At 40.6% G+C, this 72,089-nt stretch overlaps 2 protein-coding genes across 3 annotated transcripts; one reads left to right on the plus strand and one right to left on the minus strand.

Annotated features, from left to right (window-relative positions):
* Positions 1-24,502: 24,502 nt before the first annotated feature.
* On the minus strand, positions 24,503-26,401 carry LOC125787050 (uncharacterized). The gene is made up of 3 exons (XM_049470830.1): positions 26,394-26,401; positions 26,111-26,322; positions 24,503-25,981 (listed from the first exon to the last, which is right to left on the minus strand). Exons 1-3 carry the CDS (start codon positions 26,399-26,401, stop codon positions 25,368-25,370), a joined length of 834 nt encoding a protein of 277 aa, XP_049326787.1. The 3' UTR covers positions 24,503-25,367.
* A 17,919-nt stretch (positions 26,402-44,320) lies between these two features.
* On the plus strand, positions 44,321-46,587 carry LOC125786852 (uncharacterized). 2 transcript variants are annotated; one of them, XM_049470471.1, is made up of 7 exons: positions 44,321-44,425; positions 44,622-44,846; positions 44,945-45,109; positions 45,230-45,377; positions 45,503-45,660; positions 45,785-45,928; positions 46,038-46,587. In XM_049470471.1, the coding sequence occupies exons 1-7, from the start codon at positions 44,379-44,381 to the stop codon at positions 46,042-46,044; spliced, it is 894 nt and encodes a 297-aa protein (XP_049326428.1). In that variant the 5' UTR covers positions 44,321-44,378; the 3' UTR covers positions 46,045-46,587. The 2 variants fall into 2 exon arrangements, with proteins under 2 accessions (XP_049326428.1, XP_049326427.1); XM_049470470.1 differs by having other exon boundaries at positions 44,322-44,425; positions 46,035-46,587.
* Positions 46,588-72,089: the final 25,502 nt, after the last annotated feature.

A 72,089-nucleotide genomic window follows, 5' to 3' on the forward strand; every position in this document is an offset into this window, starting at 1 on the left:
GTTCTTTTATTTCTCATTTATCATTCTACACTATGATTTGATAGCTAATGGCTACATTTATGACTTTTTAATGAATTATTTACTCATATATGTGTGATGTAATAAATACTTTTATTTTACAAAACCTGTCATTTCAGTGTGTTTTTCTGGATAACTTGGTTATGAAAATTTCTGTCACCTGTAGAAACCACACCCTGAGATGTCTTGTGTTATTAATTAATTTGATTAATTAATTAATTAATTAATTAATCTAATTAAATTAATTTAATAACTGGCGCCCAATAAAAAAATATTTCAACATCTCAATTAGCACCAGGTATTAAACCACTGAGCCCGCTACAGTATCAAAATGAAACCTGGCGATGTAAGCAAAGAAAATGAATCTACGGTTTTTAAAACACTGTATGGTGTGAAAAACAAACTAGAACAGAAACCTGTCTTTAGGTATAGGCTTGGTGATGTTGTGCGGATTTCTAAAGTCAGGGGTCCGTTTACAAAGGGATATGAGGAAAATTACACACATGAATTTTTTACCATATCAGAGTGTATCCATAGACAACCCCCAGTTTATAGGTTAAAAGATTATGATGGTGATATTATACAAGGGTGCTTTTATGAAGAAGAGCTGCAAAAAATACACTTGCCTAAAGATAAAACATTTAAAGTTGAAAATATTTTAGATAAAAAGAAACAGGGTAAAAAAATATTAGTTTTAGTAAAATGGTTAGGTTGGCCATCAAAATTCAACAGTTGGATTCCTGAAAATGATGTTGTGGACATACAAACGCCTTAAAATCTGTGCGCTTTATGAAACTGTTCATTCGCACAAAACAACAATATGGGTGAGAGTGGTTTTTGTGTCACGTTGCCGTGTAATTCGTCAACATCTGTGTACCCTAATAATCAAATTTCTAACTATAGAACCAAACTAAGCAAGCCGTTAGATTTAAAAGGTGACTGGGAGGTGGGTATTATAGAGATTCAATACCCACGAACATGGAACACCTTTGGTGATGCAGATGCTACGTTTGTCGTGTTTGATAAAAAATCTGGAAAAAACAACCAAATAACGCTGCCTACAGGGTATTATAACAACATACCGACCCTGATTGGTGAGATTAATACACACTTAGTCGAACTATCAACAGCTCTTGGTTATGACCAAATAAGACACAGGGTTTTTATTAAGACACAAGCCGCTGTGGGTGTGACATTTTATGGGAAACTTGCTATCATCTTAGGTTTTAAACCAGGGGTGATTCTAGAATGTGGCGTTAAAGGAAATGATCTGGATGTTGTGCAGAGACAGTATGCACCACACCCTGCAGACATCTATGGGGGTTTCTACTCATTGTTTGTTTACACAGACACCATTGATTACCAGTCAGTTGGTACCCCTGTTAAGATGTGTACATATAACAGGGAACCATCACGACATTGTCACTATTAGATACAACAAGCCACACTACGTGTCAACAACTAAGACACACATTAATGATATAGCTATTGAGGTTAAAACAGATCAGAACCAGTACATTGATTTTTCCTACGGTAAAGTGGTTGTGAAACTACACTTTAGGCCTGTAAAACAAGCAATAGTATTTTAAATGGAATCTTTTAACATACACGCCATGGATCCTGAGCGCTATGTATCTTACTACCAAAATCAAGCCGGCGGGGGCATGCCAGGGTATTTTATTCAGGGAAATTTATTCAGAATGGCTATACCATTTTTTAAGAAGGGGTTTAGTATAGCCAAACCGCATCTAAAAACTGCTGCTAAACATATTGTCAGTGATATTGTGAGCAATGGTCTGTCCCATGCCATGGGGAACAACCAAGATGGTTCAGGCATGTTAGTGATGGCTCGAAAATCTGTGAAACGTCCCCCTGGTAGGAGGCGTGGTCCATCTGCTAAGAAAACCAAGCGTGCCCCCAAAAAACATATAGTTTCAAAAAAGAAGAGAAAGGGGAAACGGACGAGGAGGCCGTCCTGTAAAAAAGCAGCTAACACTATTTTCTGATCATGGCACTGCTGCATCGCATGTCTGAGGAGTGTGTTAAGTCGGAGCTAGACTTGTTCACTGTACTATTGACACAAACTGCTATTGAAAAAAACACTTATGTGGAAATTCCACCGGTTTCGGCGATATCTGACACAGGCCCTTTGGAGTTTTTCATAGCCGGACATGGTGAAGATTATACGGATCTGAATAACACTTTGTTGTATCTACGTCTTAAAAGCACAAATCCAGACGAAAGCAACATTGATGACGGTGCTGCTGTGGGTTTGATAAACTATCCGGGAGCCACCATATTTTCACAGGTCGATGTGTCTCTAGGTGACAGACTTATATCACAGAGTTCAAGTACCTATCCATACCGTAGTATCATAGAGTGCTTGGCCAACTATGGTCTAGATACCTTGGGAACTGTTTTTTCTGCGGGGCTCTTTTACCAGGATACGGCTGGACATATGGATGAGACAAACCCTGCAAGGAACAATAGTGGATTGAGGAAGAGGGCTACGTACACAAACGCTAGCAATGTAGTTGAATTATTGGCCCCCATTCATAGCGATATATTTTTTCAGCAGAAATTGATGCTTAGCGGTGTTGATATAAAAGTTCGTATGACTCGTAGTAAAGACGATTTCTGTCTAATGCGTAATGATGCGGTAGCATACAAATTAACATACTCACAGCATCTTTATTTGTGAAAAAGGTGACAGTATCGCCGCCTGTAAGACTAGGTCATGCACAGGCGTTGTTGTCAACAACAGCAAAATACCCAATTGACAGAGTATGTATAAAAAAATTCTCTATACCTGGAGGAACACGTGTTTCTAACCAAGAAAAGTTGTTCTTGGGTACGCTGCCAAAGTCTATGATTATAACGATGGTGGATAATGATGCTTTTACTGGCTCGTACACCAGAAATCCATTTGCTTTTAAACATTATGACTTGGAATTTCTTGCTGTCTATGTGGACGGTCAACAATACCCGGCTAAACCATATCAACGCAATTTTCAGAGTTTCGAGAGTTTTATCAGATGGCTTTAGCATCTGGAAGGCATCTGAAGAACCAAGCATTGCCTTTTGACAGGGAGGAATTTCTACAGGGCTACACTCTGTACGCATTTAACCTCACACCTGATGAAGAATGTGGTCAACATGTGTCTTTGGTCAAATCAGGCAATATAAGACTGGAGGCTCGTTTCAGACAACCCCTTCCACACACAATAAATTTGGTTGTGTACGCTGTTTTTGACAGTATCATTGAAGTGTCTAACCGAAGACAAGTTTTGGTGGATTTTTACTAATGAACACTTTGGAGTTGACCGCAGTCATGGACAAAGTGTCCAATAACAAACATTTTCTTGGTGTGTTAGCATGTGATCAACTACCTACAAATGTTGTGTGGAATGTACCAACAATGGTAATTATTAACACACACACATCTGATCTCCCTGGCGAACACTGGCTGGCCGTGTATATTAGTAAAGACCGTGTCGGATGTTTTTTTGACAGTTTTGGAAACAAACCCGACTATGACAGATTCCCTACACCGATTAGAGACTTTCTTAACACATCATGGGTAGCCCAACAGTATTCGACCAGACAAGTACAAGATTTCACCTCGACTACGTGTGGACAACACTGTGTGTTTTTTCTATATCATATGGCTAAAGGTTGTAGCTATGAAGAAGTGATTTCTAAATATATGTCAGGTCTTTAGTCTGTCTGCTTCTTATGTCTGTGTTATTCTCAGGTCTGTGTTTCATTCCCAGTGTTTTTCCACTCACCTGTGTTCATTTGTAGCTCCGCCCCTTCGTCCCAGGTGTTTCCTGTTCCCTGTGTGTGTGCACCTCTATTTAAGGTCCGTGTTCCATTTCCCCGGTGTCGATCCTTGTACGTTTATCGTCTGTCAGTGCTCCATGTGTTCCCCAGTTTCCTCAGTCCTGTTTTAAGTAAATCCCTGTGTATTTTGTATTTGTTTTCGTTAATAAATCCCTTTTTGTTTGCATTTGCGTCCGCCTCCGCGTCCTCCCTGCACCCGCACCTGACAATATAGTTTTAATTTAATAAAAAATGATATGGTTTCAGCTTTTGTGAAAAAATTGTATCCGTGTGTTTGTAAAAACAAAATGTTTAAATGTGTGCAGCATGTTCAAACAGGACAAATGTTTGTGTAATATGTAACCTGCGTAATGTTTGATAAATAAAACAAACAAAATAAGAATTTCAACTCAAGAGTCATTTATTTACAAAATGCAACATTTCAATCACTGTGAAACAATATTTACATAATTGACATTTTGTAAACAATACATACAAAAAAATACATAAAAAAGAAAACTAAAATAAACAAAAACAAACAACAATACATTAGAAGTTTAACCATTTAGTTCTGTCTATAACTGGTGAGATAAACACAGGGGTCTCACGATTCGTGCTTACTGTTTGATCTTTCACCGGTATTGAGGCATTATCAATAGATTTGTTATTTTTCAACAATACAATCTGTTGCCTAACATGTTTATTTGGAATGGTGGAAAGAGGTATATTTAGAACAGCAAACGCTTCTAGAAACTCAGCCCAACCCCGAGGTCTACGGTCATCACCAACCTTGTGCGGTGCTGTGACACTTTTTACCAAGTCCAGAATGTGTGACCCTGCAACATTTAAGACAAATTCTCCCGACTCATTCCATGAAGACACATCTTTTGATTTAGACACTTTATCTAAAACATATTCAACATTCCTCTTACTTCGTATGGGTACATTCCTGAGTATATCTTTAACTACATCGTTTTTGTCATCAGACTTGTCTGTAACACTTGTTTCCTTATTAACATTATCTCTGGGTGGTAATGACAATGTTAAAGCGTTGGTCTCCATATCCCCCTGTTTAGCGATAGTTAAATATCGTTGTAAAACTATTGTGTAAAGTTTTACTTTCTCGTGAGCATCAAGATCGACCCGGCCCAAAACATTTCTAATAGACCAATGTCCAAATCATTTTCTACAAGCTGTCTGATGGGGCCTCTCGAGGTTTCGTTCTTTAACTTGTCCAGCTGCTGTTGCGGTACCAAAAACATTTTTTCAGCGTGCTCCATCTCTTCAGTTTACTTTGCCGTTATCAAGCTTGTTATAAACGGTAAAGCTATACTTAACAACGGTAAAAGAAAGCCGCCTTTCTGATTAATGACCTTCTTTTTTCGGGAAACACCGATCTTTTTGTCAGCAATAAATTTAATTTCTTATTCTTTAACATGCGATATTGTGTTGGTGTGAGAGGTATGGTACCATTAAGCACATTAAGGGCCACCTCACACAGAGTTAAAACAAACTCGTTGGATGCTGTTTGTAAAATAACACGTCTCTGCGCTGGTTTAGCTTTAAATAAAAGTTTAAGAAGTGGTAGGTTTCTATACAGTCTGTCAGACATGGTAACCTATCGTCGTTTCTTCTGAACGGAAACAACAGGACTGCTTGAAAGCAGATCAGTTCTGAGACGAAAATCTTCAGGTGTCTTTGCTTTATAATCAATCATAAGGTGCCCAAATGGTTTACTTACAGCGTCTTGAAAACACTCCATGAAAAACTTTGTGTTGCCTGGGTACATCTGTCTACCTAACACACCAACCTGGTTGTTGTCTCTAGGGTTTTTAAATAATATGAGGTAATTTGTGTTTAAACTAATTGTCCTACTAGACTTCCCTTGAAAAAACAAATTTTGGATAAGGTAGATAGCGCTTAAATTTCGATGATGTACATACTGTGTGAAAACCTTTTCTACCTCAGAGTTATTACTGGCATCTTTCATAACGTCATCAATAATTAACAAATTATTTCTGTTAAGCGGTAGAATAGTGTCGTCATTTAGTGTTGCCGGTATCCCTTGAACAAAATTAATATTTCTTATTTTTAACATTTCGTCATAAAGAGGTTGCCAACAATCGTAAATGTATACAATGTTTTCTATTTTGTTTGAAACCAGCTCGTCAGTACGTTCAAGCAGTTGTTTAACAAAAAAGGTCTTTCCAGAATTTGACGGCCCGCTTATTACACAAGAAAAAGGGTGTTGTAATCTGAAATCAAACCCATTAACCTCTCGCACACCACGAAATTCGTGGGCATCTTTAGTAGCCATATGGAAGTGTTGAAAAATCAAACAGAGCCCGTTTGTTGTAGACGACTTTAAAACGCTTCACCACGGACTTGTTTTTCAGTGTGAGGTTCTTATTATTTCTAACAATGCCGTCTGCGCGAGCGAGTATGTGACGGGAACTATCGCGATGTACAACGTAATGATCAACAAGATCAACCAATGTGTCGAGCCGAATGACTTTTGAATTGTCAGAATTTAGTGTGATACCTTTAGCTTTCATACATGTTTTTCCATCTGATGTACGATAACCATAGGTTTACAGAACTCTGTAATGTAGCCGCCGTCTCCAATCTCGTCTGTCAAAAAAAAGTAAGGCCCTAGAGGTGGTTCCCAATCACCTTCACGAGAAACAAAAATTACGCTGTCAGTATCACTGTACAAAAGTCTGTCACCTAATCGGTCCATTAGATCAAACAGTTCTAGGCGTGCATGCGCTGTTGTAAATGCGCCTAAAAACACATTAATGTCACGGGTCTGGCAACTGTCTCCGGCAGAGTAACACCACTGGATCAACGCTGTTGTATCAGAAACAAATGAGAAGTGTTAAACATCATACCCGTCACCAAATATGTGTTGTGAAAACTGTTCGGGATCTGTCAACATCTCTGACACAGGCAAATTTTCCCTCGTGGAAAAACGACCCCACAAGCTATTCAACAACAGTTTGTTAATAGATCGACGTGCTTGGTTGAGACATATTTTGTCTGGATTCAGTTTAATTTTCTCCTTTTCAAAATAATCCCTGATTTACTCGGCCCTCTCCTCCTCTGTGACGGCATTTGCGGGATAACCGCTTGCCTCCTGTTTGTACTGCAGAAAGGTTTTTACATACTCACAAAACAATGTTTCTGAACTGTCTGGAAAATGCCAAACCTCGTGGATTTTTGTCACCACATACCCTTTCTCAACAGTCTTCATCAGTTCGATGCTAACCCATGTCCCTGTGATGGATCTATCTTTATCACTATGTGTACAGCTTTGCAGCTGATTTTCTTGCTCGGCGCAAGTGCGACAAAGTGGAAACATTAACTTGCCATTGCAACGGTATGGTAAAACAGGGTGGAGGAGTTTTCTTGGTGGCTGTAATGTCGCTTTGACTAGACCACAGTATTCCTCAAGAGGGCGGAAATCTTGGAAAATTATTTGCGGGTGACCTACGGGGTATTTCTTTCTAGCTTGACAAAATGGGTACAAACTGGTGAAATCCAGATATCTAATTTTTTCACCCTCCTTTGTTTTGTAATGCAATTTATATGCGTTGGTTCTACCGCCAAAGAGTGCGTCTCTTGGTTTCAACCTTTCAGGAACGGTGTAATTTGACATAAATGCAGCAACACTCGAATCTAGCCTCTTAGCCGTCGACCACTGACATTCCCACATCACTTCAACATCTAGACCGTACGTTTGAACTAGTGTCTCAACCTTGATGTCAAACTGCTTTCGCAACTCGTATAGCACCATTGACATAGGATGGGCCTGGTTTGGTCTGTAACGACACTCATGACCATGGTGCATGCAACCATTAAATTCCAAAGCCTTACGTATACCATCCTTTTCATAATAACCATCCACATAATATGCACCAAACTTCACTTCTCCGTGAGTTAGGGCATGGTGCACATCAACATCTCTTGTACTCCTGACATACTCAAGCCATTCAATGGAGACATTAGAGAGTCTTGTGTTGGGTGACAAATGCATTGTTGTGTGTGAGTGCTAGTGTGTCTTTTGGTAAGAAATGTGTCTTGTACACAGCCATACAACATGATGCTAGTGTTGTGTAATTAAATGGATCTAGTTGTGTGCATTGAATGAACTCGTCACGGTACTTAATACATGCCTCACGTAGCAAAACAACGTCATTTCTACCATAAACATAGAGTTCCTTTTTGAAGTCAAACACACCACCAGAGACTGTGTTGTACCACTCGTCAAACTGTTGTTTGTCTTTGTCACTCATTGTGTCATAGCCGTAAAAACTCTTGTCGGGGTATGGACCCACATAATTTTCGTTTTGTCTTAAATTAAATTTGTGTGGAAAATGCCCTTTCTCATCACATATCAGGTTTAAAGCTGATGCTGTTTTAGCCAATCGCATTGGAATGAACGAGTAGGAGTCTATGTAGCGCTGTCTGTATACATCGTCATACATGCATATCAACCTACACCCCATCATTGTGATTTTGACTGCTATGCCTACTTTAGAAAAATATTCCAATAATAGGAAGTTGTCAAACCCCGCAGCGTTGTGCACCAACCATGTGTACCCCTTATATTTGGGTCGTCTAAACTCTTTGATGAGTTGTTCTACACAATCAGCACCCTCAGCCGTGAACTCTCTACCGTCAAATGTGATTGCAGAGACAAAATTTGCTTCATGCTTGCAGTTTTCAAACTGAGTCTCAAAATCAAAAAATATGTATGAACTACTTGGTTCTTTTAATTTGATTGGTTGTATGTAACATTTGTGTGTGGTGTCTGATATCAATTCCTCCTGACAGTGAAAACAACGCCCTGAGAAACACTTGTGTGGTTTTGGCTTTGCTAAACAAATATTATAACGACGACCACATTTTTTACAGAATTTGGTCAGATCACACGGGGCGGCCAACAAACCTGTGGTCGGCTGTTGTTTCTGTTCCTTATGCTTGCCATAACAGTAATCAGACTTACAATAGCGCAAACAATCGTCACAGTATTTGGGTCGGCGGGTTTTCTTGTGGCAGGAGACACACATCACAGCTGTGATCTCTGGCACTAGTGTAACCCTTATAGCAAAACACGCAAACATACGGTGTGCCAATGAACGCTTTCAAAGTTTTGATCATGTAATAATGGTTGTCGTGAAGATACAGAAACACAGTCTTTGGGTGTGGTTTGTCGTTTGTTTGATATTTCTCTAGATTGCCAGAACAGCCTTTGTGGAAAACAACTACTTTAACGCCGTACTTGTATTCAAAACTACTGATGTCATTAAAACCAACTTTATGGTCACTCGTGTAGCCAACATCTGTCTGAATCTGTTCTGCTATGGTTTCTAATGCGTTGTGTGGCGTAGATGGATTTAAAAAATGTGCGATACAGATTGCAAAACACAGTTTGTTTGAGGTGTTTGTTGGACAAAAAAGGTTCATTCTGTTCCGGTCAATCACCTGATTGTGTGCAAGGTCACGCACCCTACGTCGTGCACCTCCATTTTTAACCATGGCTATCGAGACAGTCAACACCAAACTATTGTCTGTTTTAATACTATTGTTACTTTGCACAACCCTTTCAATAGCATCCAAAAACCTGTTCACATTATAACCGTCTCTGGAAGACAACACAGCGTTCACATCAGATGTTAAACTATGGCCTCTAAGGGTAATGTCAATAACACCGCCATCACCAGCCAACACTCCGGAGAATGACACTATTTGCGATAACACATTGTGCACATAAGTAGCGTACGAACCCATGTCTGTAGATGGCGCATGACGTAAATTCAATTACCTGTGTAACACAATACTATTAGACCGCGATCTCGGAACTATAGTGTAATCACCCACAACACCACCATTTCTCTCTAACCCCGCAATATCGCTGTCAGATAAACCAAAGCTGGATGCTGTCGGATCGAGTGGCGGATGTCTATTTTCATGTGTACCACCACCTGCCTGATCTGTACACACTAAAAAAAGAAAGTACAGATTTGTACTTAAAAGGGTACAAAGCTTGTCTCTGGGGCTGTACCTTATATTGAGGTACAAAAAAGTACCCTTCAGTGAAAGTCCTTTTTTGTACCCATGGTTTTTATGCCAGTAAAGATTATAAAAATGTTTGAATTATCATCAAGTAAATATGGCTCAAAAACTTGATGATCGAAAATTGTCTGGCTTTCAAATAAAAAATGTGCAATTAAAATATATATTGTTTCTTAGTACAGTGATACAGAATACTGAATGTACCCTTTGGCTGGTTAAATGGTACAAATTTGTACTTATTGCTGTTAGAAATTACTTTGTACTTCAGAGGGAACAAATCTGACCCTGTAAAGACCAATATTGTACCTTTGAGGGTACAATTATAAAGAATGTACCTTTGAGTACAAAAAAGTACTTGTATCATACCTCTGTTTTTTAGAGTGTATGAATAGTTTGTAGACAGTTTTGTGTATCCCTCTCTACAGATTCTAAAACAAGGTTGACATTGTCCTGTAGAAAAGACAACTGCTCACTGTGCGACATCTGTTCCAAAACATCTGTCTGCCAACTATCACCAAACCTACAACGCTTTGATGGAGGGGCTTGTGTGGTACGATTTCTAAACTTACTTGGACCGTTAATAGGTGTATCATACGTATTACTTAGATACCGCATTTGTTCGTCAATGGTTAAATGATTAGACAAAACATAATGGTAGCCAAAGTGTTGTGTATCGGTGTTTTGCTGAACATTAGGGTTAACATTCGTCTCATACATTTCGCTTAGACGCTGCAATTGTTCATCAAAAGACAACTGGTTCAATTAATCATATTCATCTCTAACACACGGGTTGTTGTCTGACCCCCAAAATCTTTTAGATGCCATATTTGTCTGATTGCTTGTTTTAGATGTAAATATACATTTGAAAATATGTGAAAATGATGATTTCTGTAACAATGTGGACAAACACTAGCCTCTAACTATTGGCAACACTAAACCCGAGAGGATGGCCCCGCAACAGGCAGAAATGGCGATAATTTTATCTCTAACGCCTTTTGCATTTTAAACATTATTTGTATTAAAGATTTGAATTGATCTTTTGACACATTACCAGACATATCAAACTTTCTAAATTCTTCCAGATATATATTTAGTTGTTTGTGTATCTCTTGAATACCTTTTTCATGTCTACGGTTAACGGCAGATTGTCTACGTAGCTCAATTAAATTGTTCAAATTTTCTTGAGATATCTTTGCATTTAACTGTGACAACCTTTCGTTGTCTTGGGAAGATTTAATACAAGCTTCTGTTAGTTTTCTGTTTGATTCTGTGATTGTTTTGTTATCTAGCAATATTTTTCTGTTTTCTTCAGAAAGCTGTCTTAGAACAGTTAAAACCTCGCCAATACTGTTTAAATCACCATCGGGTCCTACCTGATCTTGATGCTCATTTGCGTCAGTGTCTCTGTGTTTGTCCGAAGCGTTTATTCCAACATTCAGCGGTGCGGCAGCAACAGTTTTTTCAACTGGTTCGCTGAAACTGTTCAGATCCCAGATGTCCGTCAAATCCTCCGACCATTCGTCCTTGTTTAAAACATCCTGTGTTAGGGCTCAGCCAGTTCCCGCAGCGGCCACCAGAGGCCGCCATAAACCCACCAAGGTGGTAAGAAGGGAACCGGCTGAGAGTTCATTAGAACAGGGATCATTAAGGCCACCTGAAGCCAATAACGCGTCATCAGCCTCAGCTGTGGTACCGTCTTTAAAAAGGCGAGCTTCCAGCAGACTGATGTCGCAGACTTCATGCCCTGTGACCGGTAAACGGTAGCTTCACGGAGCAAAGCTAAAAAGAAAAGAAAAAAGAAAAGAAAGCCTGCAAGGTTGAAAAGAAAAGAAATAGCTTGCAAAGCTGCGAAAAAAGAAAAAGAAAGCTTGCAAAGCTGAAAAGAAAGAATAAATAAACACATAAAAGAAGAAAGCCTGCGAGGCTAAAAAGAAAAAAAATAAAATAAAAGAAAGCTTGCAAAGCTGAAAAGAAAGAATAAATAAACACATAAAAGAAGAAAGCCTGCAAGGCTGAAAAGGGAAAAAGAAAAGGAAGAAAAGAAAACAAAATAAGAGAACAGAAAATAAAAGAAAGCTTGCCAGGCAAGAAAGAAAAGATAAGGGAAAGCCTGCAAGGCTGAGGAGAAAAGAAAATAATTTAATTTTCTTGAATTTCTGTTACTATTTCTGTCTTTATTTTATTTCAAACAGAGGCATTATTTAGTTAGCTTTGTTGCGCCGAAAGGGCATTCTCTTGTTTATTTTCCCCTTTTTCTTTGATGCACACATAATTACAGTAAAACCCTTTTCGTTATATCTCCGCACTTGGCTCCTCCCACACCCCTACCATGACATCCTGGACATCATTGCGCAACACACTTTCTCCATTCGTAGACTGTCCAGCGTTGTTCAAATCTGTGAATAGAGCACATTACATATGAGTCGCTAATCTTAAAGACAAAAGACAAATTGAAATATAGAGTATGCAGAAATGTATGTACCTGTATCTAACAGTATGCAGCTGTCTTTCTGCTTGAAGATGGTTCCCTGTTGCAACGTTTACCAAGCAACACCTCCGGACTGCTCGTTAAGTTCGGCTTAAAGGCTCTCCTGTATCCGCTGTTGTTGGTTATATCCTGTAGTTGAGGATTTTTTGGCTGTTTGTACAAATCGTTGAATCCGGGTGGCGTGATGCTTTCCACTAAGCGTTTTAGACCTGAAATAGAAATAATATAAGTAACTATCAAGCAACAAACAACACAAATTAGAAACTTTGAAAAATTTGAAAATTAGAAATACTTACCAAGAGGGTCCACATGCGCCGATGTGTTCACAGACTCTGTGGAAATGTAAGAAATGTTTCTAGTGAATGTCTAGATCTAAACAAAACGAATAAAAAGACATATATAATTTATACACACATACCCTCACAAAGTTGAGATAAACCTTAAGCAAGAATACATTTGTAACACTTTTAAATGACAAACAACAGAATGTATGTAAAACTTTGATGTAAAAGTCATGCTTACCAAGAAAGCTTGCGTCCATCGTGGTTTTTTCAGGCTAGCGTCTGAATGGGTACCTCCAACAGAGTTGTGAGCCATCTATATACAAGACCACATAGACCACTCCTACCGCGATTAACATATTTAAAACATTTAGCCTGTGATTGGTGTAGCTTTTGAAACGTAACTACCATGTAAATAGGTTTAGTAGATGTTGGATTATGTGTTGATACAGATTCTTAAAATTGTTAAACTGAAAATTAGATTTATTATTTTTATTCACAGGTTTAGAATTTATACTTTACATTAAACATGTGTCTTACTTTTAATGTGTTTAGGTAAAAGTGTGTTTTACACAAATAACAATCCAAACATTTAACATCAACCACATTTAAAACATAACAAGCTGAAAATGTAGACCTTAAAAAAACATCTTAATGTGGACAGACTAAAACTAAAAGGATTCCATACATTTACTTTACATTTAAAACATAATGTTCCGAAATGTACGCCTTAAAGACATCTCAAAATGAACAGACTAAACGTAAAAGACTGCTTTACATTTAGCCTACATTTAAAACATAAGATCCTGAAATGTATGCCTTAAAGGCCTCTGAGTGTTCTCTCAAATGAAAAGAATCAAAGTAAAGTCTGACTTTCCATTTAGCATACATTTAAACCATGTGTGCCTAAAATGTAGACCTTAAAGACATCTCAAAATTAAAAGACAAAAAGAGTAAAAGACCAGCGTAGATTGGTTAGGTGGTAAATGCGACCACACAATAGCTTTAAAAAACATTTAACAGTCCGATCATTTACAATGATTTAATTGACACCCATAATATAAAACATATATTTTAAATGTCTTCAAATTAAACAAAGCTTAAAGTCTCACACACCAAACCACAAGATCTGATACATAGTAGACAGCATGGCTACAGCATTGTTTTTTTGCATACAATTAACACTGAGGGGGACTCTTACCAAACAACTGTGAGATAATTTACATAGTGTTGGATGATGTTTGTTTAGGGGTGCCTGTGTAGGTCGTAAAACAAGTTGTAAAACATCCGTGTGGGTGTGAGGTGACGTCTGTGGCAGAAGACAAGGGTGGGGGTGCTGGGGGTAAAAAACATGTCAGCCTGTCTATCAGACATGTCCCAAGCCATGTCAGTCAGCAAGCCATAAAGTAAACCATATGTAGCCAGGTGGTGAATTGAGTATACACCTATAAAATGTGTGTCTGTAACTTTAAGAAACACAATCAGAAGTGTTGTCGCCCTGAGAGAGGAAAGGGAGGAGCTAAGAGCATGGTAGAGAAGGAGGCTCAAGCTGCAGTGAATGGTGGTGCTCCATTTTAGGATCCATCCAGAGCCATCCTAATGAAATAAGAGGTAAAAATCAGGAAATACTGAACAATATAAGGTTTAGTTGGCCTATAACAGAGGTAGATGCCTATTTTGTCTTTCTAAACATGTATTTTGAATGAATCACAACCAGATGCGGGCAGATGGCATTGTTTCTGTGGGGTAGTGTGCTCCTCGTGGTCAAGCCTTGTATTTTTCTGGGTTACAGAAGCTGTTTATCCAAGTTCTCTTAAAGAAATGCTCAAATCTTGTTGAGTAAAGCTGAGTAAATCGAGGTGAGCTTAAAAACAAATAAAAAAGAGCTCTGTTAATGGTATTAATGTTATTTATCTATTTTCTGTAATTAGTGCCACTACCAAATACTGTGCTGTGTTCTAAGTTAGGGGTTTACAGTGTATTAATTTTATTTTTATTGTTTTAAATACAACTAAATCAGAATAAAATACCCGAAAAAGTTCTTTTGTCATTTGGTGTGCGTCCTTTCCCCGGTGACGCATAAATCAAAAGATCATAAATCAAGCCATCAATCAGGGGTCATAAATCAAATTGTGACAACAAGTGTATGGTAAGTATTACTATCGTCTCATCAGTTGGGCTCACTCTGCACTCACTTCTGGTCACCCGGGTGTCACACCTACTCTACAGTTAATCTCAGCTCGGTATTGGTTGGAAACCACGAGAGCTGACGTACACGCGTTCGTTGTGTCTTGCTCCGTCTGTGCACAATGTAGAACACCTAAAACCCTTCCAGCCGGTAAGCTGGTTCCTTTACCTGTACCTGAAAGACTGGTCTCATATTGCAGTAGATTTTGTTATGGATTTACCTGAATCCATGGGCTACACCACAGTACTTACTGATGTCGGGCTGTCAAGTTTATCCCTTTTCCTGCTCTACGTACTGCTTTGCAAACAGCACAGGCTATCTATGCTCACATTTTTAGGCATTTTGGTATTCCTGAAGATATTCTCTCTGATCGGGATCCCCAGTTTACATCTAGCAACGGCCAGTGCGAGCGTGATTGGGGAAATTTCTTAGATTATACTGCCACAAACACGTCTCAGTTCCTGGTCTACACAGAAATAGCACAGCACTCTCTCATTAACACTCCTTTCAGTGCATTCTGGGTTACCAACCTCCGTTAGCTTCGTGGACAGCCGTGTCCTCTGAGGTTCCTGCAGTGGACGACTGGATGAAATGGAGTGAGCAGGTGTGGAAGGAGACCCACCAGCAGGTTTCGGAGGTGTTGCGCCACTACAAGGAGCGGTCTGACGAGGCAGTACTCCTCAATACCAACCCAGGGATCGGGTCTGGCTATCTACTCGGGACTTGAGGTTTGAGGGAGAGTGCAGGAAGTTATTGCCCAAATAACCTGGTCCTTTTAAAGTATTGTCTAAGTCACGTATAAAACTGAATCTGAACTTCCAGCTCAGTATAGAGTGTGTGGTGTGCTACTGTCACGTCTGTTGCTGTAGGCGCTTACTTTCCTCTCACACTTAACTCCAACGGAGGTTCTCAGCCAGACAACTACAATACCCAGAATGAACCACCCGCTGACATCACTCACACACCTGTTCCGCGTATTGCCTGGTTTCGCCCACATTACAAAGCGTCTATTCCTGTGATTGTTTTCTCTTGTATGACCTTGCTTTTTGTTTTCTGACCTCGATTTTTGCCTTTGCCCTCTCTGTGGATTCTTCGTGTATTACTTGGACTGTTTATCGTTTCTGTTTTTGGATTTTCTCTGATACTGCCTGCTTCGTGTATGACCACTGAACTGCCTCACTATCCTGTTATGGTCTTTGCATCCAGGTACCTGTTTACTGGTGTTATTTTCTTACTGCTATTATCTCTGTTATTACCCTGTGGGTTTTTAATAAAATCCTTAACTGGTTCTGCGAGTGTCTGTATTCTGTACCCCATAATGACAAAGTATTAAATGGTCCTCCCGAAAAAGCCAATGTGGTTGTGATACGAAATCTGAGAGATCTGGGTCAATATAAATGAAGTCTGTTGATACGTATGGAAGTTGATTGCTAAGCACATTTTACTATTGATGATCACTTCTATTTTTTTAAATGAGGAGTAAAGATTGTACCTTTACTGTCAAAGCAGATGAAGATAATGGAAAGTAAAATATGTTAATGAGGAGTTACGTTTTTTAAGTTTAACTGAACATAAACCGTTTATTTTTGAGAATAATATTGATCCTGAGGAACACCTCTATGATGAATGTAAAGTCTGAATATTATTCAGAAAAGGTCTTTGAAAATGTAATTTGTTAAAATGTCATCTCAATAGTATAAGTCTGTATGCTAATTTTGTAGAAATTAAAGGGTATTTAGAATCACTTAAATATAAATTTCAAGTGATTGCTGTAAGTGAACCTTGGATAACACAGGAAAAGGGTGCTGATTTTGTGTTAGAAAGTTATGATATTTTTTGGGTAAATAGGATAAACCAAATTGGTGATGGAGTTGCTTTTTTTGTACAAAATGATCTACGATGTAGGGTAATTGATACTAAAATTACTGATGAAGTGATAGAATGTTTAACAATTGAAATACAGACTGCCAAATTTAAGAGCTCTAGTATGGATCAGTTTATGAATACCATAGTTGATATCTTTGAAACAATTGTGATAAAAAAGGTTTTTGTTTGTGGAGACTTTAATATTGATTTGTTGAAGTGGAATGAACAAACCAACAAACGACTTTTGAAATACAATGTTTAGTTTTGGTCTAAGGCCACTTATTAACAAACCTTCTAGGATAACCAAAGAAAGTGCCACACTTCTTGATAATATTTTTACTAATGTGCATGGTCCAGCAAAAAGTGACTTATTTTTAAGTGACATTAGTGATCATTTACCTATATTTGTGATTTTACATAGTTTAAAGGTTAAATCTTCTGTTGGTGTAAGTGAGTCTACCTGTAAATTAATAAGAATAAGGACTCAAGAAAGAATTGAGGCTTTAAAGATGGAGTTAGCATATTGCAATTGGAATGAGGTGTATGTTGAGGATCCTACACAGGCCTATGATGCATTTCTGTTTACATACTTTGTAAGGGCTGGCTCCAGGGCTAGGCATCCTTCGACCACCAGAGGGGGACAACGGGCATCTTCTGGTAGCAATCAGGCCTAATCAGTAACACCTGTGGCCTGCTTTTAAAAGAGGGAGGAACACAAACCAGCAGTTGCTGTGTCTTTGTGTGTGTGAGTAGCCAAGTGGCTGCTATACTTTCGAGCTCTTGAGTCCCTGAGATATCATCTTTCTTTCTGTCCTTTTTTCTTTCCTCTCAACAAAGAGAAAAAAGTAAAAATAAATATTCAATAAAAAAGAAATATTCATAGATAAACAAATAATTTAACTGTAGAAGGAAGGCTGTGCCTTCCTTTCCTTTTCTGTTTTCCCATTTTTGCTTTTCAGTTTCCTTATTTTGTTGGAGGAGCCATTTTATTTTGTTTAACTATTTCAACCTACTCCTGGGAAAGCCAGCTTCCTCCTGGCATCCTTTGTTCTCTTTTTCCCGCCAAAATCCCCACATTAGGTGTTGGCTTTTCCTTAGTTTTCTACATCTTTTCTGGACCCACCTCTTCTGAGATCATCCCTTTTATATCTCCCCATACCTGGGGTCTGTCTAGACCCCATACCTCGTGATCTCCCTACGTCGCTCGATGATCTTATCAATCTAACCCTACGGTTGGATAACTGACTTAGAGAGCGACGTAGGCACTGGGAGTCCAGCAGCACCCATAGCTCCCAGAAGGTGACTGTTGTTCCAGCACAGCTCTCAACTTCAGGGGATTTCATGAACACAGGTGTCCAACCCATGCAGCTGGGTCACACTCGCCTGTCAAGGCAGGAACATGAGGCCCGCATGCGTGAGTCAGGGCATCTGCGTCCAACAAACGGGCATGTCCTTCAGTAAAAAGGGGGTCACTGAAGGACGTACCCGTGAGTCTGGGGTGTTCCTCCATACAACCCTGTTTGACTCTGCCTTAGCCAGGACCCTAAGACTACCCCTGGGCTTGCTGGACAATCCTTTGCCCATCTCTGCTATTGATGGACTGTCCCTTGAACCCGGGGTAGTCACACATCAAACTCGACCACTCTCACTGCAGATCGGACAGCACATTGAGCAGTTCACTTTGTATTTGATCAATGCTCCCGATCTGCAGCTGGTGTTAGGATTCACCTGTATACAGCGTCATAACCCACATCTGGACTGGTCCACCAGGTCTGTATTATCCTGGGGACCCATGTGCCAAGCCTCTTGCCTTCAAATCAACTCGAGAAAGGAGGGACAGACCCCTAGGGAAGGAAGGGCCTGAACTTTCTCAAGTCCCACAAGAGTATTCGGACCTGTGGGAGGTCTTCAGTAAGAGGAAGGCCCAGATCCTGCCCCCACACCGGCCCTATGACATTGCCATTAAATTTCAACCCGTGGTCGGTTGTTCTCTCTTTCTGGGACTGAGTGCAAGGCAATGGAGGATTACATAAAAGAGGCCTTGGCACTTGGGTTTATCAGACCATCCACATCTCCAGCAGGGGCTGGCTTCTTTGTTGGGAAGAAGGATGGGGGCCTACGCCCCTGAATTGACTATCGTGAGTTAAATAAAATCACTGTCAAGAATCGCTTCCCCCTGCCCCTCATGACCTCAGCCGTCGAAGCACTACAATAAGCCAGCAATTTCACTAAACTGGACTTGCGTAGTGCTTACAATCTGGTGTGTGTCAAGGAAGGTGATGAGTAGAAGACGGCTTTTATCACCCCATCAGGCCCTTACGAATACCTGGTTATGCCTTTTGGGCTCATGAATGCCCCAGCTGTCTTCCAGCGCTTTATCAATGAGGTCTTGAGGGAGGCACTTGACCGCTACATGTTTGTCTATTTGGATGGCATTCTTATTTACAGTAAGAATCTAGACGTACATGTAGGCCATGTCCGGCAGGTTCTCCAGCTCCTCCTGGAGAATCATCTGTTTTTGAAGCTGGAGAAATCTGTGTTCCAGGCTCAGTCTATGTCCTTTTTGGGCTTTGTGGTCTCCCACAATCAGCTGAGCATGGACTGTGGCAGATTGGCCCCGCCCTACATCTCTGCTGTTGGTCCAGCGCTTCCTGGGATTCGCTAATTTCTTCCAGAGGTTTTGTGTGGAACTTCAGCTCTGTGGCAGCTCCACTGTTTGCCCTTACATGGAAGACAGCAGGCCGCATTCAGTGGATTAAAAGTGCCCAGAAAGTATTTAATGAGATCAAGCGTCACCTCACCACAGCCCAAGTTCTCCAGCTTCCCAATGCATAGTTGCCCTTTGTGATTTAGGTTGGTGCCTCTGAGGTAGGTGTGGGGGCAGTCCTGTTACAGCGTTTTGGACCTGCTCAGAAGCTGCAACCCTGTGCTTAACACAACTACGATGTGGGATACTGTGAGATGCTGGCTGTTAAGCTCGCTTTGGAGGAGTGGAGACACTGGCTGGAGGGGGCCAAACATTCTTTCCTGGTCTGGACGGATCATAAGAACTTGGCTTACATCCAACAGGCCAAGCGTCTTAACCCCGTCAGGCCAGGTGGGCACTTTTCTTCACCTGTTTCAATTTCATCCTGTCGTATCGACCGGGCTCTAAGAATAATAAGCCTGATGCCCTCTCCCACCAGTAAGAACCTGCCTCTCAGGAACACCAACCAACTACCATCCTCCTAGAGGCATGTATCATAGCCCCTATACAGTAGAAAATGCTGTACGAGGAGCATTACAGCATGAACCAGACCCAGGTGGTGGACCCCCTGGAAAGCTGTACAACCAGAAGGCAGGTCATGTAGTGGGGGCATGCCTCCCCTTTTGTTGCACATTCGGGGGTGACCCGCACCCTAGAGTTCCTCCAGAGGCGGTTCTGGTGGCCTCACATGAACCAGGATGTGCGGGCCTATATAGCTGCCTGTGCCACATGTGCCCAGTGTAAACTAGGCCAGCTGGGCTCCTGCATCCCTTGGCTATACCCTCGCGTCCATGGTCCCACATTTCGCTGGACTTCATCACAGGGTTGCCCGTCTCCCGTGGCAACTCTGTGATACTGGTTATGGTAGACCGCTTCCCCAAAGCCAGTCGGTTTGTAGCATTGCCAAAGCTGCCATCGGCCAAGAAGACAGCAGAACTACTTCTCCAGCATGTGGTTCGCATTCATGGGCTACCCACGGATGTGGTTTTAGACCGAGCACCCCAATTTACCAGCCGGTTCTGGGGAGCCTTTTGCCGGCTCATTGGGGCAGGCGCCAGTCTCTCCTCTGGTTTTCACCCACAGTCTAATGGCCAGACTGAGCGGGTGAACCAGGATATTGAGTGCAGCCTTCAGTGTTTGGCCTCCTCCAGACCTTCCTCCTGGTCTGACCACCTTATATGGGCAGAGTTCACCCATAACACACTATAGCATTAATCTTTGGGTATGTCTCCATTTGAGTGCCAGTTTGGCTATGCTCCATCCATGTTTTCTGACCAGGAGGAACAAACAACGGTGCAATCAGCAGCCCTGGTCATTGGCTCAGTGGTTTAACACCTGGTGCTAATTGAGATGTTGAAATATTTTGAATTGGGTGCCAGTAATTAAATTAATTTAATGAGATAAATTAATAAATAAATTAATTAATTAATAACACAAGACATCTCATGCCACAACTCAAGAGGTGGCATGTTATTTAGTAAAATATTTTGTGTACCTTTTATTTAGCAATTATCTATTTTAATCAGTTCTTTCTAGTAAGAAATCCTCTTCCCTCTGCTGAGTGCGGAATTTACGACGGTGGGGGAAGAGTTCCTTCTTACCCCACAGAATTTGAGCCTGCAATGTTGAAAATGGTATCCCAAGCTTAGAACATTTCTTTTAACTTCATGAATCTGATTTCTTAGTGCTTAGGCATTGCATGGAATTAAGTTATAAAAGCCATCTCATATACACAGTCCAGTCCTTGCCCTGGCGATGGTGCTGTTGGCAAAACCACAATTGTCCACAGTTCCAGATATTTAAACATTAACGGTCCTAAATCTAGGTTTACGACTGACAGCGTCTGAAGGAATGTCAAAAGATTTAAAGTGTTTACCCTAAACTTGCATTTAGGGCTCTTTAGTGAGGCTGAGTGAAGAAATAGTCAGGAAATGTCATTTTGAAATGTATGGTTGCTTGGCTAGAGATTAGAGCATCCTGGAGGTGATTGTGAAGTTAGAAAATTCCTTTTAGACCATAAGTTGGGGGGTAGTGTGTGTGTGTGTGTGTGTGTTTGTGTGTGTGTGTGTGTGTGTGTGTGTGTGTGTGTGTGTGTGTGTGTCCAAGTGGTGAAGGAAATCTCTGTATGATCCACTACACCCTCATTCTGCTCGGGTCAACGTGTCTAGCTTTCAGCCAAGGACCTCCCCCTCCGGGTTGAATCTCGGAAACTTGCACCCTGGTACATTGGACCATTCAAGGTTCTCCGCGAAAATCAACCCAATTTCCTATTGTGTAGCGCTGCCCCCCACTATGTGCATCAACCCCACATTCCACGTTTCCCGTCTGAAGCCCTTACTGCGTGTCCGGCGGGTTCGTGGTAGCACCCAGTACTTGGTGGACTGGGAGGATTAAGGCCCTGAGGAGCGGTCTTGGGTCCCTGCACGGCACATTCTGGAACCCACGCTCATACGGGCCTTTAGACGTGATCGTGCTGCGGGGTTGGGAATGTCTAGTGCCGTTCCTCAGGGAGGGGGTCCTGTAAGGGCTGGCTCCAGGGCTAGGCATCCTCCGGCCACCAGAGGGGGGCAACGGGCATCTTCTGGTAGCAATCAGGCCTAATCAGTAACACCTGTGGCCTGCTTTTAAAAGCGAGAGGAACACAGACCAGCAGTTGCTGTGTCTTTGTGTGTGTAAGTGTGTGAGTAGCCAAGTGGCTGCTATACATTTGAGCTCTCCCTGAGATATCATCTTTCTTTCTGTCCTTTTTTCTTTCCTCTCAACAAAGAGAAAAAAAAGTAAAAGAAAAAGTAAAAAGAAATATTAATAGATAAACAAATAATTTTACTGTGGAAGGAGGGCTGTGCCTTCCTTTCCTTTTCTGTTTTCCCATTTTTGCTTTTCAGTTTCCTTATTTTGTTCCTTATTTTCTCCTAAAAGTGTTGGCTTTTCCTTAGTTTTCTACATCTTTTCTGGACCCACCTCTTCTGAGATCATCCCTTTTATATCTCCCCATACCTGCTTTGCTAGACGAGTGGTAAAGCGCTCGTCTAACAACAAACCCCAGTTTATATTTTGTCCAACACAATCTGCTCTCAGTCTTGTCTACTCTGCTCCTATCAACTACATTCATTAGGTAGCTCACCCAGTTAGGAGGTTGGGTTGTGAATTAAAAGATCTGGGTTCGATTCCCTTTCTGTGTGAGCCCTAACAGAAAGACACAGCCTGATATGGACCCAGCAGAGCAGCTTGACTTGGAGCAGATTAAAGTTGCTCTAACCAGCCAGGGGGCTGCCATTGGCAGACATGAGCAGGCCCTGCAGCAATTAAGAACCAGTGAAAGTGAGAAAGTATAAACTGTGAAAGAACACACTGACTTCTATTATAAGAAGACAGAAAATAGAATATTATAATAAATTATTAGAGGACAGTAAAAATAGACTTGATTCAAAAAAGACTTGAAAAGTAATTATTTAAATTATTCTAAATAGACAGCAAATCGGAATACCCAATTTGTTTTCGAAATGGTTCCGGGCATACAGTGAACAGTTCAAAAAACATTGCCGAGGAGTTTAACAATCATTTCGTTAATTGTTCACCAGCTCACCAACACCACCGACCAGTTATTAGACCAGCTTACAGAGTAGATATACAACCAAACACAGCGCTGACTGCACAAAGAATCCAAACACAGCAGTCCAGGGGCCTCATGTACTAAGACTTGCGTGGACTTCCTACTAAAATGTTCCGTACGCACAAAAAATCTGCATTTATCAAACCGGTTTGTAGGCAGAATCCCACGTACTTTCTCTTAGTACATCACAATCAACTTGAAATCAAGCGCAAATGCACGAAAACATCACACTAGAGGTCTGCGCGGGACTGTTTTTTTAAACCCGCTCCCGCCCGCTCCCGCGTCTTTTTGTCCCGCTCCCGCCCGCTCCCGCAAAAAAATCACTTCTTTTAATCCCGCTCCCGCCCGCCACATACACATTCCCGCCGCTCCCGTCCCGCAGTCCTAATATGAATTGAATTAATTACATTTAGTGCTTCAAATTTACATATGTATTTATTAAAACAGCAATTCAGTTCGCAGTCCAAACACATGCCATCAGGTGCATCAAGAATCCTAGAAGTGGATTAGAAGTGGATCTATATTATATAAAATAATAAATGTAAAAATATATAAAATTAAATTCAATTAGTTTAATTAATATTTGTATTATTATTATTAATAATAATAATAATAATAATAACAATAATAACAATAACAATAACAATGTTATTGTTATTGTTATTATTGTTATTATTATTATTATTATTATTTTGCACCAGTATAGTAAATGTCGTCCTTTAAATTACACACCCCCCTCCCCCCCCCCCCCCTCCTCTGCACACGCCTGCTGGAGATGCTGAAAATGTGTGTGTGTGTGTCCATCCTCCGAGAGATTTTTCTTGTGTTTTTTTGTTGCTTGCATGGGAATCATAGCGTGATTATTATAATTTTCTTAACTATTTATCAATTTGCGGGAGCGGGACCACATGTTAATGTGGTCCCGCTCCCGCATGGCCTGTATTGATTAAATTACCGCTCCCGCCAATAACAATGCAGTTTTGTCCCGCGCCGCAACATATTCTGACGGGTCCCGCGGGTCCCGCGGGACTCCCGCGGGAGTGCAGACCTCTACATCACACCTGCCACGACTCCTCCCTCATTTACGCAGAGTATAATGTTAGCATAATAATGATAATAATAATTTATTATTATTATTATTAGTAGTAATAATATATATGTGAAGCATATAATTACCCATGTTTTAAACTGTATTATTCTAAGATGGATAATAAATGCTTTCATTTAAATGCTTCAAATTAGTTGCTTACCAAGAAGCCACACGTCACGCACACGTCTGCTTGTTCTTATCCTCTTCTGCTCTTGGAAATCTAAAACATCATCATGGGCCAAAAAAACATAATGGTCACGGAAAATGCGCCCTCAATGAATTCGGCCATTAGCAATATTTTCCAATAATGTTGCCAACTCCAACAACTCCAGCATACTTTTATGCATATAATCTAGGCTAAGTGGAAACACGATTATATTGAACGATTATTTCTGCAAACCAATGAAATTGTCTGTTTAATTGACTTTATTTTACCCAATAATGCTTACTACAATGTGTGCATAAAGGATATCTTATTAGTTGTCATTTCAATGCATCGCCACTAAGTGTCGCCAAATGACAAAAACACAATATATATACGCACAAAAAAAAGGCGTACGCCCGAAACAAAAGTGCCGTGGGGGAACGCACTTTCTCACGTTCAAGTCAAATTTAGTACATCTGACCGTGAGCGTGAAATATGGCGTACGCAATGTTTTTGTGCGTACGCACCCTTAGTACATGAGGCCCCTGGTCTCCCAGCTCATTGGAAAGGGAATGTCCTTGAGTTAGATTCCATGTTGATAGATCTAGTTTTGTTTAGTTAAGTGTGTTCAAAATGGGCCCTAGATAAAAGCAGTCCAGCGGGTCACAGCAGTCATGCGGCCGCCTGAGGTGCACTATTTTCGGCTATAGAAAAGCCATGTTTACCGGTCCATATCTCTGGCTGTGTACAAGATACAGACTAAACCCTTATGTCCTTGGATAGCTCTTGACATGCTCTACAAAACGTTCTATTGACGTTTTGCAATTTGATATTGTCCTATGAAGATACAGAGCTTTGAATATATTTGTTAGAGTGCAGTGTGTCCACAGTGAAGAACTTAAGCCTGCTGGGGATCTTAGAGTCAGAGGGCCTTCATTTGGAAGACAATAGCATTATTCTAACTAACCCTAATATTTACAGTTCTATCTACATATTTATTTAAATTTACAGTTCAGATTTTTGCTGCAGGGACTACAGCCATACTAAATCTAACCCCTCCCCAGCAAAAGACTTCCTGTTGACGCCGTAATCAAACAGGAGCTCCTCTTGAACTTTAATATTGCGTATGGCAGTGAAGAGGATTACGTCTTTGCCATCTACACTATACAACCGTGGTCGTAAATTTGCCTTCTTGGAGGAGTGGTTAATTAGACGGTTAAATGTGTACATTCCTGGATGGCACAGACACTCTTCCTCGTGAGCATCAATACAACGGGCTACCTGTCCAGAATTGTAAAAGAACATGTACCCACTCTCTTGCTCTGCTGTTGCTGCATGGGTCACTAAGCCCTCCTGTCTAGACACCACTTTACCGTGGTAGTCACACACGACTTCCCCCCAGGCAAAAGGCCTTGTAACTACCACTCCCCTACCCTCCCCCTCTATCTCTGCCACTGAGAGTCCCTTCCACCTCTGCGTCCTGCAAAACTTCTGTAGCACAGCACTGTTCATCGCAACGTCAATGCCCCCAGATGGCTTCCACTGCTGGACGATGGATGCAGCATCTGAAATGTTTGAAGACCACCCTTGCTTCTCAATCCAGGCCTTGACTCTGGATTCAGAGGGCAGTCTACGGGCAAAGTGCTCTGTAAAGAACGCAAAAAAACAAAAAAAGAAATTAGTCAGTAGGTTCAGACATAACAAATATGATGTGCATTCCAGGTAGTAATTAGAGTTTAGACTAAGACTAGGCTAAGAGATTAATTCTTAAAGACCTAGAACATGCTGCACCCGAAGCTCGAGCTGTTCACTACGCCAGCGATCATAGCAGTAACATTCGTACTGCCCAGCCAGGGATACCCGCTTAGACCGCTTGGGTGGCACCCCGTCCAACGTCACTGGATATGACCGGAGCAACTTGTCATATGCAGCTTGGTCGGTCAAGTATGCCGCGGAACCCGTGGGTGTGTGGTCGCTCTGGTCACTACTGCAAGTAGAGGAAATGAGAGAAATGGTGAGTACAGAAAAAAAATACAAATAGTTGAAATGTAACCATGCCAGACCATCCTAGTGACAACATGAACAAATACTTACTCTGAATCACCCCGCAGGCTCCTCAGGATCAGGCACGCATCTACCCCTGAGCTTATCTCCTTCATCCGGTAGTGCTTCTCTGCCGTGGCCGTCGAGTGGTGAGGTAGCCCGCCACCTTGGACTTTTCAGCATCGGGCATGTCCTTCGTGGCTGTCTCATACGCCCGTCTGGCCATCTGGCTGGTCACCTTCGGCACCTGATACCTGAAAAAGACAATATATTCCTTAGTACTCATACATTATTTCCATTATATAATATAAAAACTGAAGTAAGGAAAGAAGAGTATTGCAGAGCTTGAGTTCATTTAGTTCAACTTACTTCTTGTGCAGCCGCTCCAGGTCATTGGAGGCGTTGTGGATGGTTCTGCCAGTGGAGGAGATGAAGAACCTCTCATCTGACTCATCGTCATCATCAACGCGCTTCCTCTTCCTTCCCAGCATGACTGGGCGCACCTCAGTGAAGTAGAGATCGAACCACTGTGAAAAGAAACACAAAAACAAAACAACATGCAATTAAAATCTAGCATTATCACAACACATATCTAAAACCTAATGCCATTTATAACACGACTAAACAAAGTCTAAAGGTGGCCACCTGAGTGGCAGCAGTCTTGTGCTCCTTTACTGCTACCGCAACGAAAGCAGGACGAGTGTCATCTCTCCTTCGGCTGATCCATTCTGTGACCTACAGCACACAAACAAGTGATTCATTAGTTAAACTGAGTGAATCATTCAAATACTGAAATACAAATACAAGACAAAAATAAGACTGATAACTAGGTTAGAACTTAGTCATGTGCTCGACAACTCCAGGCCGCTGGCCCTGCTCCAGAATCACAATGGCCTCTAGGTAATAGAGGACCAGCTGCATCTCTGTCAGGGTCAACTGATGGCCTGGAGAGCACTCTCCCGCATGCAGCTTCCCGATGACAGCCAGGAAGTCTTTCTTTGCAGCATCCAACACAGTCATGGCCTCCTTCTGAGAGAGAACACCCTCCTGGAGTGTATCGAATCTGTGAAAATAAAGTAGGGTGTTGTTAATAACCTATTATCAATAAATTTACTGTTAAAATTATATCGTGTGTCCAGTCTGTCATTATAATATTCAATAAAGATACTGACCTCTTCCTGGTCGTCTCCTTGCTGACTTGTTTTGACGAGGCCTTCTGGATGTTCTCCAGGAACGCCATGTAGTTGTTGCAGTCCACGTGCAGAACCCTGTCCGTGAAGCACAGGTCAGTGCTGCCCGCGTGGAACTTCAAGAACCTTAAGGAAGATAAGAAGAAAGGAAAAATCAGTCCCTATGATTCAAGAGAGTATAGTTAACTGAGGGGGCTGCTTAGCCAGCGCTAGTCCGGAGAGTATAGTTAACTGAAGGGGCTGCTTAGCCAGTGCTAGTCCGGAGAGTATAGTTAACTGAGGGGGCTGCTTAGCCAGCGCTAGTCCAGAGAGTATAGTTAACTGAGGGGGCTGCTTAGCCAGCGCTAGTCCAGAGAGTATAGTTAACTGAAGGGGCTGCTTAGCCAGCGCTAGTCCAGAGAGTATAGTTAACTGAAGGGGCTGCTTAGCCAGCGCTAGTCCAAAGAGTATAGTTAAATGAGGGGGCTGCTTAGCCAGCGCTAGTCCAGAGAGTATAGTTAACTGAAGGGGCTGCTTAGCCAGCGCTAGTCCAGAGAGTATAGTTAACTGAAGGGGCTGCTTAGCCAGCGCTAGTCCAGAGAGTATAGTTAACTGAAGGGGCTGCTTAGCCAGCGCTAGTCCAAAGAGTATAGTTAACTGAGGGGGCTGCTTAGCCAGCGCTAGTCCGGAGAGTATAGTTTTTTTTTTTTTTTTTTTTTTTGGCCCAACCACCACCCCCCCTCTTCGGAGGACAATTAATACTTTATTTTTATTTATTTATTTTATTTATTATTATTATTATTATTATTATTATTATTATTATTATTATTATTATTTATTTATTTTATTTAATTTTTTTTTTATTATTTTTTATATATATATATATTTTGTGTGGATATAGTTGTGGGAGTTCAGGGTTGGAAGGATCGGAGTGTGAGGTACAGGAGGGGGGTACAGTTTGCGAAGGCTGCTCTGCTCCCTGCTCTGCTCCCTGCTCTGCTCCCTGCTCTGCTCTCTACTACTCTGGTCTGCTGCTGTGCTGGTTTGCTGCTGTGCTGCTCTGCTGCTGAGAGCTTGCTCTAATCTTCAGCTTCTACACTTTTCTCTGTTTTCTTCTCTTTTACTCTCTTCACACTTACTAATCCACTTTTAGTCTGCTTCCTCTTTGCTCTACACACCTATTAATCCACTCTCAGTCTACTTTTATAGACTTTTGCCTCAGGTTTGCTGGATTAGCTGTTTGCTGCTGCAGTTTGTTTGTGTAAGTTTCTAATTTCAACTGAAACAAGGTGAGTGCTTTTTTTTTCTCCATGGCTTCTGCTCAGGTTTACACCTGTTTAGAGTGTGGCATGTATAGCTTAGATCCCTTATCCACCGATACTGGTAACAATAGTGGTATTTGTACTAAGTGTGAGATAGTTAGCTCCTTGGTGGATAAGGTGAATAAGTTAGAGCTGCACGTCCGGGGTTTAATAAGGGATAGACAGCAGGATTCACTGTTAGCAGCCCCGGGTGTCTCAGGGAGAGTTAGTACCCCCTCGACTCCGGCCTTAGAGCCCTCACAGCGGGGCGAATGGGTAACGTCTCGGCGGCATAGTCGAAAGGCTAAGGCTAATGCTACCGCAAAGGCCACAGCCAGCCCACCTGAACACCACGCTCCCCCAGTTCACGTGTCAAACAGGTTTGCCCCGCTCAGTGAAGCACCAACTGAGGAGCCTGTTAAAGGTACTCTGGTGATAGGAGACTCTATCGTCCGACACGTGAAATTAGCTACTCCTTTAGGGGCACCAGCGGCAACAGTTACTTGTTTACCGGGAGCCAGAGCACCGGACATTAGTGGCAACCTTAGGTTAGGGAATAGGAGATATTCGAGGGTAGTAATTCATGTAGGGGCCAATGATATTCATCTGCGGCAGTCTGAAGTAACTAAGGCTAATATTAAAGAGGTGATTAAACAGGCCCAGACGCTGTCCGAGGAGGTAATCTGCTCTGGCCCCATCCCAATGAGGCGTGGTGATGAAGCTTACAGCAGGCTTTCTTCGCTGAACCGCTGGATGTCCAAGTGGTGTGCAGAAAATCATGTGGGCTTTATAGATAACTGGCTACACTTTGAGGGCAAGCCTGGTCTTTTAGGTAGGGATGGTGTCCACCCCACGCGGGAGGGTGCTGCCTTACTTTCATGCAGCATAGCTCATAGTCTTTTAGCTAGTCGGCAGAGCAGTGTTAGAAGCTGCTGACAATCCAGAGCCGGGACCAGGCCGCAGACAGAGAGGCTTAACCGACCGTCTGCGAGCTGCAAAGAGACGTTATCTAGATACCAATGTATTCAGACTGTGTCTGTCCCCCGAGTCAAACAAAAACATCAAAAAACTAAAACAGTAAATCTAAATAACTTAACTTATATTAAACAATCATATCCAGACTGTAGTACTAACATTTCAAGCCTAAAGATTGGTTTACTTAATATTAGATCTCTAAATTCAAAAGCAGTTCTGGTGAATGAAATGATAACTGATCAGAAATTCGATGTTCTGTGTCTGACAGAAACCTGGATTAGGCCAAATGAATATGTAGCATTAAATGAAGCCACCCCTGCAGGCTATAATTATATACACAATCCGAGATTGTCCGGTAGAGGAGGTGGGGTCTGCATACTTTTCCAAAGTACCTTAGTTAGCAATCAGAAACACTATGAAAATTTTACTTCTTTTGAGCTTCTTTACACCAGTATAATTAATCCAGTTACAAAAAAGAATGCATTTTCTTTAATTAACATCTACAGACCACCAGGGCCCTATTTAGAATTTTTAAAAGAATTTAGGGATTTTGTCACAGACTTAGCAGTAAGTAATGATAAAGTGATTATAGTTGGAGACTTCAACATTCATTTCGAAAAATTGGATGATCCATTAAAAAAGGCATTCACATCGATTTTAGACTCAGTTGGTATTATTCAAAATATAACAGGACCTACTCATTACTGTAATCATACTCTGGATTTAGTTTTGACCCTGGGTGTGAGCATAGATAACCCGAATATTCGTTCTCAAACCTCCGCAATTTCAGATCATTACCTTATTTCATTTAAATTACATCTTAGTCATAATATACGTACATCCCCTAGCTACTCTGTAAAACCTTCAATTACGCCTTTTACAGCCCAACAATTTACAGATAAGCTTCCAGACTTATCAACTCTAATGTACTCTCCTATAGACCCAGTAGAACTAGACAAACTAACCGAAGGTTTAGAAAATACCTTTCGCTCTACCTTAGATGTTGTAGCACCCCTTAAACACAAAATAGAGAGACAGAAAAAGCTCGCACCGTGGTACAATGATCAAACTCGTACCTTAAAGCAGTTAGTACGAAATTTAGAGCGTAAATATCGATCAACTAAACTGGAAGTGTTTCACTCTGCGTGGAAAGACAGTCTTGTTAAATATAGAAAAGAACTTAATAAAGCCCGCTCAGCATATCTGGCCTCACAGATCGAGATAAATAAAAATAATCCTAGAGTTCTCTTTAGTGTTATTTCCAAATTAACTAAAAACCAGGCAGGTACTGAACCTCAGATTCCAGCCATTTACACCAGCAACGATTTTATGGACTTCTTCAATAGTAAAATTGAAAACATTCGGGATAAAATTAAACAGATAAATATTACATCCTCTCTGTCATCTGGTCTGGCTGATCTAGAACAAAACTCTGTTACTGAAGTTAGGTTGGAAGTCTTTAACCCACTTCCACAGCTAGAACTAGAGAAAATTATCTCCTCTTCAAACAGCACAACCTGCACACTTGATGCTGTTCCCACAAAATTATTAAAACAGGTACTGCCAGATATAATTAAACCTCTGTTAATGATAGTAAACTCATCGCTCGCCCTGGGCCATGTACCCAAAGCCATTAAAACAGCTGTAATTAAACCTCTGATCAAGAAACCAAATCTTGATCCTAGTGTACTGTCTAACTATAGACCTATTTCAAACTTACCGTTTATTTCTAAGATTTTAGAAAAAGCTGTAGCCCAACAACTTTGCTCTTACCTGCAAAGAAACCAGATCTATGAAAAATTTCAATCTGGATTTAGGCCTTATCATAGCACTGAGACAGCTTTAGTTAGAATAACAAACGATCTACTTATAGCCGCCGACCAAGGCTGTGTTTCCTTACTCGTACTTCTCGATCTGAGCGCAGCCTTTGATACAATAGATCATACTATCCTTTTAGAAAGACTAGAGAACATGGTCGGTGTAACCGGAACTGCCTTAGCATGGTTTAAATCGTACTTAACCGATCGCTATCAGTTTGTGAGGATAAATGATATGTCTTCCAGTTATACCAAGGTAAGATATGGAATTCCACAAGGCTCTATATTAGGACCGTTATTATTTACATTATATATGCTCCCACTGGGCAAAGTTATTAGAAAACACAATGTGAATTTTCATTGTTATGCGGATGACACGCAGCTCTTCATATCAGCCAAACCTGATGACAGAGTGAGATTAAAGAAAATCGAGGATTGTGTAGAAGATGTAAAATCATGGATGTCGCACAACTTCCTCCTATTAAATAGTGATAAAACAGAAGTTCTCCTATTAGGCCCCAAAGCTGCTAGAAATAAATTATCAGACTTAATGCTAAATCTGGCTGACTTCTCAGCCACCCCTGGTTCAGCAGCTAAAAACCTTGGAGTTATTATAGATTCAGATCTAGCATTCGATAAACACATATCTAATGTTACTAGAACAGCTTTTCTACACCTCCGTAACATCGCCAAGCTAAGAAATGCCCTATCACTGCATGACGCAGAAAAATTAGTACATGCCTTTATTACCTCAAGGCTAGATTATTGTAATGCGCTACTGTCTGGATGTTCCGGCAGTAACTTAAATAAACTTCAGCTAGTTCAAAATGCTGCAGCCAGGGTCCTTACTAAAACTAGAAAATTTGACCATATTAGTCCAGTACTATCAGCACTGCACTGGCTTCCAGTCAAATTCCGCATAGACTATAAAATTCTCCTGTTAACGTATAAAGCCCTACACGGACTCGCTCCTGAGTATTTACAAGACCTCATCTCCTGTTATGAACCACCGCGATTACTCAGATCTCAGGGTGCTGGTTTATTAGTAGTGCCTAAAATTCAGAGGAGCTCTGCAGGAGGAAGAGCTTTCTCTTATAAAGCGCCTCAACTCTGGAATAATCTCCCCGAATATGTTCGGGACTCAGACACAGTCTCAATCTTTAAGTCTAGACTGAAAACTTACTTGTTTAGTTTAGCTTTTGGTAATTAATGTTTTTCCCTTTAGATAAGGCTGCAGATTCAGGGGTTCATGGACAGAGGAAATTGTGGTAAACTGAGATGCTGGTGCTGTTGTTCTCCCACTGCACACGGTCACTCAGGTTTGTGGACGGTGGAGTGGGTGGATGCTGGTGTTTCAGGGTGCCTCCATGTCTATGTTACCTTCTGGCTCTCTGCCTTTAGTTAGGCTGTTTTATTCAGTTCTGCCGGAGTCATTTGCCACACTCTGATAATGTTTTAATATTCTCAGTTTTGCATAAATCCAGTCAAAACTAATTCCATCTCTCTGCCTTCCTCCGAGTTACTGACTGCCCACCTGTCTGACCCGATACCGATGTTGGACCCTCAGGCTCTCGCGTCTCCTGTCCGGCCAGACTGATGGAAGTTTCTGAAGTCAGCTCTTCTCCACCACCACCACAGATCAGCTGCTCATCGACCATCTTACTCTCCACTACAGATTACATCCAAGCCATTAGTGGCGCTATTACACTCCTGAGTACATAAAACCTATATAGATGTATAAAAGACTTTTTAAATTTCTATTTAAAAGCCGTTTGACCAGTGGTAGGATGGTCCCCCCTTTAATGTGAGTCTTGGTCCTCCCAAGGTTTCTTCCTCCTCCTGCAGCTCTGAGGGAGTTTTTCCTTGCCTCCGCGCTCACTGGGGGTTCTGTATTCTGTATTTTCTATGTTTAATGTTTTGCCTGATTCTTTGTCCTGTAATCATGTTTCTGTAAAGCTGCTTTGTGCCAACACCTGTTGTAAAAAGCGCTATACAAATAAATTTGATTTGATTTGATTTGATACAAGAAGAAGAAAAAGAAAAGAGAAAAAAAAAACCAAACAAACAAACAAAAAAAAAATAATAATAATAATAATAATAATAATAAAATAAAATAAACATAAAATAAACAAACATACATATATACACATACTTACATATCTAACTATACATATGCTTATACATATACACACATACATAAATATACATACATATTAATACATACACATAAATACATACACACACAGGCACAGTTACTTCTATTCTATTGTTTTTTGCAAAAATATGTCATGTGTTACGGATTATGTCATGAAATGCCTACCACAATGGAGGCAAGAAACCGCCACCATGCCCCTGCGATCCAGAGGCAGATAGGGAAGAACCCAGTGGACCCAGACCATCCACAGCCCATTAGGAGCCCAGAAGACCCGCGGCCACACATCCCGATGGTAACCATGTGCACACCCCAGATGAGGACGGGGGAGACTCCAGACGAAGCCCCCATGGCAAAGAGCAAGAGTCCAGAGAGCCAAAGGAAGCGAGCAGCCCACCCCTCCGGCAGGCCAGCACCCCCTGCACGAGCCGAGCATGCGGCCCCCGAGATCCCAAGCACCCGGGAACAGCCCGACACCCGGCAGGCCCCCCCTCCCACGCCAAGGGGGCCCAAGCCACCCCCAGGCCACAGCCACCAAGGGGGCGGGCCAGAGACCACATTAGGGCATCCGGCCACGCACCCATGGACCCACGGACGCCCACCCCCCCAGGAACGGCAGTGACGATCGGCGGAGAGCAGCGTGGAGCGGTAGGGAGGGCAAAAACCCGCCCTACGCAACCATGTCCCACAGGTGTCCATGCTCAGTCAGCCCCAAACCCAGGACCAACTGTTCACGCACACATGCACATTCACACACCCGTCACACACACATCCGTCACACATACACCCGTCGCACACGTGCACATTCACTCACAGACCAGTCACACACACCAGTCACGCACACCAGTCGCACACACAGAACATACATAGACACCTAATGCGGGCATGCGGGCACCAGTACCGAGCCAGCGGCAACCTAGGGAAGCAGCCAGCCCGGCCCCGAACAACCACCCGACCCACACCCCAGGCAGGGTGCACGAAACCAGGGTGTGAGAAGACCTGACCCCCCTCCTTCCCCCACCCAGCATGTTGCAGTGATATGAATGTGTATAATGAGAAGAATGAATGAAAGCTACAGTGCTATTAAAATTGGAGGGACAGCTGTAATATGAGAACTGAATAACAGCACCCAACCACACTGCCCCCCCAAAGGCCCTCAATGTCTAAAATGCAAAAATAAAATTGAGGAGCAGGGAGCACCTGCCCCCCAAAACCCTATGTGTAATATGATGTGTGTAAGCTGTATGATGAGTTTGTATGTGTAATGCGATGTTAGACTGAGTAGGAGTCGGGGAAGGGCCAGGAAAGGACTGAGGGGCAGAGGACTACCCCCCGGAGGAAGAGAGCCAACTACTGCTGGCTCACTAGGCACCCAGTTCCATGCACCCAACCGCAGTACAGGGAAGGCAAGTCCAGGGTGTAGAGCGGCTACGGCCCCAGGACACCGCCGCTCTGCAAGACAGCGCCCCCATCCCCACACTGCAATACAACGTAAATACACACCCCACTCACATACAAAAGACAACAGATATTACACACACGCACACACACACGCACACACACACACACACACACAGACACACACAGACACATTTACACTCAACATCCCACTCTTTCTCATACACACACAATGGTCCTGAGCCCAGGACCAACCGGTCTTAAGTGGGAGACTGCCGCTTCCCCACCTGAGCGCCCCTACCTCCCCACAGGGAGGGCACCCAGAATCCCGGAATGCCAACCAGACACCCCAACACGGACCAAACCACCACCCCCCACGACGGCGCGCCCAAGAGAGGCATAGACCCTCCCCAGCGCAGGGAGGGACCCAAACAGGCGACAGACGCCCACGGGCACCAGGGCCCCGGACTCCGCACCCCGACCGCCACAGGGGAACCCAGTCAACCGGACAGGGCCAGCACCCACCACCACGGGCCCCCCAGACCCACACCCCAAGACCACAAGAGCATACATCCAGCCCCCCCCCACCAACAACCAGGGCCCGCACACAGAAATCACCAAGCGGCAGCCACCGTCCCCAGTCCAAGGGCCATCAGACACCCGAATCCCCCAATTCCCCCCCAGCCACCTGCCGGACGCACCAGGAGACACGACTACAGCCGCCCACCCCCATCATGTGATGGAGCTGATCAGTGGGAACCAGAGAGATTCAAATGTAGCCAATTGGTTTTTTGAGGTTGCAGACATTCTTTCCAGACTAATGTGGTCTAAAAGTAAATTTCTATAGTGATTTATGCATAAATCATTTTTTGATTTCCACTTCATGAGGATAGTTTTCTTAGCGATGCATAAGACAGTGAGAACTATGTGCAATATATTTGTTTCCATGTTTAGTTCACTTACATCACCTAAAATGCATAGTTTGGGTGAAGCTGGGATATTGCAATTAAACCAGGTAGATAAGTCTTCACATATCATCTTCCAGAATCTCTGAACAGGCATGCAAAACCATATAGCATGTATATAATTCTCAATATGATTGCCCGAACAGTTAGTGCATATATTTGTTTCTCTAAGGCCCATTTGGAACATTCTATGCCCTGTATAATGTGTTCTATGGAGAATTTTGTATTGTATGAGTTGTAAATTTGGACTTTTCGTCATTTTGAAATTGTTTAAACATATCTGTGTCCAAAAGTTCTTATCTGGGTTCATGGAGAGATCTCGATCCCATTTTGTAATTGGGAGGGATATTGAATCATTAATTTTGGATAATAACTTATATATTTTTGATAACAATTTAGGAGTATAGAGATTCATGAACTCTTTTATCAATACTGGGATTTCTAATGTTAGATTATTTAAATTAAATCTTGCTTGTATAATGGACTTTAATTGTAGATACTCCAGAAATTTGCTACTGCTAATTTCGTATTTTGAAATAAGATCTTCAAATGACATAAAGGTCCCCTCCTGTATAACATGTTCTAAATTCTTAATTCCTTTCTCTTGCCATTGCGAAAAATTAATAACTGTTTTTTTCTGACATATATCTGGGTTGTTCCAAATGGGTGTCCTTTTACATGGTATTAGTGAAGACTTAGCTATCTTTAAAAACTCCCACCAAGCTGTCAGAGTGGTGTTTATGTTTAGGCTTTTAAAGCAGCTATGGTGTTTAATACTGGAGCTAATGAAAGGTAAGTCAGAGATTTTCACTTTTCCACTGAGTGTTTGTTCTAGGTCCAGCCAAGGGCTGCCTAAAGGGTTTGTTTTAATCCAACTTGTAACATATTGCAATCTATTGGCTAAAAAATAGTGATAGAAGTTTGGTAGTTCTAGACCACCATGGCATTTTAGCTTCTGTAAAGTCTTCAGACTTATTCTCGATGTTTTATTTTTCCATAAAAATGTTGAAATGTTTGAGTCTAATGACTTAAACCAAGCAGCAGGAGGTTTATTAGGGATTAATGAAAACAAATAATTGATTTTAGGTAGAATCAGCATTTTTACAGTAGCAACTCTCCCAATAAGAGATATAGGTAGAGAATTCCATCGTGTGAGATCGTCCTCTATTGTTTTTAGTAGAGGAGTATGATTCAATCGTATCAGGTCTGATAGCTTGGGGGAAAAATGTATACCTAAATATTTAATGTTGCCCGACTGTAGTGACGTAGTGCTCTGAAATGTACAATTCAGAGGTAGAACTGTTGATTTACTCCAGTTAATGGAATAATCTGATACAGATGAGAACTTATCTATGAGTGTGATTGTCTTTAGCAGAGAAGTTTGTGAGTCCCTAAGGAAAAATAATACATCATCAGCATAAAGGCTTATCTTATGGTCTGTATTTTCTGTTTGAATTCCTTTAATATCTACACTTTCTCGTATTTTTGCTGCTAGTGGTTCAATAAAAAATACAAAAAGTGAGGGAGAGAGCGGGCAGCCCTGTCTGGTGCCTCTCTGCAGACTAAAGCTTTGTGAAATAAGATCATTTGTCCTAACCCGTGCATTGGGAGAGCTATATAATGTTTCAATCCAGTTTATGAAGGATGGACCAAATCCAAATTTATTTAGAACTGCTAACAGAAATTTCCAATTTACCCGGTCGAATGCTTTCTCTGCATCTAGAGAGACAACTATGGTTTCTAATTTGTTAATGGAACAGTAATCTATTACATTTATTAGTCGACGTGTGTTATCGGCTGAGTGCCGGCCTTTGATAAAACCTGTTTGGTCCGAATGTATAATGGATGGAGTGATTTTTTCTAACCTCCTTGCAAGAACTTTGCAAATTATTTTAAGGTCTACATTTATAAGCGAAATTGATCGATAGCTGGATGGGAGTGTTGGATCTTTGCCTGGTTTAAGAAGCAAGGTAATGTTGGCAGAGTTCATGTTTGGAGATATTATGCGGTCCTTCTTGATTTGAGTGACCATTCTAAAAAAAATGGGTTCTAACACAGACCAGAATTCTTTATATAACTCTGCAGGAAAGCCATCTGGACCTGGAGCTTTATTATTTGGGAGATCCTGTATTGCTTTAAAGAATTCGGAAGATGAAAAAGGTGAATCAAGAGTCATAACCTGTTCCTCATCTAGTTTAGGTAGATTTATATTTTTCAAAAATTCTTCAATGTCAGCATCAGATGGATTAATCTGTGATGAGTATAATGCCTCATAAAAGTCTTTAAAATTGTTATTAATTTCCTGTGGGTCATGAGTAATGTTACCAACAGAGTCTTTAATTGAAGAAATAGCTGTTTTTTCTTTATTTAGTTTTAATTGGTTTGCCAGGAATTTTCCAGATTTATTTCCATGCTCGAAGTTTTCCAAACGCAGCCTCTGCAACATAAATTGTGTCTTTTTATCAATGATTTCATTTAGTTCCAATCTTAATTTCCGCAGGGTGTTAATTATATGTTCTTGTGGTGAAGCAGCATAGGCTGTTTCTAATGATTTTATTTTCTGTTCCAATTCTGACACACGAGTTTTTTCTTTAATTTTCTTATGTGCGCAGTAAGATATTATTTTACCCCGCATTACTGCCTTCCCTGCTTCCCAAAGAACACATGGCGATATTCCAGGCAGGTCATTATGTTCTAAATATATAGCCCACTCTTTTTTGAAGTAATTAATGAAATCTTGTTCATTAAGTAATGATGTATTAAATCTCCAGTTCCTAGCTGGTGGTATAACTCTTTTCCGTGTCAAAGACATAGACACCGGTGCGTGATCGCTAATAATGATAGGGTGAATTTGAGTGTCTGTGATTTCCCTCATCATAGAGCGGCTAACTAAAAAGTAATCTAAGCGAGAGTGAGATTTATGTACGTGTGAGAAAAAACTATACTCTCTCAGAGTGGGGTGATGTGAACGCCAAGCATCGCATAGACCAAAATCCTTCATGTACTGTTTAAGAATGTCTGCAGACTGCCAGTTCCTTTGACTCACTGCTGTACTGAGCCTGTCAATCTCTTCATTAAGTACCAAGTTGAAGTCTCCTCCTATCACCAGTGTGGTGTCAGAGTGATCAGAAAGTGAAGTGAAAAAGGTATGAAAGAAGGAGGGGTCATCAACATTTGGCGCATATATACTAGCAATGCAAAAAATAATATTTTGAATAGATAAATTAAGTATTATAAATCTGCCTTCTGGGTCTGATATAGTGTTTCTGATGGTGAAGTTTAACTTTTTGTTAATCAATATAGCTACACCTCTTTGTTTGGAGTTATAACAGGCTGAGTATGTGTGAGGAAACTGTGGAAAGGAGAATGTTTGCGCAGATGTTTTAGATACATGTATCTCCTGTAGAAACACAATGTCAGCCTTTAAATCATTTAACCGATGGGCAATTTTTACCCTCTTTTCCCCCGAACCAGCTCCACGTACATTCCATGAGACAAACCTCAGCATGCTCATATTTGAGTTACCTGGGAAAGTCACGTGTGCTCACTAACGGTGTGTGTGTGTGCTCGTGTGGTAAACATGTTGGGTGCAAAAAAACAACAAAAAAAACAAACAAAAAACAATAACAAAACAAAAAAACAAAAAAACAATGAGTGCTTAACATGGTAACAGTCTACTATACTGATTGACCCGGCATTAATAGTTATAAACAGACATATATAATGAGCTTTTAGCGGAGAAGGAGTGAAAGAGTCAGAACAGACGTGTTTGTATACAGATCACCTGGTCAGTACAGCCATGGCGTGGTTTTCTGGTCGCGGTGAAGCTGTCCGTTCACGTAGAGTTTATCCACCGCGATGACAGCCCGAGAACCTTCCTGGATGTATTTTTTTCGGATAGGGAACAGAACTTTGCGTCGCTCCAGGATTTCTTTGGGAAACTGGTCGTTAACGCTGAAGTCCGTTCCCCTCAGCTCTCGCCCGCGGCTCTTCACCAGTTCCTTCTGTTTGAAGTGTTCAAACTTAGCCACGATGGGTCTGGATCGTTGTCCTCCGGGTCGTTTAGCTCCTATGCGGTGAACGCGAGCGAAGGTGATGGTCTTCACGGTGTCCTCCGGAAGCTTCAGGTAAGTCTGTATGAACTCCTTCACTGTTGTCTCCGGGTTTTCCTCTTGCTTCTCTGGTAATCCAGAAAACACGAGGTTGTCTCTCATGCCGCGTGCCTGGAGCTCGAGGACGGTCTCTTTTATTTTTTTATTTTCCTCTGAGAGCTGGGTCATTCCCTTAGTGAGGGAGTTCACCGACTCTCTGAGGGCAGTGTTTTCCGCAGCGAGTGTTTCCACCTGCTGCTGGCTGAACTCCACAGACTCCTGCAATGCCTGAAACTCCTTATGGAGAATTTCCAGAATGGAAAGGCGAGCGTCGAAACTGGACAGCTTCTTATCTATGGACTCCAGAATATCCACCATATCGCTGGAATGTGAAGTAGCCCCAGGAGAATCTTCAGGGCGACTCCTCTTGGCGGACGGAGCTCCTTTTTTACCTGAGGGAGTCGGCGTTTTGTCTGGTTTCCCCATGACAACTCGCTCGAAACACTCGTCAATAAAAGTTTGCAGACTGTCCAGGTCCTCTTCGCCGTCCTCCAGTGCGCTTCAGGTAGTTATTATCTAACTAATATAAACTTTATAGCCTTTAAAGCTGTCTAAATCTAAGCTGGCTAATTAATCTATACAGCTAGTGTTTAGCAATCACTGCCTCGCTGCCTTGCTCAATACTGCCGAGATTCGCGTTAAGGTCTCGCGTTACCTCAGCATCTCCTCTCGCGTTACCTCAGCATCTCCTCTCGCGTTACCTCAGCATCTCCCTCAGCAATACTCTTCTTTCCTTACTTCAGTTTTTATATTATATAATGGAATTAATGTATGAGTACTAAGGAATATATTGTCTTTTTCAGGTATCAGGTGCCGAAGGTGACCAGCCAGATGGCCAGACGGGCGTATGAGACAGCCACGAAGGACATGCCCGATGCTGAAAAGTCCAAGGTGGCGGGCTACCTCACCACTCGACGGCCACGGCAGAGAAGCACTACCGGATGAAGGAGATAAGCTCAGGGGTAGATGCGTGCCTGATCCTGAGGAGCCTGCGGGGTGATTCAGAGTAAGTATTTGTTCATGTTGTCACTAGGATGGTCTAGCATGGTTACATTTCAACTATTTGTATTTTTTTTCTGTACTCATCATTTTTCTCATTTCCTCTACTTGCAGTAGTGACCAGAGCGACCACACACCCACGGGTTCCGCGGCATACTTGACCGACCAAGCTGCATATGACAAGTTGCTCCGGTCATATCCAGTGACGTTGGACGGGGTGCCACCCAAGCGGTCTAAGCGGGTATCCCTGGCTGGGCAGTACGAACGCTACTGCTATGATCGCTGGCGTAGGGAACAGCTCGAGCTTCGGGTGCAGCATGTTCTAGGTGAGTCTTTAAGAATTAATCTCTTAGCCTAGTCTTAGTCTAAACTCTAATTACTACCTGGAATGCACATCATATTTGTTATGTCTGAACCTACTGACTAATTTCTTTTTTTTTTTTGCTTTCTTCACAGAGCACTTTGCCCGTAGACTGCCCTCTGAATCCAGAGTCAAGGCCTGGATTGAGAAGCAAGGGTGGTCTTCAAACATTTCAGATGCTGCATCCATCGTCCAGCAGTGGAAGCCATCTGGGGGCATTGACGTTGCGATGAACAGTGCTGTGCTACAGAAGTTTTGCAGGACGCAGAGGTGGAAGGGACTCTCAGTGGCAGAGATAGAGGGGGAGGGTAGGGGAGTGGTAGTTACAAGGCCTTTTGCCTGGGGGGAAGTCATGTGTGACTACCACGGTAAAGTGGTGTCTAGACAGGAGGGCTTAGTGACCCATGCAACAACAGCAGAGCAAGAGAGTGGGTACATGTTCTTTTACAATTCTGGACAGGTAGCCCGTTGTATTGATGCTCACGAGGAAGAGTGTCTGTGCCATCCAGGAATGTGCACATTTGGCCGTCTAATTAACCACTCCTCCAAGAAGGCAAATTTACGACCACGGTTGTATAGTGTAGATGGCAAAGACGTAATCCTCTTTATTGCCATACGCAATATTAAAGTTCAAGAGGAGCTCCTGTTTGATTACGGCGTCAACAGGAAGTCTTTTGCTGGGGAGGGGTTAGATTTAGTATGGCTGTAGTCCCTGCAGCAAAAATCTGAACTGTAAATTTAAATAAATATGTAGATAGAACTGTAAATATTAGGGTTAGTTAGAATAATGCTATTGTCTTCCAAATGAAGGCCCTCTGACTCTAAGATCCCCAGCAGGCTTAAGTTCTTCACTGTGGACACTGCAAACAAAACAAATATATTCAAAGCTCTGTATCTTCATAGGACAATATCAAATTGCAAAACGTCAATAGACCGTTTTGTAGAGCACGTCAAGACCTATCCAAGGACGTAAGGGTTGTGTCTGTATCATGTACACAGCCAGAGATATGGACCGGTAAACATGGCTTTTCTATAGCCGAAAATAGTGCACCTCAGGCGGCCGCATGACTGCTGTGACCCGCTGGACTGCTAATACCTAGGGCCGATTTTGAACACCCGTAACTCAAAGAAAACTAAATCTATCAACATGGGATTTTACCAGAGTACAGTCGAGGGCATTCCCTGTCCAATGAGGCTAAGCGTCCGGGTATCACTTATGTGGAGGGAGAGTAATTTTTGTTTAAAATGACCAAAAAAGTTAGAGAGGGTGGCAGACTTCCAGAATAAAGGTATCACTGTGACCGATTTTGAACAGCAGTAACTCAATGAAAACTGAACATATCCACATGAAATTCAAGATACTTGTAGCGTGAGAAATGCCCTTTCTAAAGAGCCCATAAACATCCATGTGTATAGCAGTCCCGCAGAGAACTGCACCCTCAAATATGGCGAGATTCAAAACGTTCTATCATCGCGGGCAAAGGTCTAATCGCAAAATACAGAGCAGGTACTAGAGCATGTCAAGGGCTATCGAACGACATGAGGGTTTTGTCTGTATCTTGTACAGAGCCCGAGATATGGACCGGTAAACATGGCTTTTCTGTAGCCGAAAATAGTGCACTTCAGGTGGCCACAGTATGCGACTTTTGCGCCACATATAAACAGAGCTAACGTGCCAAAATGTTAACCAATGTGTCTGAAACTTGGACTGATTATAGAAGCATTCAAGTGCTTTCCAACATCATCCTGACTGCCTGTAACAGTTTGGTAGAATCAGAGATACAGAGCTGTAAATATCACCTGTGAGTAAGTTACAGGAATGATTCTTACATATTGTGAATGTACTCATCACAAGCTTTCCACAGATACCAAATATGTGCATATATCTGGATGTTCCAGGTTGAGAAGCTGGGAACTGGAACTCCAGGGTTGCAGTTCCCAGCCTCTCAATCTCAATGTCTCCCAGCCTGTGAATTGACTTAATTAGCATATGACTTGTGCTCCCAGCTTGTAAATGGGCACATCAGGCCAGTTGATAGGCCATGCTAATGAGGCCTGCCCCCATGAGGCCTGTGAGGTGGCAGTGAGAGGCTGGGAGACAGCAACCAGTTCTCAACCTCATGGAGTATGGTACAGGAGTTATTCTTACATATTTGGAAAGTACTCATCACAAGCTTGAGAAGCTGTTACAGGTTGAGAAGCTGGGAACTGGAACTCCAGGGTTGCAGTTCCCATGTTGAGAAGCTGGGAACCGGAACTCCAGGGTTGCAGTTCCCAGCTTCTCAACCTGTAACACCCAGATATATGCACATATTTGGTACCTATGGAAAGCTTGTGATGAGTACTCCCCAAATATGTAGGAATAACTCCTGTACCATACTCTCAGGTTGAGAACTGGTTGCTGTCTCCCAGCCTCTCACTGCCACCTCACCCAGCCTGCTGACTCCCAGCCTGTGAATTGACTTAATTAGCATATGGCTTGTTCCTCAATTCAGAGTTCAACCTGTCACCTCATTGGCCCCCTCTGGACCACAGCCATCATCCAACCAGGTGATACCCCAGTCAAGTGGGGGACGTGTCCTTTTGTTTACAGTAGCATATAAGCAGATGGTTTGAGCCTCCCAAACCACCTCTGATCCTTGTCTTACCAAGATCAGCGACCTCCTTGACCTGCTCTGCTCCAGTGACCAGGAATCCTCTTGACTGTCTGAGATGGCTTCTTCTTCTGCTGCTTCTTCTTCTTCTGCTGCTTCTGCTGAGTAAGTACAAGTTTGTCTTTGATTTGCTGTAGTAAACTATCTCTGACTTGGCTACAAGGAAAATGCTATGGGAACGTTACTTGTTTTAGGATTACGTAATGCTGAACAATTCTATGTAAATTTAGCTTTACAGGGACAATAAATATGTGAAGATATCTAATGTCTATTTCTCTTTTTTTCTGTTTTTATCTAACAGGAAAGCTAGCAATAGGACCTTCCTCCTGTGTCCTATGTGCAAGAAGACTCATTGGAGCCTTCCAGTTCACCTCAGAAGATCCTGCATGAAGAACTCCTCAGAAGCTGACATTCGGTCTGTGGTGGAATCTGCCAAGAGAGCTGCCAACAATTTGCTTCGTACTGGCCGTGTCTGGGAGTACTCTCTCATCACCAGGATCATGCAGAGCCCTGACCCTGTTGGCAGGTAAGATGCTGACAATGGTTACTTTTAGATATCATAAAGTACGTTTCTTATTCTGTTATAAGAAAGCTAAATGTAAATATGTCTTTTATTCCTCGCAGGATGATCGAGGAGCTGCAGAGCAGAGGGATGGCTGTGGTTGGCATCCCAACTGAAGACCCGGCTCCTGTTGCTCCTGCTGTTCCAGCTGTTCCGGCTGTAGCCCAACTGCCAGTTGAGGCTCCGTCTGAGTCCGGCTCAGAAAGCTCTGGGGAACTCTATCAGTGGTGAGTGTTTACGTTCCTTGATTTTTCTCATTCCCTTTAGATTTTTAGGAGGTCACTGTGTTTCTCGTGAAGTGCCAAACTTCACTAATACTTGTTTTTTCTGTTTGTGTTTTTTCCCAGCCCTGATCCCACGATGCAGGGAACTTCCGTTAGGGAAAGGATGTCAAGTTTGGGCCTCTACAAGAAGCACTCGCTTGACCATTCTCTCCTTGCCAAATTCGCCAAGTTTCTACAGAGTGACTTGTGGAACGAAAACTTCAAACAGGAGGTAAGAAAATTGATTACAAAATATATTAGTCATTACATAATTATAAGAAGACATATTAGTCCATCTATTTCATCTAAACATCAACAGGTTTTAAAGTAAATCTCTTATGTTCTGCTGTTTTCCAGGTGGAGAACGTTGCCAGGTTCCTGTACTACATGGACCCCCAGCAGGCCAGTCTCCAGTTTGTCCGTCAGCATGAGAAGACCCGGGAGTATTTCCTCAAGCTCTCAGAGGCCGGACTCTGCAAGCAGACGGTGCAGAATTACATCAAGAGCGTTAAAAGGTGAGCAGTGTACTCCTGATGTATAGACTATGCTACACACTGCTAAAATTTGATTTCATATGAAATCTTTTCTGAATTATTTTTAAGTGTGACTGACTTTTCCCTTCTTCTTTCCTTTCCTAAGGTTCCTGAAGTTCCACGTGGGCAGCACTAACCTGTGCTTCGAAGACAGAGTCCTGCACGCTGACTGCCAGAACTACGTCTTGTTCCTGAGCAACATCCAGACTGTGACTTCTAAGCAGGTCAGCAAGGAGACGACCAGGAAGAGGTCAGTATCTTTATTTAATATTAATATAACAGACTTGACACACAGTGCAGTTTTAATAATAATAATTAATTATAGTTTATAATAGTTTATTGTTCTTTTTCCGAAGGAGGCCATGACTGTGTTGGATGCTGCTAGGGAAGACTTCCTAGCTGTCATCGGGAAGCTGAATCAGTTGAATCATTCACTTAGTTTAACTAATGAATGATTTGTTTGCGTGCTGTAGGTCACGGAATGGACCAGTCGCAGGAGAGTATATGGGTGTTACTGATGTATGGCTTTTACTGCAACAGGAGGGATCGAAGATTACCTGTACTCAAATTCTCTGAATCTTTTAATGGCATTATGAACGGAGTGTTTCAGGCATGCTGCCTTTATATCTAATCAAGAGGCTGACCTGTTTCCAATTAACCTGTTCACCTGTGGAATGTTGTAAACAGGTGTTTTGTTGCAGCAGTCCCAACTTTTTCAGAACATGATCCAAATAAAAATGAGTCAATATTTGCAAAAACTGTTTCTGTTTGATTATTAAATGTATTTGTAGCGTATTCAGTTAAATATAGGTTTTAAAGGATTTGAAGCTCAGCATATTCTTTTTTGTTTAGTTATGTTATACGCAACATCTTAATTGAAATTGGGTTGTAATAAAGCACAAACAATTTGTGAAGTTGTGTCTAAAGATTTTTTTTAAATAAATCTTCAAGTCAAACTTGCTTCTTTGCTTCAAGTTATTCACACCCAGTGGTTTGTAGGTAATGGGAATTGTTTGCTTTCATTGTTTCCTGTTAATGATCATTTTAATAGGCATTAGTGTGTGACTAGTTAACTGCATACTATTGAAAGAAGTAAAAGAGAGACTTGTTATTTAATGTAAATTAAGGTGATTAAAGAGTGTTGATACAAAACGTCTAAGATGATATGAAGGATTTATATTTTTGCTGCTTAAGTAGATGGTTGCGTGAAGGCAAATAGTGTTAATGTAATAATGTATTTTTGCTCAACAGACACTTTAAACATTTATTGCAGTAATATATGCATTTTGTCTTTCGTATGCCAGTGTTTTTTTGTCTGTGTAGAGCAGCTTTGTGACTATGCCTGTAGTAAAAACATCTACAGAAGTACCCTTTTATTTAATTTTTAAAATTATTCTTTGTCCATGTGTTGTGGATGGTACTAGTTTTTGTGAATGGTGAATGTTTTATAAAATGTACTGACTTACATCTACGAACTCATAGAAAATCATAGAATAGAAAAATGTTCCTTTCAAATGCATATAAATATAAGTATAGTTTATTTAGTACCTATCCTAAAAGCTATATAAACGAGGCTAAAGTACTCCATAGTGATCAAGGTAAGTTAAAATAATTCATATGAGTATTAGTGCTAAATCAGACAGTAAGGATGGTTTTGTACAAGTTCTAAATAAGATTAAATAAAGCTGAAGTCTTAACGTTTGTCACATAGTTATTGGAATTCTATGTTGAGATACATATATTTTATATGTTTATAGGTTTATAAATGTATGAGCTTACAGCGGTGTTAAGAACAACAGTATATGAGCACAATGAAAATAAATGTATGTAGAAAATTGAGTGTGTGTGTGTGTATATATATATATATATACATATATACATACATACATACATACATACATACATACACACGCAAAGCACTTTATAGTGCCATATGTTTTTTTTCCGAGGAAAAGCTTTTAGTCACAGATTATTAAATTAATTAATGAAATGCAAAACACAGGATGGCACTTATGATTAAATGTATTGATGAATTGATTTCTGATTGGATGCTTTGTAGAAATGAATGAGTAATGTAACCAAAATTTAACAGTTTGCAGACGCCATCAAAGTAAACTTCATTTCACATAGTAGTACATTCATACACAGTCAGCTAATCTATTTTTACATTTTAGTTTTATAAAGCAAAAACATAACATGCTTCATAAACTTATTTATTTGCAAATAAAAGTGTAAAATGTACCCATACTCACTCGTTCAGATACAATATGCATAGTGACAATAAAAATACAACAAGCACTGTGAATAACGTTAGTAAAGACAATTTAATTAGATTAAAAGTAAAAACTCTCCACATAAGGAGCTAACACGGCCTCCAGCTGGTCTTAGTGGAGTTTAGCTCTCCGTTATAAGAGCCTTATCCCTGGCCCAGTAATCGCGTTCATTCCTGGAGACAAATAATCTGAATTAGTAACAGCGCTTAATGGAGAACACAATCATAATTCCACTATTTACACATTAAATCACTCAGTCACAGGTTAATCTAAAATTACTTTGTGTAACAGTTAACCCTTTTACACTTGCGCGGGGTTAGCTTAGCATGTTAGCGGGCGCTAGTTTAGCGCAGCAGCCGCGTTTGCTACTCGGATATTCGGCTAACATTTGTAGCTTACCTGGTATATCGGCTAAACCCCAAAGCTAACTAAAGCTTCACCCGCTCAGGTCTTACTTTAAATAAAGTACATGTGGAAAAACAACACTGGAAAACCAAACTCAAAACCGTCTATAATATACTAGTTTGATACTCACATACAGCAGTGAGTGGAATTACAGACACGCCCTCGTAGTGCCGACTGTTTTTAAATCTGAGCGCTAGAACTCTCCACTTGGGAAGCTATGGAAGTAAAACAGTGTCACCAGACTTTGAAATTTAAAAGCACTTGAATTTTTAGCACTGAATTATTTTACATTGAATTATTGCATGTGATTTTTTTGCCTCTGAAAATTCAAGTTTTCAAAATTAAATTAAAAATATAGCCGCAAGCGGCAATCATCGGGTTCAAGCACCAACTTGCACAATGGTGCCTACTGGAGCATTGAATGGGGATGTGTAAGAAGGTCTAATATGATTGGAGATGCCCTGTCACATTTAGAAATTATCAAGTTTTTCACCTGTTATTAATGTTGAGCAGAGGCCTTTCAACCTGATCAGTGCTTAAATTCACATGTAAATCTAGTGAACTTTGTAGGATATTCATTAAGTGAGTTAGAACTAGTCAAAAGGTGTCTACATGTTATTGGTATTGATCAGGTGGCTTCAACCAGAATGTTCACAAAGTGGTATTCAGATTGACCTTTGAACCTTTGCAGAACAAGCTGAAATGTTTGACCAAACAAGTTTAAATTAACACAAAGGAGTGAATGTTCTGATATGACATGTAATTACGAAGTTATTATAAATCTAGTTCTGAATTAAATGGCGCTTCATCAAGCACCAACTAGCACAATGGTGCCTACTAGAGCATAGGATGGTGATGTGTAAGAAGGTCTAACACAATTGGAGACATTCTGTCACATTTAAAATGATCAAAAGTCTTTCACCTGTTATTAATGTTGAGAAGAGGCACAAAGGAGTGAATGTTCTGATATGACATGTAATGTCAAGTTACTCTTAATCTAGTTCTGTATTAAATGGCGCTTCATCAGAGTGATATTGTACAGAGGTCTTTAACATTGTGAGATTACAGCAAATACTGCAGAGTTACAGCAATTTAGGTTAGAAATTCCAAGGACGCACAGATTGCTTGATGCCTGGAGAGTATTGTATGTGAAATTTTCACAAATGTTTTTAATGAACATTTACCTAGAGACTCTACAGTGTGCAGCAAGACTGAAATGGAGGTGATAGGCCAAATATCCAGAGAGTAGTTTCAATATAGCTATTTTCAAACAATTAGCAATTACGAATGAACAAAGCACTTTTTAAACATAGTTGTATTGAGAAATTTGTCAGAGCCACTGTACTAAATATGGCAAAAACAATTAGATGTCAAAATAGTACAGCATGATTGACATATACTCGTTTTTTTGGAACAGCGCCCCCCAGTGGGCGGATTGTTTCAGCACTTTGCAGGTCACTACAGTGTCTCCACCTGAACATAACTGCCAAATATCATCCAGATTGGGCAACATTCAGCCTGCCAAAATGTCTGCTGAATGCTGATTGGCTGATGGTGTTCAGCCATGTTGATTGATTAAGTTGCCCTTTGAACATCCTTTAGAGGCTGTATGATAGATTCTGCATGCAAAGTTTCAACTTGCTAGGTTGCACGGTTGCTGAGAAACAGTGCTCCAAATTTACCTCTTGAAGTGAATGGGGCATATATCCGGAAGGACTAATTTGCATATGGCGGCCATATTGTTTACATATTTCAACTTTTTCTTAATGAATATTGAAGCGCATGCTCTCACGAGTGTTTTGATACCAAACATGCCAGGATTGGTCAACATTCCTAGGACTAGTTTGCAAAAGTAGGTTTTGCATATTATGCAAATTAGCAAAAAATCTATATAGACGGAAGTGCATGGTCCAAATTGGAAAGTTATTGGTATTGACCCAAGGAATCCATCAAAAAAAGAATTTTGAATGTAGGTCTTATGGTTTTTGAGTTATTGAGAAAATTGTGAAAAATGAATTTCCTTGTTTATAGCGCCACCACTTGACCAATCGGTGCCATTGTTGTCCACCGAGATACACTGATCCTACATCTACCTACCAAGTTTCATTTCTCTATGACTTACGGTTTAGGCTGCACAACTGTTTTTTCAGGAGAAAAAGAATAATAATAATAAATATAGCCGCAAGCGGCGATTTACGGGGTTCGAGCGTTACAGGCAAAGAGACCCCTGGAGGCCAGTTAGGCTTAAAACATGTTGCCGGTTGACCGGCATCGCCAAACTGGATGAGGATGACCAGCATGACCGTGAAGACCAAGCTAGATTACCAGCATGACTAATCTGGATGACAAACTTGTTGACCATATTGACCAAGCTGGAAGACCATAATGACCAAACTGGATGACCAGCATGGCAAAGGTGGTTGGCCAGTATGACCAAGCTGGAACACCACCATTACTATGAGGACAAAGCTGAATGACCAGCAGGACCATAATGACCAATGTGAATGGCCAGCATGACCAAGCTGGATGGCCAGCATAACCAAGCTGGGTGACCAGCGTGACCATAAAGACCATAATGGCAACGCTAGATGAGTGGTGTGAGTAAACTAGTTGAAAAGCATTGATAAATTGAGCTGTAGTGTTCATCAGGTTTTATGTGGTGTCTTACTGCACTCTAGTGCGCATTTGGTGAAACAAATTCAGTTCTTAAATTGAAAAAACACAAGGCATAAAAAGGGCATATAAATAACCCGTATATAGTATATAAGTTTTGACCTGATTAACATTCCGCCTGTTAAAAGGTTGCTGGAATGTGATTGGCTAATAGTGACCACAAAAGTGTCCATATCAAATTTTCATTTGGTGTACCATTAGTGCATGGGCCATAGATGATAATTGGCTAGGATGACCTTGATAGCTTGTATGGTTCTAGAGAAACAGCTATCGAGCATTGGCCCCGACCCCTGGGGGGGTGTATGTCTACTTAATCTGACAGGGTATCTGAGAATCATGTAATGATCAAAGGACTGAAGTGGTATTAGTGTCAGGTTAAGCATTCAAAAGTTATAAGTGTTAAAGACATTTTACTGCACCATGGTAGAACTCATTTGCATATGGCGGCCATATTGTTTATAAATGTAAAGATTTTTTAAATAATTATTGAGGAGTAAGCTCTGCTGAACTGTTTGACACCAAACATGTCATGATTGGTCAAGGATCCAAGGACAAGATCTCAAAAGTAGGTTTTGCATATTATGCAAATTTTAAAAAAAATTAAGTGGGTGGAGCATAAACAAGAATGACCCAGGCGGCTGACCAGCATGAACAAGAAGGATAAATATGTTCAATTAAGCAAGACAAGCAAGATTGAATAAGTTCAGCAGAGCTTTAATTTAGAATAATTCACCTGTAGCTGTTTCACCAAATGACCACCAGAGCGCAGCAAGAGACCACATATAACCTGCTGGAAATCTATCACTCTATCAGAAAAACAGAACATTCCCTATCAGTGTGTTTCTATTTATTAAAAAGAGAAGAAAAGTCCGATTGGGCTCCAAATTGGTACTCATGATCATGTGGTCTGTATATACATGTATGTAAATTTGTGTGTTGATAGGGTCAAAGGTTCCTGACTTCTGTCCATTTAGGCTTGAAAAAAGCGATAATACAGGCTTATGGCCTACAAAATGGCTGTTGCTCTTTGGCCATATAAGAGGCAAAAAATATCTGATTTGGCTCAAAATTTGCAATCAAGATCACAATATCAGTCTATATATGTATGTCAATTTCTGTGTCAATAGGGTCAAAGGTTCCTGACTTCTGTCCATTTAGGTTTGAAAAAAGCGATAATACAGGCTTGAGGCCTACAAAATCGCTGTAGTTTTCCAGCCGTTGTAGAGGCAAAACATGTCCGTTTTGGCTCAAAATTTGCAATCAAGATCAGATTATCAGTCTATATATGTGTATAAATTTGTGTGTTGATAGGGTGAAAGGTTCCTGTCTTCTGTCCATTTAGGTTGGAAAATAGCGATAAATAGAATAAATTGAAAATAGTTATTTTTTCACTGTAGAGCCTACTGAAGACTTATTTGGCTCATACTTGGCACATGTGCTTCAAATGTCATTGTTAATTAGTAGCTTCAACAGTTTTGGCATGTTTTAAACTTTGACAGAGTTTTGGCCAAATAACTCTGAAAAGGCTTTCACGTACATGTTTGATCAAGGTTTATGGGCCTCAAGTAGTTAAATTGTCAAGATTTTTTTGATAATTATTTACCTACAGGGTCTCAAGATTGCATCAAGACCAAATTTGTTTTGATTGATTAAGGACTTAAAGACAAGTTCGAAAAGAGCAATTTCAACTCTTTTGGCCACTGATGAAAATCTTTGCATTTTTGGTAAATACATGTAATTACAAAGTTGTAAAGGCTACAGCAAAGTATACAACTAAAAAAGAATAACAAGCCTAGGCCACTTGTACCTTTAGATATAACTGATTTTCTGCTATAGCGCCCCCTTGAGGCCAATCAACGCCATATTTTAATGGATGATAGAAGGCCCTGAGATACATGTAGGGTATAAGTATCGTCCTGATTGGTCATTGTTTAGCATGTCAAAAGCTTGCTGGAATCTGATTGGCTAATAACGATCGCAAAAATTTGCATATCAAATTTTCCTTCTGTAAAACATTAGGACATAGGCCATAGATTATACATGCCAAAGGAGAGCTTCGTAGCTTGTACGGTTCCTGAGAAACAGATTTTTAGCTTTGGCTCCGCCCCCTGGAGGCGTATGTCTACACAGATTGACGGGCTACCTCAGAATCATGTTGGCATCAAAGGTCTAAAGTGGCATTAGTGTAGGTTTAAGCATTCAAAAGTTACAGCTGTTAGAGTAAATTTGGGTGTGCCACGGTAAGATTAATTTGCATATTGCGGCCATATTGTTTACAAATTTCTCAATTTTTTTGATAATTATTGAGGTTGGGACTCTGCTGAGTTGTTTGACACCAAATATGACAGGATTGGTCAATGACCCTAGGACAAGTTCTCAAAAGTAGGTTTTGCATATTATGCTAAATAGCAAAAAATCTAAGTGGGCGGAGCTTAGTGGTTCTATTGACCTTTTTGATTTGCCATTAACCAAGGAATCATATAATGCAAGAATTTTTGCTCTAGCTATCAGGGCGTGGCAGTTACGAGGCCTAACGCGTTGACCTTCGCCATAGCGCCCCCTTGAGGCCGATCGGGCTCATGTTTTGAATCTGAGTAGCGGTGAGAAGTACTACCATATGACCAAGTCTCAGCCCTGTAGGCCTTACGGTTTCTTCTGCCCGATCACTTCTATGGCAGAAAAAGAATAAGAATAATAATAATAATAATAATAAATATAGCCGCAAGCGGTGATTTACGGGGTTCGAGCGTTACAGGCAAAGAGACCCCTGGAGGCCAGTTAGGCTTAAAACATGTTGCCGGTTGACCGGCATCGCCAAACTGGATGAGGATGACCAGCATGACCGTGAAGACCAAGCTAGATTACCAGCATGACTAATCTGGATGACACACTTGTTGACCATATTGACCAAGCTGGAAGACCATAATGACCAAACTGGATGACCAGCATGGCAAAGGTGGTTGGCCAGTATGACCAAGCTGGAAGACCACCATTACTATGAGGACAAAGCTGAATGACCAGCAGGACCATAATGACCAATGTGACTGGCCAGCATGACCAAGCTGGATGGCCAGCATAACCAAGCTGGGTGACCAGCGTGACCATAAAGACCATAATGGCAATGCTAGATGAGTGGTGTGAGTAAACTAGTTGAAAAGCATTGATAAATTGAGCTGTAGTGTTCATCAGGTTTTATGTGGTGTCTTACTGCACTCTAGTGGGCATTTGGTGAAACAAATTCAGTTCTTAAATTGAAAAAACACAAGGCATAAAAAGGGCATATAAATAACCCGTATATAGTATATAAGTTTTGACCTGATTAACATTCCGCCTGTTAAAAGCTTGCTGGAATGTGATTGGCTAATAGTGACCACAAAAGTGTCCATATCAAATTTTCATTTGGTGTACCATTAGTGCATGGGCCATAGATGATAATTGGCAAGGATGACCTTGATAGCTTGTATGGTTGTAGAGAAACAGCTATCGAGCATTGGCTCTGCCCCCTGGGGGTGTATGTCTACTTAAACTCACAGGGTATCTGAGAATCATGTAATGATCAAAGGACTGAAGTGGTATTAATGTCAGGTTAAGCATTCAAAAGTTATAAGTGTTAAAGACATTTTACTGCACCATGGTAGAACTCATTTGCATATGGCGGCCATATTGTTTATAAATGTAAAGATTTTTTTTAATAATTATTGAGGAGTAAGCTCTGCTGAACTGTTTGACACCAAACATGTCATGATTGGTCAAGGATCCAAGGACAAGATCTCAAAAGTAGGTTTTGCATATTATGCAAATTAAAAAAAAATTAAGTGGGTGGAGCATAAACAAGAATGACCCAGGTGGCTGAGCAGCATGAACAAGAAGGATAAATATGTTCAATTAAGCAAGACAAGCAAGATTGAATAAGTTCAGCAGAGCTTTAATTTAGAATAATTCACCTGTAGCTGTTTCACCAAATGACCACCAGAGCGCAGCAAGAGACCACATATAACCTGCTGGAAATCTATCACTCTATAAGTAAGACAGAACATTCCCTATCAGTGTGTTTCTATTTATTAAAAAGAGAAGAAAAGTCCGATTGGGCTCCAAATTGGTAATCATGATCAAGTGGTCTGTATATACATGTATGTAAATTTGTGTGTTGATAGGGTCAAAGGTTCCTGACTTCTGACCATTTAGGTTTGAAAAAAGTGATAATACAGGCTTATGGCCTACAAAATGGCTGTTGCTCTTTGGCCATATTAGAGGCAAAAAATATCTGATTTGGCTCAAAATTTGCAATCAAGATCACAATATCAGTCTATATATGTATGTCAATTTCTGTGTCAATAGGGTCAAAGGTTCCTGACTTCTGTCCATTTAGATTTGAAAAAAGCGATAATACAGGCTTGAGGCCTACAAAATCGCTGTAGTTTTCCAGCCGTTGTAGAGGCAAAATATGTCCGATTTGGCTGAAAATTTGCAATCAAGATCAGATTATCAGTCTATATATGTGTATAAATTTGTGTGTTGATAGGGTGAAAGGTTCCTGTTTTCTGTCCATTTAGGTTGGAAAATAGTGATAAATAGAATAAATTGAAAATAGTTATTTTTTCACTGTAGAGCCTACTGAAGACTTATTTGGCTCATACTTGGCACATGTGCTTCAAATGTCATTGTTAATTAGTAGCTTCAACAGTTTTGGCATGTTTTAAACTTTGACAGAGTTTTGGCCAAATAACTCTGAAAAGGCTTTCACGTACATGTTTGATCAAGGTTTATGGGCCTCAAATAGTTAAATTGTCAAGATTTTTTTGATAATTATTTACCTACAGGGGCTCAAGATTGCATCAAGACCAAATTTGTTTTGATTGATTAAGGACTTAAAGACAAGTTCGAAAAGAGCAATTTTTACTCTTTTGGCCACTGATGAAAATCTTTGCATTTTTGGTAAATACATGTAATTACAAAGTTGTAAAGGCTACAGCATAGTGTACAACTAAAAAAGAATAACAAGCCTAGGCCACTTGTACCTTTAGATATAACTGATTTTCTGCTATAGCGCCCCCTTGAGGCCAATCAACGCCATATTTTAATGGATGATAGAAGGCCCTGAGATTCATGTAGGGTATAAGTATCGTCCTGATTGGTCATTGTTTAGCATGTCAAAAGCTTGCTGGAATCTGATTGGCTAATAACGATCGCAAAAATTTGCATATCAAATTTTCCTTCTGTAAAACATTAGGACATAGGCCATAGATGATACATGCCAAAGGAGAGCTTCATAGCTTGTACGGTTCCTGAGAAACTGATTTTTAGCTTTGGCTCCGCCCCCTGGGGGCGTATGTCTACACAGATTGACGGGCTACCTCAGAATCATGTTGGCATCAAAGGTCTAAAGTGGCATTAGTGTAGGTTTAAGCATTCAAAAGTTACAGTTGTTAGAGTAAATTTGGGTGTGCCACGGTAAGATTAATTTGCATATGGCGGCCATATTGTTTACAAATTTCACAATTTTTTTGATAATTATTGAGGTTGGGACTCTGCTGAGTTGTTTGACACCAAATATGACAGGATTGGTCAATGACCCTAGGACAAGTTCTCAAAAGTAGGTTTTGCATATTATGCTAAATAGCAAAAAATCTAAGTGGGCGGAGCTTAGTGGTTCTATTGACCTTTTTGATTTGCCATTAACCAAGGAATCATATAATGCAAGAATTTTTGCTCTAGCTATCAGGGCGTGGCAGTTACGAGGCCTAACGCGTTGACCTTCGCCATAGCGCCCCCTTGAGGCCGATTTGGCTCATCTTTTGAATCTGAGTAGCGGTGAGAAGTACTACCATATGACCAAGTCTCAGCCCTGTAGGCCTTACGGTTTCTTCTGCCCGATCACTTCTATGGCAGAAAAAGAATAAGAATAATAATAATAATAATAATAATAATAATAATAATAATAATAATCAGAACAATTACAATAGGGTTTCTAGCACTACGTGCTCGAACCCCTAATAATAATAATAATCAGAACAATTACAATAGGGTTTCTAGCACTACGTGCTCGAACCCCTAAATATAGCCGCAAGCGGCGATTTACGGGGTTCGAGCGTTACAGGCAAAGTGGCCCCTGGAGGCCAGTTAGGCTTAAAACATGTTGCCGGTTGACTGGCATCGCCAAACTGGATGAGGATGACCAGCATGACCGTGAAGACCAAGCTAGATCACCAGCATGACTAATCTGGATGACAAACTTGTTGACCATATTGACCAAGCTGGAAGACCATAATGACCAAACTGGATGACCAGCATGGCAAAGGTGGTTGGCCAGTATGAACAAGCTGGAAGACCACCATTACTATGAGGACAAAGCTGAATGACCAGCAGGACCATAATGACCAATGTGAATGGCCAGCATGACCAAGCTGGATGGCCAGCATAACCAAGCTGGGTGACCAGCGTGACCATAAAGACCATAATGGCAATGCTAGATGAGTGGTGTGAGTAAACTAGTTGAAAAGCATTGATAAATTGAGCTGTAGTGTTCATCAGGTTTTATGTGGTGTCTTACTGCACTCTAGTGGGCATTTGGTGAAACAAATTCAGTTCTTAAATTGAAAAAACACAAGGCATAAAAAGGGAATATAAATAACCCGTATATAGTATATAAGTTTTGACCTGATTAACATTCCGCCTGTTAAAAGCTTGCTGGAATGTGATTGGCTAATAGTGACCACAAAAGTGTCCATATCAAATTTTCATTTGGTGTACCATTAGTGCATGGGCCATAGATGATAATTGGCTAGGATGACCTTGATAGCTTGTATGGTTCTAGAGAATTAGCTATCGAGCATTGGCCCCGCCCCGTAGGGGTGTATGTCTACTTAAACTGACAGGGTATCTGAGAATCATGTAATGATCAAAGGACTGAAGTGGTATTAGTGTCAGGTTAAGCATTCAAAAGTTATGTGTTAAAGACATTTTACTGCACCATGGTAGAAATCATTTGCATATGGCGGCCATATTGTTTATAAATGTAAAGATTTTTTTAATAATTATTGAGGAGTAAGCTCTGCTGAACTGTTTGACACCAAACATGTCATGATTGGTCAAGGATCCAAGGACAAGATCTCAAAAGTAGGTTTTGCATATTATGCAAATTTAAAAAAAAATTAAGTGGGTGGAGCATAAACAAGAATGACCCAGGCGGCTGACCAGCATGAACAAGAAGGATAAATATGTTCAATTAAGCAAGACAAGCAAGATTGAATAAGTTCAGCAGAGCTTTAATTTAGAATAATTCACCTGTAGCTGTTTCACCAAATGACCACCAGAGCACAGCAAGAGACCACATATAACCTGCTGGAAATCTATCACTCTATCAGAAAGACAGAACATTCCATATCAGTGTGTTTCTATTTATTAAAAAGAGAAGAAAAGTCCGATTGTGCTCCAAATTGGTACTCATGATCAAGTGGTCTGTATATACATGAATGTAAATTTGTGTGTTGATAGGGTCAAAGGTTCCTGACTTCTGACCATTTAGGTTTGAAAAAAGTGATAATACAGGCTTATGGCCTACAAAATGGCTGTTGCTCTTTGGCCATATTAGAGGCAAAAAATATCTGATTTGGCTCAAAATTTGCAATCAGGATCACAATATCAGTCTATATATGTATGTCAATTTCTGTGTCAATAGGGTCAAAGGTTCCTGACTTCTGTCCATTTAGATTTGAAAAAAGCGATAATACAGGCTTGAGGCTTACAAAATCGCTGTAGTTTTCCAGCCGTTGTAGAGGCAAAACATGTCCGATTTGGCTGAAAATTTGCAATCACGATCAGATTATCAGTCTATATATGTGTATAATTTTGTGTGTTGATAGGGTGAAAGGTTCCTGTCTTCTGTCCATTTAGGTTGGAAAATAGCGATAAATAGAATAAATTGAAAATAGTTATTTTTTCACTGTAGAGCCTACTGAAGACTTATTTGGCTCATACTTGGCACATGTACTTCAAATGTCATTCTTAATTAGTAGCTTCAACAGTTTTGGCATGTTTTAAACTTTGACAGAGTTTTGGCCAAATAACTCTGAAAAGGCTTTCACGTACATGTTTGATCAAGGTTTATGGGCCTCAAATAGTTAAAATGTCAAGATTATTTTGATAATTATTTACCGACAGGCTCTCAAGATTGCATCAAGACCAAATTTGTTTTGATTGATTAAGGACTTAAAGACAAGTTCGAAAAGAGCAATTTTTACTCTTTTGGCCACTGATTAAAATCTTTGCATTTTTGGTAAACATATGTAATTACAAAGTTGTAAAGGCTACAGCAAAGTATACAAATCAACAAGAATAACAAGCCTAGGCCACTTGTACCTTTAGATATAACTGATTTTCTGCTATAGCGCCCCCTTGAGGCCAATCAACGCCATATTTTAATGGATGATAGAAGGCCCTGAGATACATGTAGGGTATAAGTATCGTCCTGATTGGTCATTGTTTAGCATGTCAAAAGCTTGCTGGAATCTGATTGGCTAATAACGATCGCAAAAATTTGCATATCAAATTTTCCTTCTGTAAAACATTAGGACATAGGCCATAGATGATACATGTCAAAGGAGAGCTACATAGCTTGTACGGTTCCTGAGAAACAGATTTTTAGCTTTGGCTCCGCCCCCTGGGGGCGTATGTCTACACAGATTGACGGGCTACCTCAGAATCATGTTGGCATCAAAGTTGTAAAGTGGCATTAGTGTAGGTTTAAGCATTCAAAAGTTACAGCTGTTAGAGTAAATTTGGGTGTGCCACGGTAAGATTAATTTGCATATGGCGGCCATATTGTTTACAAATTTCACAATTTTTTCGATAATTATTGAGGTTGGGACTCTGCTGAGTTGTTTGACACCAAATATGACAGGATTGGTCAATGACCCTAGGACAAGTTCTCAAAAGTAGGTTTTGCATATTATGCTAAATAGCAAAAAATCTAAGTGGGCGGAGCTTAGTGGTTCTATTGACCTTTTTGATTTGCCATTAACCAAGGAATCATATAATGCAAGAATTTTTGCTCTAGCTATCAGGGCGTAGGAGTTACGAGGCCAAACGCGTTGACCTTCGCCATAGCGCCCCCTTGAGGCCGATCGGGCTCATCTTTTGAATCTGAGTAGCGGTGAGAAGTACTACCATATGACCAAGTCTCAGCCCTGTAGGCCTTACGGTTTCTTCTGCCCAATCACTTCTATGGCAGAAAAAGAATAAGAACTATAATAATAATAATAAATATAGCCGCAAGCGGCGATTTACGGGGTTCGAGCGTTACAGGCAAAGAGACCCCTGGAGGCCAGTTAGGCTTAAAACATGTTGCCGGTTGACCGGCATCGCCAAACTGGATGAGGATGACCAGCATGACCGTGAAGACCAAGCTAGATTACCAGCATGACTAATATGGATGACAAACTTGTTGACCATATTGACCAAGCTGGAAGACCATAATGACCAAACTGGATGACCAGCATGGCAAAGGTGGTTGGCCAGTATGACCAAGCTGGAAGACCACCATTACTATGAGGACAAAGCTGAATGACCAGCAGGACCATAATGACCAATGTGAATGGCCAGCATGACCAAGCTGGATGGCCAGCATAACCAAGCTGGGTGACCAGCGTGACCATAAAGACCATAATGGCAATGCTAGATGAGTGGTGTGAGTAAACTAGTTGAAAAGCATTGATAAATTGAGCTGTAGTGTTCATCAGGTTTTATGTGGTGTCTTACTGCAGTCTAGTGGGCATTTGGTGAAACAACTTCAGTTCTTAAATTCAAAAAACACAAGGCATAAAAAGGGCATATAAATAACCCATATATAGTGTATAAGTTTTGACCTGATAAACATTCTGCCTGTCAAAAGCTTGCTGGAATGTGATTGGCTAATAGTGACCACAAAAGTGTCCATATCAAATTTTCATTTGGTGTACCATTAGTGCATGGGCCATAGATGATAATTGGCAAGGATGACCTTGATAGCTTGTATGGTTGTAGAGAAACAGCTATCGAGCATTGGCCCCGCCCCCTGGGGGGGTGTATGTCTACTTAAACTCACAGGGTATCTGAGAATCATGTAATGATCAAAGGTCTGAAGTGGTATTAGTGTCAGGTTAAGCATTCAAAAGTTATAAGTGTTAAAGACATTTTACTGCACCATGGTAAAACTAATTTGCATATGGCGGCCATATTGTTTATAAATGTAAAGATTTTTTTTTATAATTATTGAGGAGTAAGCTCTGCTGAACTGTTTGACACCAAACATGTCATGATTGGTCAAGGAGGCAAAGACAAGATCTCAAAAGTAGGTTTTGCATATTATGCAAATTAAAAAAAAATTAAGTGGGTGGAGCATAAATAAGAATGACCCAGGTGGCTGACTAGCATGACCAAGAAGGATAAATGTGTTCAATTAAGCAAGACAAAAATGATTAAATAAGTTCAGCAGAGCTTTAATTTAGAATAATTCAAATGTAGCTGTTTCACCAAATGACCACCAGAGCGCAGCAAGAGACCACATATAACCTGCTGGAAATCTATCACTCTATAAGTAAGACAGAACATTCCCTATCAGTGTGTTTCTATTTATTAAAAAGAGAAGAAAAGTCCGATTGGGCTCCAAATTGGTACTCATGATTAAGTGGTCTGCATATATATGTGTGTAAATGTGTGTGTTGATAGGGTCAAAGGTTCCTGACTTCTGTCCATTTAGGTTTGAAAAAAGCGATAATACAGGCTTATGGCCTACAAAATGGCTGTTGCTCTTTGGCCATATTAGAGGCAAAAAATATCTGTTTTGGCTCAAAATTTGCAATCAAGATCACAATATCAGTCTATATATGTATGTCAATTTCTGTGTCGATAGGGTCAAAGGTTCCTGACTTATGTCGATTTAGGTTTGAAAAAAGCGATAATACAGGCTTGAGGCCTACAAAATCGCTGTAGTTTTCCAGCCGTTGTAGAGGGAAAACATGTCCGATTTGGCTGAAAATTTGCAATCAAGATCAGATTATCAGTCTATATATGTGTATAAATTTGTGTGTTGATAGGGTGAAAGGTTCCTGTCTTCTGTCCATTTAGGTTGGAAAATAGCGATAAATAGAATAAATTGAAAATAGTTATTTTTTCACTGTAGAGCCTACTGAAGACTTATTTGGCTCATACTTGGCAAATGTGCTTCAAATGTCATTGTTAATTAGTAGCTTCAACAGTTTTGGCATGTTTTAAACTTTGACAGAGTTTTGGCCAAATAACTCTGAAAAGGCTTTCACGTACATGTTTGATCAAGGTTTATGGGCCTCAAATAGTTAAAATGTCAAGATTTTTTTGATAATTATTTACCTACAGGGTCTCAAGATTGCATCAAGACCAAAGTTATTTTGATTGATTAAGGACTTAAAGACAAGTTCGAAAAGAGCAATTTTTACTCTTTTGGCCACTGATGAAAATCTTTCCATTTTTGGTAAATACATGTAATTACAAAGTTGTAAAGGCTACAGCAAAGTATACAACTAAAAAAGAATAACAAGCCTAGGCCACTTGTACCTTTAGATATAACTGGTTTTCTGCTATAGCGCCCCCTTGAGGCCAATCAACGCCATATTTTAATGGATGATAGAAGGCCCTGAGATACATGTAGGGTATAAGTATCGTCCTGATTGGTCATTGTTTAGCATGTCAAAAGCTTGCTGGAAACTGATTGGCTAATAACGATCGCAAAAATTTGCATATCAAATTTTCCTTCTGTAAAACATTAGGACATAGGCCATAGATGATACATGCCAAAGGAGAGCTTCATAGCTTGTACGGTTCCTGAGAAACAGATTTTTAGCTTTGGCTCCGCCCCCTGGGGGCGTATGTCTACACAGATTGACGGGCTACCTCAGAATCATGTTGGCATCAACGGTCTAAAGTGGCATTAGTGTAGGTTTAAGCATTCAAAAGTTACAGCTGTTAGAGTAAATTTGGGTGTGCCACGGTAAGATTAATTTGCATATGGCGGCCATATTGTTTACAAATTTCACAATTTTTTGATAATTATTGAGGTTGGGACTCTGCTGAGTTGTTTGACACCAAATATGACAGGATTGGTCAATGACCCTAGGACAAGTTCTCAAAAGTAGGTTTTGCATATTATGCTAAATAGCAAAAAATCTAAGTGGGCGGAGCTTAGTGGTTCTATTGACCTTTTTGATTTGCCATTAACCAAGGAATCATATAGTGCAAGAATTTTTGCTCTAGCTATCAGGGCGTGGCAGTTACGAGGCCTAACGCGTTGACCTTCGCCATAGCGCCCCCTTGAGGCCGATCGGGCTCATCTTTTGAATCTGAGTAGCGGTGAGAAGTACTACCATATGACCAAGTCTCAGCCCTGTAGGCCTTACGGTTTCTTCTGACCGATCACTTCTATGGCAGAAAAAGAATAAGAATAATAAATATAGCCGCAAGCGGCGATTTACGGGGTTCGAGCGTTACAGGCAAAGACGCCCCTGGAGGCCAGTTAGGCTTAAAACATGTTGCTGGTTGACCGGCATCACCAAACTGGATGACCAGCATGGCAAAGGTGGTTGGCCAGTATGACCAAGCTGGAAGACCACCATTACTATGAGGACAAAGCTGAATGACCAGCAGGACCATAATGACCAATGTGAATGGCCAGCATGACCAAGCTGGATGGCCAGCATAACCAAGCTGGGTGACCAGCGTGACCATAAAGACCATAATGGCAATGCTAGATGAGTGGTGTGAGTAAACTAGTTGAAAAGCATTGATAAATTGAGCTGTAGTGTTCATCAGGTTTTATGTGGTGTCTTACTGCACTCTATTGCGCATTTGGTGAAACAAATTCAGTTCTTAAATTGAAAAAACACAAGGCATAAAAAGGGCATATAAATAACCCGTATATAGTATATAAGTTTTGACCTGATTAACATTCCGCCTGTTAAAAGCTTGCTGGAATGTGATTGGCTAATAGTGACCACAAAAGTGTCCATATCAAATTTTCATTTGGTGTACCATTAGTGCATGGGCCATAGATGATAATTGGCTAGGATGACCTTGATAGCTTGTATGGTTCTAGAGAAACAGCTATCGAGCATTGGCTCCGCCCCCTGGGGGTGTATGTCTACTTAAACTGACAGGGTATCTGAGAATCATGTAATGATCAAAGGACTGAAGTGGTATTAGTGTCAGGTTAAGCATTCAAAAGTTCTAAGTGTTAAAGACATTTTACTGCACCATGGTAAAACTAATTTGCATATGGTGGCCATATTGTTTATAAATGTAAAGATTTTTTTTATAATTGTTGAGGAGTAAGCTCTGCTGAACTGTTTGACACCAAACATGTCATGATTGGTCAAGGAGGCAAAGACAAGATCTCAAAAGTAGGTTTTGCATATTATGCAAATTAAAAAAAAAATTATTGGGTGGAGCATAAACAAGAATGACCCAGGTGGCTGAGCAGCATGACCAAGAAGGATAAAGATGTTCAATTAAGCCAGACAAGCAAGATTAAATAAGTTCAGCAGAGCTTTAATTTAGAATAATTCACCTGTAGCTGTTTCACCAAATGACCACCAGAGCGCAGCAAGAGACCACATATAACCTGCTGGAAATCTATCACTCTATAAGTAAGACAGAACATTCCCTATCAGTGTGTTTCTATTTATTAAAAAGAGAAGAAAAGTCTGATTGGGCTCCAAATTGGTACTCATGATCAAGTGGTCTGTATATACATGTATGTAAATTTGTGTGTTGATAGGGTCAAAGGTTCCTGACTTCTGACCATTTAGGTTTGAAAAAAGTGATAATACAGGCTTATGGCCTACAAAATGTCTGTTGCTCTTTGGCCATATTAGAGGCAAAAAATATCTGATTTGGCTCAAAATTTGCAATCAGGATAACAATATCAGTCTATATATGTACGTCAATTTCTGTGTCAATAGGGTCAAAGGTTCCTGACTTCTGTCCATTTAGATTTGAAAAAAGCGATAATACAGGCTTGAGGCCTACAAAATCGCTGTAGTTTTCCAGCCGTTGTAGAGGCAAAACATGTCCGATTTGGCTGAAAATTTGCAATCAAGATCAGATTATCAGTCTATATATGTGTATAAATGTGTGTGTTGATAGGGTGAAAGGTTCCTGTCTTCTGTCCATTTAGGTTGGAAAATAGCGATAAATATAATAAATTGAAAATAGTTATTTTTTCACTGTAGAGCCTACTGAAGACTTATTTGGCTCATACTTGGCAAATGTGCTTCAAATGTCATTGTTAATTAGTAGCTTCAACAGTTTTGGCATGTTTTAAACTTTGACAGAGTTTTGGCCAAATAACTCTGAAAAGGCTTTCACGTACATGTTTGATCAAGGTTTATGGGCCTCAAATAGTTAAAATGTCAAGATTTTTTTGATAATTATTTACCTACAGGGTCTCAAGATTGCATCAAGACCAAAGTTATTTTGATTGATTAAGGACTTAAAGACAAGTTCGAAAAGAGCAATTTTTACTCTTTTGGCCACTGATGAAAATCTTTCCATTTTTGGTAAATATATGTAATTACAAAGTTGTAAAGGCTACAGCAAAGTATACAACTAAAAAAGAATAACAAGCCTAGGCCACTTGTACCTTTAGATATAACTGATTTTCTGCTATAGCGCCCCCTTGAGGCCAATCAACGCCATATTTTAATGGATGATAGAAGGCCCTGAGATACATGTAGGGTATAAGTATCGTCCTGATTGGTCATTGTTTAGCATGTCAAAAGCTTGCTGGAAACTGATTGGCTAATAACGATCGCAAAAATTTGCATATCAAATTTTCCTTCTGTAAAACATTAGGACATAGGCCATAGATGATACATGCCAAAGGAGAGCTTCATAGCTTGTACGGTTCCTGAGAAACAGATTTTTAGCTTTGGCTCCGCCCCCTGGGGGCGTATGTCTACACAGATTGACATGCTACCTCAGAATCATGTTGGCATCATAGGTCTAAAGTGGCATTAGTGTCAGTTTAAGCATTCAAAAGTTACAGCTGTTAAAGTTAATTTGGGTGTGCCACGGTAAGATTAATTTGCATATGGCGGCCATATTTTTTGCAAATTTCAAGATTTTTTTAATAATTATTGAGGGTGGGACTCTGCTGAGTTGTTTGACACCAAACATGTCAGGATTAGTCAATGAGTTTAGGACAAGTTCTCAAAAGTAGGTTTTGCATATTATGCTAAATAGCAAAAAATCTAAGTGGGCGGAGCTTAGTGGTTCCATTGACCTTTTTGATTTGCCATTAACCAAGGAATCATATAATGCAAGAATTTTTGCTCTAGCTATCAGGGCATAGGAGTTACGAGGCCAAACGCGTTGACCTTCGCCATAGCGCCCCCTTGAGGCCGATCGGGCTCATCTTTTGAATCTGAGTAGCGGTGAGAAGTACTACCATATGACCAAGTCTCAGCCCTGTAGGCCTTACGGTTTCTTCTGCCCAATCACTTCTATGGCAGAAAAAGAATAAGAACTATAATAATAATAATAATAATAATAATAATAATAATCAGAACAATTACAATAGGGTTTCTAGCACTACGTGCTCGAACCCCTAATAATAATAATAATAATAATAATAATAATAATAATCAGAACAATTACAATAGGGTTTCTAGCACTACGTGCTCGAACCCCTAATAATAATCAGAACAATTACAATAGGGTTTCTAGCACTACGTGCTCGAACCCCTAAATATAGCCGCAAGCGGCGATTTACGGGGTTCGAGCGTTACAGGCAAAGAGACCCCTGGAGGCCAGTTAGGCTTAAAACATGTTGCCGGTTGACCGGCATCGCCAAACTGGATGAGGATGACCAGCATGACCGTGAAGACCAAGCTAGATTACCAGCATGACTAATCTGGATGACAAACTTGTTGACCATATTGACCAAGCTGGAAGACCATAATGACCAAACTGGATGACCAGCATGGCAAAGGTGGTTGGCCAGTATGACCAAGCTGGAAGACCACCATTACTATGAGGACAAAGCTGAATGACCAGCAGGACCATAATGACCAATGTGAATGGCCAGCATGACCAAGCTGGATGGCCAGCATAACCAAGCTGGGTGACCAGCGTGACCATAAAGACCATAATGGCAATGCTAGATGAGTGGTGTGAGTAAACTAGTTGAAAAGCATTGATAAATTGAGCTGTAGTGTTCATCAGGTTTTATGTGGTGTCTTACTGCACCCTAGTGGGCATTTGGTGAAACAAATTCAGTTCTTAAATTGAAAAAACACAAGGCATAAAAAGGGCATATAAATAACCCGTATATAGTATATAAGTTTTGACCTGATTAACATTCCGCCTGTTAAAAGCTTGCTGGAATGTGATTGGCTAATAGTGACCACAAAAGTGTCCATATCAAATTTTCATTTGGTGTACCATTAGTGCATGGGCCATAGATGATAATTGGCTAGGATGACCTTGATAGCTTGTATGGTTCTAGAGAAACAGCTATCGAGCATTGGCCCCGCCCCCTGGGGGGGTGTATGTCTACTTATACTGACAGGGTATCTGAGAATCATGTAATGATCAAAGGACTGAAGTGGTATTAGTGTCAGGTTAAGCATTCAAAAGTTATAAGTGTTAAAGACATTTTACTGCACCATGGTAGAACTCATTTGCATATGGTGGCCATATTGTTTATAAATGTAAAGATTTTTTAAATAATTATTGAGGAGTAAGCTCTGCTGAACTGTTTGACACCAAACATGTCATGATTGGTCAAGGATCCAAGGACAAGATCTCAAAAGTAGGTTTTGCATATTATGCAAATTAAAAAAAAATTAAGTGGGTGGAGCATAAACAAGAATGACCCAGGCGGCTGACCAGCATGAACAAGAAGGATAAATATGTTCAATTAAGCAAGACAAAAATGATTAAATAAGTTCAGCAGAGCTTTAATTTAGAATAATTCAAATGTAGCTGTTTCACCAAATGACCACCAGAGCGCAGCAAGAGACCACATATAACCTGCTGGAAATCTACCACTCTATAAGTAAGACAGAACATTCCCTATCAGTGTGTTTCTATTTATTAAAAAGAGAAGAAAAGTCCGATTGGGCTCCAAATTGGTACTCATGATTAAGTGGTCTGCATATATATGTGTGTAAATTTGTGTGTTGATAGGGTCAAAGGTTCCTGACTTCTGTCCATTTAGGTTTGAAAAAAGCGATAATACAGGCTTATGGCCTACAAAATGGCTGTTGCTCTTTGGCCATATTAGAGGCAAAAAATATCTGTTTTGGCTCAAAATTTGCAATCAAGATCACAATATCAGTCTATATATGTATGTCAATTTCTGTGTCGATAGGGTCAAAGGTTCCTGACTTCTGTCCATTTAGATTTGAAAAAAGCGATAATACAGGCTTGAGGCCTACAAAATCGCTGTAGTTTTCCAGCCGTTGTAAAGGCAAAACATGTCCGATTTGGCTGAAAATTTGCAATAAAGATCAGATTATCAGTCTATATATGTGTATAAATTTGTGTGTTGATAGGGTGAAAGGTTCCTGTCTTCTGTCCATTTAGGTTGGAAAATAGCGATAAATAGAATAAATTGAAAATAGTTATTTTTTCACTGTAGAGCCTACTGAAGACTTATTTGGCTCATACTTGGCAAATGTGCTTCAAATGTCATTGTTAATTAGTAGCTTCAACAGTTTTGGCATGTTTTAAACTTTGACAGAGTTTTGGCCAAATAACTCTGAAAAGGCTTTCACGTACATGTTTGATCAAGGTTTATGGGCCTCAAATAGTTAAAATGTCAAGATTTTTTTGATAATTATTTACCTACAGGGTCTCAAGATTGCATCAAGACCAAAGTTATTTTGATTGATTAAGGACTTAAAGACAAGTTCGAAAAGAGCAATTTTTACTCTTTTGGCCACTGATGAAAATCTTTCCATTTTTGGTAAATACATGTAATTACAAAGTTGTAAAGGCTACAGCATAGTGTACAACTAAAAAAGAATAACAAGCCTAGGCCACTTGTACCTTTAGATATAACTGATTTTCTGCTATAGTGCCCCCTTGAGGCCAATCAACGCCATATTTTAATGGATGATAGAAGGCCCTGAGATACATGTAGGGTATAAGTATCGTCCTGATTGGTCATTGTTTAGCATGTCAAAAGCTTGCTGGAAACTGATTGGCTAATAACGATCGCAAAAATTTGCATATCAAATTTTCCTTCTGTAAAACATTAGGACATAGGCCATAGATGATACATGCCAAAGGAGAGCTTCATAGCTTGTACGGTTCCTGAGAAACAGATTTTTAGCTTTGGCTCCGCCCCCTGGGGGCGTATGTCTACACAGATTGACGGGCTACCTCAGAATCATGTTGTCATCAACGGTCTAAAGTGGCATTAGTGTAGGTTTAAGCATTCAAAAGTTACAGCTGTTAGAGTAAATTTGGGTGTGCCACGGTAAGATTAATTTGCATATGGCGGCCATATTGTTTACAAATTTCACAATTTTTTTGATAATTATTGAGGTTGGGACTCTGCTGAGTTGTTTGACACCAAATATGACAGGATTGGTCAATGACCCTAGGACAAGTTCTCAAAAGTAGGTTTTGCATATTATGCTAAATAGCAAAAAATCTAAGTGGGCGGAGCTTAGTGGTTCTATTGACCTTTTTGATTTGCCATTAACCAAGGAATCATATAATGCAAGAATTTTTGCTCTAGCTATCAGGGCGTGGCAGTTACGAGGCCTAACGCGTTGACCATCGCCATAGCGCCCCCTTGAGGCCGATCGGGCTCATCTTTTGAATCTGAGTAGCGGTGAGAAGTACTACCATATGACCAAGTCTCAGCCCTGTAGGCCTTACGGTTTCTTCTGCCCGATCACTTCTATGGCAGAAAAAGAATAAGAATAATAAATATAGCCGCAAGCGGCGATTTACGGGGTTCGAGCGTCACAGGCAAAGAGGCCCCTGGAGGCCAGTTAGGCTTAAAACCTGTTGCCGGTTGACCGTCATCACCAAACTGGATAACCAAGCTGGGTGACCAGCGTGACCATAAAGACCATAATGGCAATGCTAGATGAGTGGTGTGAGTAAACTAGTTGAAAAGCATTGATAAATTGAGCTGTAGTGTTCATCAGGTTTTATGTGGTGTCTTACTGCACTCTAGTGGGCATTTGGTGAAACAAATTCAGTTCTTAAATTGAAAAAAGACAAGGCATAAAAAGGGCATATAAATAACCCGTATATAGTATATAAGTTTTGACCTGATTAACATTCCGCCTGTTAAAAGCTTGCTGGAATGTGATTGGCTAATAGTGACCACAAAAGTGTCCATATCAAATTTTCATTTGGTGTACCATTAGTGCATGGGCCATAGATGATAATTGGCTAGGATGACCTTGATAGCTTGTATGGTTCTAGAGAAACAGCTATCGAGCATTGGCCCCGCCCCCTGGGGGGGGTGTATGTCTACTTATACTGACAGGGTATCTGAGAATCATGTAATGATCAAAGGACTGAAGTGGTATTAGTGTCAGGTTAAGCATTCAAAAGTTATAAGTGTTAAAGACATTTTACTGCACCATGGTAGAACTCATTTGCATATGGCGGCCATATTGTTTATAAATGTAAAGATTTTTTTAATAATTATTGAGGAGTAAGCTCTGCTGAACTGTTTGACACCAAACATGTCATGATTGGTCAAGGATCCAAGGACAAGATCTCAAAAGTATTTTTTGCATATTATGCAAATTTATAAAAAAAAAAATAAGTGGGTGGAGCATAAACAAGAATGACCCAGGCGGCTGACCAGCATGAACAAGAAGGATAAATATGTTCAATTAAGCAAGACAAGCAAGATTGAATAAGTTCAGCAGAGCTTTAATTTAGAATAATTCAAATGTAGCTGTTTCACCAAATGACCACCAGAGCGCAGCAAGAGACCACATATAACCTGCTGGAAATCTATCACTCTATAAGTAAGACAGAACATTCCCTATCAGTGTGTTTCTATTTATTAAAAAGAGAAGAAAAGTCCGATTGGGCTCCAAATTGGTACTCATGATCAAGTGGTCTGCATATATATGTGTGTAAATTTGTGTGTTGATAGGGTCAAAGGTTCCTGACTTCTGTCCATTTAGGTTTGAAAAAAGCGATAATACAGGCTTATGGCCTACAAAATGGCTGTTGCTCTTTGGCCATATTAGAGGCAAAAAATATCTGATTTGGCTCAAAATTTGCAATCAAGATCACAATATCAGTCTATATATGTATGTCAATTTCTGTGTCAATAGGGTCAAAGGTTCCTGACTTCTGTCCATTTAGATTTGAAAAAAGCGATAATACAGGCTTGAGGCCTACAAAATCGCTGTAGTTTTCCAGCCGTTGTAGAGGCAAAACATGTCCGATTTAGCTGAAAATTTGCAATCAAGATCACAATATCAGTCTATATATGTGTATAAATTTGTGTGTTGATAGGGTGAAAGGTTCCTGTCTTCTGTCCATTTAGGTTGGAAAATAGCGATAAATATAATAAATTGAAAATAGTTATTTTTTCACTGTAGAGCCTACTGAAGACTTATTTGGCTCATACTTGGCAAATGTGCTTCAAATGTCATTGTTAATTAGTAGCTTCAACAGTTTTGGCATGTTTTAAACTTTGACAGAGTTTTGGCCAAATAACTCTGAAAAGGCTTTCACGTACATGTTTGATCAAGGTTTATGGGCCTCAAATAGTTAAAATGTCAAGATTTTTTTGATAATTATTTACCTACAGGGTCTCAAGATTGCATCAAGACCAAAGTTATTTTGATTGATTAAGGACTTAAAGACAAGTTCGAAAAGAGCAATTTTTACTCTTTTGGCCACTGATGAAAATCTTTCCATTTTTGGTAAATATATGTAATTACAAAGTTGTAAAGGCTACAGCAAAGTATACAACTAAAAAAGAATAACAAGCCTAGGCCACTTGTACCTTTAGATATAACTGATTTTCTGCTATAGCGCCCCCTTGAGGCCAATCAA

The sequence above is a fragment of the Astyanax mexicanus genome, chromosome 22 (assembly GCF_023375975.1).
Source record: "Astyanax mexicanus isolate ESR-SI-001 chromosome 22, AstMex3_surface, whole genome shotgun sequence".
NCBI lineage: Eukaryota > Metazoa > Chordata > Actinopteri > Characiformes > Acestrorhamphidae > Astyanax > Astyanax mexicanus.

Bases quoted from the DNA above. Each gene is read 5' to 3' on its own strand.
- LOC125787050 (XM_049470830.1), bottom strand. The intron at 25,982-26,110 runs GTCTTTAAGAAT...CGTTCTTTACAG, and splicing joins TCGGGTGCAGCATGTTCTAG to AGCACTTTGCCCGTAGACTG.
- LOC125786852 (XM_049470470.1), top strand. From the start codon at position 44,379: ATGGCTTCTTCTTCTGCTGCTTCTTCTTCTTCTGCTGCTTCTGCTGA. The intron at 44,847-44,944 runs GTAAGATGCTGA...TATTCCTCGCAG, and splicing joins AGCCCTGACCCTGTTGGCAG to GATGATCGAGGAGCTGCAGA. The intron at 45,110-45,229 runs GTGAGTGTTTAC...GTTTTTTCCCAG, and splicing joins TCTGGGGAACTCTATCAGTG to CCCTGATCCCACGATGCAGG.